Source organism: Oncorhynchus nerka, linkage group LG3 (genome assembly GCF_034236695.1).
Source record: "Oncorhynchus nerka isolate Pitt River linkage group LG3, Oner_Uvic_2.0, whole genome shotgun sequence".
In the NCBI taxonomy this organism is placed as follows: Eukaryota; Metazoa; Chordata; class Actinopteri; order Salmoniformes; family Salmonidae; genus Oncorhynchus; species Oncorhynchus nerka.
In genome coordinates, this window is record NC_088398.1 from 56394281 (window position 1) to 56466369 (window position 72089).

The 72089-nt window shown below is 42.1% G+C and overlaps 1 protein-coding gene across 4 annotated transcripts; it reads left to right on the forward strand.

The window, feature by feature from the left end:
• Positions 1 to 29729: 29729 nt before the first annotated feature.
• Positions 29730 to 56477, forward strand: ikzf2 (IKAROS family zinc finger 2). Of its 4 annotated transcripts, none has more exons than XM_029637132.2 (8): positions 29731 to 30067; positions 32938 to 32984; positions 37674 to 37781; positions 43851 to 44039; positions 45359 to 45526; positions 50576 to 50713; positions 51039 to 51170; positions 52335 to 56477. In XM_029637132.2, exons 2-8 carry the CDS (start codon positions 32951 to 32953, stop codon positions 53153 to 53155), a joined length of 1590 nt encoding a protein of 529 aa, XP_029492992.1. In that variant the 5' UTR covers positions 29731 to 30067; positions 32938 to 32950; the 3' UTR covers positions 53156 to 56477. The 4 variants fall into 4 exon arrangements, with proteins under 4 accessions (XP_029493010.1, XP_029492992.1, XP_029493001.1 ...); XM_029637124.2 differs by lacking the exon at positions 29731 to 30067 and adding an exon at positions 30561 to 31012; XM_029637150.2 differs by lacking the exon at positions 37674 to 37781 and having other exon boundaries at positions 29730 to 30067.
• The last annotated feature ends 15612 nt before the right edge of the window (positions 56478 to 72089 follow it).

Sequence of the window (72089 nt, forward strand, 5' to 3'; positions counted from 1 at the left end):
ATCATGTCCAGTAAAACTTTACCGAAGACTCGACTATGTAAGTATACATTTCAATAGAATGTCACTGCAACAACTGTTTCAGAGCACTCTCGTCGGAGTGTGCCAGAGCGCAGAATAACTGATGAATTTACCAACGCTCAACACCTGTTGAATATGGCTGGTGTCAGTAAACGTGGGCAAAAAAGCATAATTAAATTGTTGCCAGGAGCACAGTTACAGTCATCAACGCTCCGGATAACATGAAAACAGCCAATTAAGTAAAATGGTCAGAGTTTGGGTGGTGGCTAGAGCTGAAGATGATTCTTATGGCAATGCACACACACGGTCAGTGTGAACCAGAGTGACTTGACACAACGGGCCAAGCAAGCTGTACAAACAAAACAAAACTGACACAGGACATCTTATTTAATTTAAGGGGTAGCAGTCTGCTGTGATGTGTTCATCCATGTATACAGGCAAGAGTCTAGCTACAGTTTCAGATATAATACATGTATGTTTCTAATTTTGTCAAAACATTGTTTTCATTGCAAGTTAAAGCTTACAGTTAGCTAGCTAGCTGACGTTAGATGGCTGGCTCGCTAGCTAACATTACGTTTATGATCTGTGTGTAGTAATGTTTTCTCAGAATGCCATTTTGCGTTGCTAGTTATAGCCTATTGTTAGCTAGCTAACTAGCAAACATTAAACCTATTTAGATAGATATGACAATCGGTTTGTATTGCTAGTACTCTATGGATATAGTTAATTGTTTAGCTAGCTAGCTACATGTCCAAACAAAAGACCCCAAGTTAAAGCTTACTGTTAGCTAGCAAGCTGACGTTAGGCGGCTGGCTCGCTAGCTAACATTATGCTTCTGGTCTGTGTGTAGTAAGGTTATCTCAGAATTGGTAGTCTCTATCAACCCTCACACATTCCCCACCGCTTTTCATAGCCTATATGCAAACATTTTGTGGCACAGAAAGATAGTAAAATGGATAGCAAACAGTTTATTGACTAAATCTCTCTTGCCACTACAGTATATCTTTATTTTTAGTTAATGTGGACCCAGTGACTGAGACTTGAGCATGGGGACTTCAGTCATAGCGACTCGTAACTCAACTCGTGACTTGACCATTGGTGACTGACTTAGACTCGGACTCGAGCACAGGGGACTTGGGATTTGGGACTCGATACAGACTTGAGGTTTAGTGACTCGACTACATCACTAGGCAAAACAGTCATTAGCTCCCGTTCAAAGTCATTAGCCCCCATTTGACTTTTGGACATCAATGTGGCTGTGGCGCTTGTGGAACGTTGAAATAATGGCAATGACGTGACCGAGTGATGCAACCAATACTACTTTGCGACACCAGCTGGCGTGTTTGTTTGTATTGTAAATGTATTGTGCAATATCTGCGTAGACTGAATTAGGAATTTACATGGTCAAATAATTGTTATATTAGTCAGTGGTTTATGTTTACTATAGGTAAACATAGGAGAGGCATTTGAACGTAAACATTTTCTTTTTTTTATCAAAATGCGTTTTTCAAAAATGTGAACTTTCATGTGCCTTAACAACAAATGTGCATGCCTTCTGTAAATACAAATACAATTGTTAAATTACAAGCCTAGTTGGTTAAGCCACGTAAAAAGTCAGGAACCTTCCCGCTAGCCATGATTGGCTGAGATAATGGACGGCCTGGACATACCAAGAGATGAGTTCAGATTGGTCTGCCATGTAGCACGCTTCTCTGTAACATGAACTGCTCTGTATGTGTAGATAATAATCCTTTCTAATGCTGATTTTTTGAAAGAACTGCAAAAGTGTTGCTAAAGCTCTCCATTTTCTGGAGGACCGAGTTTTGAAATCGGTGGAATCAGTCAAAGAGAACACATGCTGTTATATAAAACACTTGCCTCCGGATTACATCTTCAAACTAAGGGCAACCATGGTATCCATGACAGGGAGAGCGTTCATCCATGTATACGGTTACGAGAGTTTAGTTAGCTACATTTTCAGATATTATACGTTTCAAATTTTTTCAGAAAGTCGTGGCTGCCCGACATGATTCAAGCTCATGACAATATCTCTATTCAACATGCCCTACTACCTAAGCACTGCCTGGAAAATGCTACTTTAAGCTCTCTCGAAATCATCTCACAGTATCTCAGTGATTTGGCTCAACATTAGAAATGTAGTTCTGCAAGTTCATGATTGACTTACACACAGTTCAGATTTTTAAAAAAAAAAATTATTTTACTAGGCAAGTCAGTTAAGAACAAATTCTTATTTTCAATGATGGCCTAGGAACAGTGGGTTAACTGCCTGTTCAGGGGCAGAATGACAGATTTGTACCTTGTCAGCTCAGGGATTTGAACTTGCAACCTTTCGGTTACTAGTCCAACGCTCTAACCACTAGGCTACCCTGCCGAATATATGGTGAGTTGAACAGAATAGAAATTAAGAGCGGGCTGGCACGGTTAAGAGCTGAGTAGAAATTAAGAGTGGGGCTGGCAAGGTTAAGAGCTTTGCTTGATATACTGATTGGTTTCATACAACTGCTCTCAACACCGCAGCAGACTTTGGGTAGAATTCAAGCATAACAACAACCTCTCACAGAAGTGTTCCACCTGCGAATCTGAGGCCATGATTGTGCTTCCGTTGTGGGTGTGGTAGAGACGCAACCTTTATTTGCATGCAATTAACGTACACTGAGTGTACAAAACATTAAGAACATCTACTTCATCCATGACAGACTGCAGACTGACCAAATGAACCCAGGTGAAAGCTATGATCCCTTATTGATGTCAAGTTTATAGTTTTAATGTCACATGCACAACTGCAGTGAAATACCTTTCTTGCAAACTCAAAACCCAATAGAAAACTATTTCAAGAAATAAGAAAAGGAAATATGAACTAATTAATAAATTAAGTAATCAATACCATATTTACATCAAATCAACAGGATGAATCCACTTCAATCAGTTTAGATGAAGGAGAGGAGACAGGTTAAAGAAGGATGTTTAAGCCTTGAGACAATTGAGAAATGGATTGTGCATGTGTGCCATTCAGAGGGTGAATGAGCAAGACTAACGAGTTAAGTGCCTTTGAACGGTGTATGGTAGTAGGTGCCGGGCGCACCGGTTTGTGTCAAGAACTGCAACGCTGGTGGGTTTTTCATGCTCAACAGTTTCCCGTGTGTATCAAGAATGGTCCACCACCCAAAGGAAATCCAGCCAACTTGACACAACTGTGCGAAGCATTGGAGTCAACATGGGCCAGCGTCCCTGTGGTTGGGCTTCGCCAACGAATCGAGGCTGTCCTTAGACCAAAAGGGGGAAGGGGAGCAACTCAATATTAGGAAGGTGTTCCTACCAATGTTCCTTCAAATTGTTTTCCGCAGTAAACTAATTTTAGGTCTAGAACTTTGTGAAAATTCTGTTCAACTTCCAGCTAGCGTTTACTGTGAAAAATGAGGTTGTACAGATTTAAACAGTGGCCATGTAGGCTACTGTTGCTATTTGATCATAATGTAGGCCTACCAGAGTGGCCTACCATCAAAAACATTGGAGGAAATATATCCAATAACATTTGTGCATGAAAATAGCTGTTCTATCATTCAGCCTGCAATAGCAGCCAATGTGTGGTGTTCAATGTAGGTACATTCCATGAGACTTTTGAAAAAAACATTAAGTGATGATTTGGCTCAACATTAGAAATGTAGTTCTGCAAGTTCATGATTGACTTACACACAGTTCAGATTTATTTTTTTCACACTGCATAATATTTAGAAGTTCAGTTTTAGAAGAAGTGACTGTCAAATGCTAACTCCCTTTTTTACAAGCTAATAGCATAGCTAGCATAGAGAAATAAGTGGGCGTAGGTCATTTTTAACTGTAATGCAGTTTTTTATTTTACCTTTATTTAACTAGGCAAGTCAGTTAAGAACAAATTCTTATTTTCAATGACGGCCTAGTCAGCTCGGGGATTTGAACTTGCAACCTTCCGGTTACTAGTCCACCGCTCTAACCACTAGGCTACCCTGCTGCCCCAGCTGATTGGTGACGATGACATTAACATGTACTGGGGAATGACATCCATACAAGCATTTTTGTGTGAAATACACATACAAACAATAGCATAAGTGTAGGCTAATTTTGCTGGGGGGCAATCAGAATATTTGGGATCTTTCCCCCATGGCATCTTTGCCCCATGCGTTTCCCTGGCATTGACATTGTTTTGTTCGAGTTCCATTGACCTCTTTATCACATCTATCCCGCTCTTCCAAAGAGAAAGTGATGTTTTTTTGTTTGGTCAGCCGATAGAGCGCTGTTTGAACTAGGGTTAAGAGAGATAGTCTTTGTAGTCTCTTTCTCACCAGAGACTCATAGCGCTCTGCATGGTCCAACCATGGTGAAGATAGGGTGACTTTAAGAAGGGACTAGTCATGTTGCAGAGAGACTGTCTAGGCCCTGAATTGACCATTAAGACAACATCAACACTTTCTCCTTCTTTTCTTACCCTGTCAGCCCTTTCCTTGTTTCTGTGAGGTGACACGTGTAGCAAGTTCCTTTCAGTGCTAACAATACCTCTCTTCTTTTTCCCCCCTAGAAACTATCTCCCTGTATTTTGTACAGACATCCCTTGAGAGTGTACCTCTCTCCCCAGCACCCAGCAGCACTGTCAGGTCTGGTAATTGAGTCTTACTGACGCTATCGTGGTGTTCTGTTCCACTCTGTCTCCCTACCAGAGTCTAGGGTTGTGCCCTAAATGGCACCCTATTTCCCGAGTGCACTATGTTTGACCAGAGACCTATGGGCCCTGGTCAAGGTATTATGGTGCCATTTTGGACACAGACTGGCTGCAACCACATGCAATTACCAGCTGCAGCTCCCCAGTGGCTTCAGTTCAGGCGCACAAGCACACACACGCACATGCACACACACCAATCCCACGCCCAGTTGCAGCTGTTAACTAATTCATTTGGTACACGTGCTACAACATTGACACAGACAACACTCAGAATTACTTCTGTAGCAAATCATCAGAGCAAGCGAGGAGACACTGCTGTCTTTTGTCAGTTGAATCAACTTGTAGAAGGAAGGTTACGCAAGCATACTGTATACTGTAACTGATGAACCCTGATCCTTCTTCATTTATATTTGATGTACCTGCAAGGAGAGGGACATTTATTCATGCACAAACGTGAACATCCCAGTTAGCCTCTCTGACCTCTGAGATGTGTGTGTGTGTGTGTGTGTGTGTGTGTGTGTGTGTGCCAGTCTGGGATGGCCAGGCAGCCGACCACACCCTTATCTTCAGTGTCTTCCTGAGACGACGAAAAGGGAGGCAGGGAGAATAGAGCGGAGGGGATGTGGAGGGGGTGAGAGGGGATAATGCTATCTGTGTCACACACTTTGGGAGGGACGTAGGAGGATGAGCAGGAGGAGGCAAGGAAGGATACAGGGGGAAGGAAGGATATGAGTAGGGGAGGAGAGTGCCGAGGTGATGCTATCTGTGTCAGACACTCAGAGAAGAGGGGGGAGGAGGCATCGGGAGAGAAGGGGACAGAAGGGGAGGCAAGGGGAGGTGAGGGGGGAGGAAAAGAGCGATGGAGGGTTGAGTGACGGGGCGATGCTATCTGTGTCAACCAGTCAGGGAGGAGAGGAAAAGAGGGGTCAATTAGGGAGACCAATGTCACTGTGCATAGAGCTCCTAGGTTATTACAGTAAACTAAAACTGAAACTAAAATGAAAACGAATATCTTTGACTCCAAAATAAAATAAAACACAACCATTATGAATTATGTTAAGTAAAAAACATATTTTGTGCAAAAATCGAATGGGGTTTTCAATTGGGTTTTGAAGCATTTTTTCTCATGTGTATTTTTAAGCTTCTGAATTTGGCACGTCACAATGAGTGAGACTTTGTAAAAGTCAGTGAGATTACTTTGCCACGAGCAGCACCGCAGATATTGGGCACATTTGAGTGGTAAGGCAAAATCAACCGACTGTAGATAAAAGTCAAGGATTGAAGTCAGGGGAGGTGCATCTGCAACAGCTGAAAGTCAGACACTAATGTGGTTTTCCAACAGCAAGGCTCAGAACAACATGGCAGTGCTGTTAATAAAAGGTTTTCTTTAAAATGTTGAAATAAACATGTATCTAACCCCCATATCACACACTCACAAACTGAAATCATAATATAATATTATGTGTGTACTATATGTAGCAGACATGAGTCGTCATGGTCATGTGATGGGAATTTCCTTTTGGTCTAATGGTCAAGACGGTGGTTTCTCCCACGGTACACCCGGGTTCATATCCCAATTATTGCATATACACATTGTACAATCACTTAGTGACAGAGCCAAAAATATCATATTTCATAAATCACAGCAAATTGGTTCCTGTTTCAGTCATATCTTTGGTCATGTTTGTGTGGGTCAAACAATAACACCCTAATGACTGGTTGATAATAGAGCCTCCCTTAATGCAGGCGAAGGCTTCAAGACAAAGTTAATGAAGAACAGTTGCAGTTGACTGCTGTCAGAAATTAATGACATCATTATTTTTGTAAAGTTTATGCAGTCAACATACAGTCGCATGTCGGACAATTTTTATCTCCATAAAAGCAAAACACTTTGAAAGGCGGTGACCATCGAAAATGATCCTCTCAAATGCGTCCATTGAAATGAGCAGATGCAAGACTGCTCTCACACTGACCTACAGATACTAAATCTACTGCTAATTCAGAGACATAATGAACTCCAGTCAGTCAGTCCTTACGGTAATAGGGCCTGGTGTTGCGTTCCAATTGGCACCATATTCCCTACATAGAGCCCTATGGGCCCTCATCAAGAGTAGTACACTATAAAGGGAATATGGTGCCATTTGGGACGCGACCCTAATGTTCAGACAGAACGAGGGGAACTCATTGAGCATATTCATTCATTCAGATTGGAGAGGTGAACCAGCGCAAAAATTTTGCATCTTCCGTATTAGAGCAATTTTTCAGGAACGTCGCTCTGCTTACAAATGTACTCATTAGCATTAACCACATGAATATTGGCCTTTCTTTCTACCCAGACTAGGTTCCATGCCAGATTCACCTATAAGTAATTATTCAACTTCCTCCTTCTACACTGCAGATAGCAACGTGATCACCAGAGGAGAAGAGGTATCCATCCAAACAAAAAAGGTGGAGAGAACTCAAGGATTGGCCTCATTATTCTCAATAGCTTTCACGATAGCTTTCCAGAAAGTGTATAAGTGTTTTATACTATTTACTAGATCATTGAGGTGTTGCTATGGTGGTAATCAAAATAAAACATAGGCTATAAGTAATTTTTTATTATTTCTATTATTCTCAAAGATGATTGAATGAATCAGGGTTAAGGGGATAGAAGCTTTAGGCTGAATGCAAATGATTAAACAATGCTGAGCCCTGTGTCCCCCGTCATCCCCATCTGGCCCAGGTGAAAATCATCTGTAGGTACATATACAGGATCCTCATTTGATCACCCAGTTGCAGGAGAACTTTCGTTCAATGCAGGAACAGGTCAGCACCTCAGGAGTAAATGTCAGTTGGCTTTTCATAGCCGATCATTCAGAGCATCTCTACCACTCCTGCTGTCTCTAGAGAGTTGAAAACAGCAGGTTTGGGACAGGTAGCTTGTCCGTCCAGTGAACAGGTCAGGGTTCCATAGCCGCAGGCAGCCAGGTGGACAGCAAGGAGTCGCTAGGTGGACAGCAAGGAGTCTCCAGGTGGTCGAGAGAGATAGAGAGAGAGAGAGCGAGAGAGAGATTATATTTAAATTCACACAGGACACCGGATAAGACAGGAGAAATACTCCAGGTATAACAGACTGACCCTAGCCCCCCGACACATAAACTACTGCAGCATAAATACTGGAGGCTGAGACAGGAGGGTTCGGGAGACAAAACCCCTACAAAAATGTTGACTACATAATAATTCACACTTCCTTTCAATGCAGGATTATTTTCCTGCTATAGCAAACTGTCTCAAATTAAAATCTTTAATCTGTAGCACACACACACACACACACCTGCTGCCAGGTGACCTGTCACCTACTAGTCTCAACAGGATGGTCAGACGGTTGTCTGAGGACCAGTGGTGTAAAGTACTACTTATGTCGTTTTTTGGGGTATCTGTACTTTACTGTTTGTATGTTTGTCAACTTCTACTTCACTACATTCCTAAATATAAGTATGTACTTTTTACTACATACATTTTCCCTAACACCCAAAAGTACTAGTTACATTTTGAATGCTTAGCAGGACAGGAAAGTTGTCTAATTCACACACTTATCAAGAGAACATCCCTGGTCATCCATACTGCCTCTGATCTGGCAGACTCACTAAACACATGGTTCGTTTGTAAATTATGTCTGAGTGTTGGAGCATGCCCCTGGCTATCCATACATTTTTTTTAATGAAAATGAAGCCATCTGTTTTGCTTAATGTAAGGAATTTGACATTATACATACTTAAGTATATTTTAGCAAGTACACTTACTTTTGATACCTAAGTATATTTTAAACCAAATACTTTGACTTTTAATCAAGTAGTATTTTACTGTATTTTACTCACTTTTACTTGAGTCATTTTCTATTATGGTATCTTTACTTTTACTCAAGTATGACAATTGGGCACTTTTTCCACCACTGCTGACCTAAAACCAAACCGCTGTCTGTTTTAACGGATCGCAGACGGCAGATGGTACTGTGGCCCCAGATGTAAGAGAGCCGTCATAAAACTACTTTCATTGCCTGTACAGCAAGCCAATACGTTTTAAAGTTGCTTCCTCTAAGTGCACCATCCACCAAGTGCTTTATTCAGAGCATCTGAGTAAAACATGTGATTCAAGTCTAACCATAAAAGACTCATACATTTCAGACTCTCTCACAAATTCAGACGAATGCGATATTATCACGATTTCCTCAAACTAACTGCCAAACCCAGCGGTTTCCTTTCAAAAGCTTCTGTTTTGCATATTGTGGTGAGGTTGGTAAGTTCATCATTGAATCAGAGTCTTCTATCCTATGAAGGAAGACACATGCAGGAAGGGTAGTTACAGTAAGAGTTATGGGTACCACACTGCACTGCTCAGAATGGCTGAGGTGGTCTGGTTGGAGCAGACCACATCAGAATGCACAAATGTGCCACCCTGACAGTATACATATAATTTCCTCTCTGCCTTTGCTACCTGTGTGTCATTGTGGCGGGTAACTGGCTGGTTAATATCCTGCATTTCACATGAATCTTGTTCAGACTTGAAGAAAGTCAGGGACCTAAGTGGACTTATGCATCTTCCTTTTCATAGCTCTTACTTACTTACTGACTTTATTGTCCCCATGGGGAAATTTTGTTGCAGTGTCATGTACACATTTAAAGTGGCATTTAAATACAAAACAAAATTGACAATACAACTTTCATAACAGTTATGCACCAATGAAAATAATAATAGTAAGAAATAAGCAATAAATCATTAAATAAAAAATAAGAAAAGACTAGCCTGCTGGCCTTACAGAGTCAATGGGAACATTCCCCGAGCTATTTAGGAGGAGTATCACACCTGGCACAAATTATTGTCTCGTTCTGTTTTTCCTGCTGAGGGGTGCCCTATACCTGCGCCCAGAGGGGAGAAATTCAAAGTCCAGGTACAGGGGGTGACTTGGTTCTAAAATTATTTTGTGAGCCTTATGGAGGGCCTTGACCTTAAAGATCTCATCCAGGCCTGTCTGTTTGACTCCAAGTACCTTGCTTGCTGTGGTAATAATCATTCTCACCTCTATATTATGCATCTTCCTTTTCATAGCTCTATATTACTCCAGTTATTCTGTGGTTCTAGTAGCTAGCTACACCATACGTTCCTCTCTAGTGTGATCTCTTCCCTCCCTCAGCTCAACAGTTTCCAGTGGAGAGATGGAGAGATCCTCCCCCACCCACCTGATTGGAGTCAGTTACACAGTAAGACGCTGTAAGATGTAGTTATAGGAAAAAGTGTGGGCAGAAAACATTGACCTTTACCTATGTTAGAGGCTCTGCATGATAACATTCACACCTGGCTGCTGCCTCACTGGCTCTAAATAATGAGCATACAAGAACAAAATGGTTTTAAGCTGCATATCACATCAAGTTGTGGAGAAGTACACATCAGGGTTGGGTTATAAAAAAATATCCAAAACTTTGAACATCCCACGGAGCACCATAGAATCCGTTTAAAAAAAATTGAAAGAATATGGCACCACAGAAAACCTGCCAAGAGAGGGCAGCCCACCAAAATACAATTAAAAATTAAAAGCTCCACAGCGGAGATTGGAGTATCTGTCCAAAGGGCATGTGGGAGACTCCCCAAACATAAGGAAGAAGGTACTCTGGTCAGATGAGACTAAAATGTAGCTTTTTGGCCATCAAGGAAAACGCTATGTCTGGTGCAAAACCAACACCCCTCATCATCAACATCATCCCCACAGTGAAGCGTGAGGGTGGCAGCATCATGCTGTGTGATGTTTTTCATCTGCAGGGACTGGGAAACTGGTCAGACTTGAAGGAATGATGGATGGTGCTAAATACAGGGAAATTCTTGAGGGAAACTGGTTTCAGTCTTCCAGAGATTTGAGACTGGGACAGAGGTTCACCTTCCGGCAGAACAAAGACCCTAAGCATACTGCTAAAGCAACACTCAAGTGGTTTAAGGGGAAACATTTAAATGTCTTGGAATGGCCTAGTCAAAGCCCAGACCTCAATCCAATTGAGAATCTGTGGTATGACTTAAAGATTGCTGTACACCAACGGAACTTGAAGGAGCTGGAGCAGTTTAGCCTTGAAGAATGGGCAAAAATCACAGTGGCTAGATGTGCCAAGCTTATAAAGACATACCCCAAGAGACTTGCAGCTGTAATTGCTGCAAAAAGGTGTCTCTACAAAGTATTGACTTTGGGGGGGTGAATAGTTATGCATGTTCAAGTTTTCATTTTTTTTGTCTTATTTCTTTGTTTGTTTCACAATAAAAAATATTTTGCATATTCAAAGTGGTAGGCATGTTATATACATCAAATGATACAAACCCCCCAAAAATAAATGTTAATTCCAGGTTGTAAGGCAACCAAATAGGAAAAATGCCAAGGGGGTGAATAATTTCGCACGCCACTTTACCTGGTAACCTCAACCAACACTTTCCTCTAACATCTTTCGACCAAATGCTTTTATGTGACTGTCTTTCTACTTCAAAACCTATTAAATGTTGTCTCTACAGCAAATCAATGTTGGGGCTTTATGGAGCCATACAATTCCAGATAATTGACTTTATTTGACAGATGATTTATTTAATAAAAATAAAAAATCTTTCAGAATTACTGCAACCCATGTTTACGTAAATCAAAATTACTATGTGCAGCTGTGTAACAGTGAATGGATTGCAGTAAATGGAATTACTCCAGGTTGAGAGAGTTTAAGCCAGACTTATTCAGAGAGTGTGTAGGAGGCAGATGACTCAATCCCAAACCACTAAACAGTCTACCCAGCCCACAGTCTCCATGCTACTGTAGTATCCATGCTACTGTAGGTATAGACCACTGGAGATATATTGTGGCTCACCCACTAAGAACCAAAGTTACTATAATTCTGTTGGCTTCTCTGAAAAGATTTGCATTCATAGACCTTTGTCCATCTTGTTTTGAGTATTTCCAGTAAGCTGGCTACAAACTGTTCTTTCATACCCAACTAAACTTCACCCAGAGTTCAGAAAGGAAAGAGTAAGTATGACACATCTGGTCAACATGAAAAACAGAATATGTAACAACTAGAAATGTTCCACTGGTTGTCATGACAACAAAATACCCCTATGATAAAAACCTCCCTAGCATGTCCAATAGAATGATGCCAGCTATTCTCTCTAAGGCTATAGAGGAGAATGGATTGATGTCCTCCTACCTAGTATAAGCATGTAGAGAAGTCACTTTACAACACACAAGCTGTGACCAATATGATTGGCTATGCATAGTTCATCCAATGTCCTTGGAACTGGCTTGCTTTTATTGTTCGCTTGGCATAGCAAATGGGATTTCATTCAGAACTCTGCAAATGCAATTTCACTTTGCATTTACCTAAATGAAGATCTGCTGTTTGTTTCCTTGATATTGTTTTAATTACAGTAAACATATACTGTAACATCCCAAAAGTCTCAATCATTCGCTTACTGTATTCCGATTTCCTGGAATTGTGGCATTGTAACAGACAACAGTTCCAGTTTCCTATAAATGTAGATAGCCATCAGTGGAAAGCAATACAAGTTGAGTTGATCCCCTGTGATTTTGCAGGCTCAAGAGCAAGCAAACCCCCAATCCCAACTCCCTGAAGTGAAACAACTAGTGATCAACACAACCAAACCAAAATGGCCACCCAGTCACCTAGACATAGATCTAGAGGATGGTCAAATGAACAGCTCTGTAGGAGCTACACTGCTGCTACCAGACACCCAAACACACCGGACACGGAGGTGATGAGATGAGCTAGTCCACCATTACCAAACTTCAAAACCTTTGTGGCATGCGCACACACACACACACACACACACACACACACACACACACACACACACACACACACACACACACACACACACACACACACACGATGAGCTAGTCCACCAGGACTGAGCTTCATGGGTTACATGCAGTTTGAAAACAGTCATTACAACAAATGTGAAGGTACAAACCACTGACAGTGTCTCTTCTTTTCCAGTATTGATTGAAGCACTTGACCATGTTTATTTTATGGTTACTTAAGCCCTGGAGGCCAGAGGGACAGCCAGAGAGAGAAAGTTATGTCTCCTGTTTTCAATGAACGGCTTTATAGGAAGACTAAATTTAGTCAGACAAAATATCTCAGATACATGGTGATTTGATCTGCATCCCAAATATCAGCCTTTCCCCAAGCCGACATAGTTCATTACTTTTGACCAGGACCGATAAGACTGGTCAAAAGTAGAACATTATATAAGGAATACGGTGTTAAACTACTTGACCAAAAGTATGTGTACACCTCCTCATCAAACATCTCATTCCAAAATCCATAATATGCTGTTTGTCCCCCCTTTGCTGCTATATCAACCTCCACTGTTCTGGGAAGGCTTTCCACTATATGTTGGAACATTGCTTAGGGGACTTGCTTCCATTCAGCCACAAGATCATTAGTGAGGTCAGGTGACTGATTAGCCTAACTCGCAGTCGGCGTTCCGAATCATCCCAAAGGTGTTTGATGGGGTTGAGGTCAGGGCTCTGTGCAGGCCAGACAAGTTATTCCACACTGATCCCGACAAACCATTTCTGTTGCCACAAAGTTGGAAGCACACCATTATCTTGAATGTCATTATATGCTGTAGCATTAAGATTTTTCTTCACTGGAACTTAGGGGACTAGCCCGAGCCATGAAAAACAGCCCCAGACCATTATTCCTTGTTCGGGCAGGTAATGTTCTCCTGGCATCCGCCGAACCCAGATTAGTCCGTCTGACTGCCACATGGTGAAGCATGATTTATCACTCCAGAGAACGCGTTTCGACTGCTCAAGAGTCCAATGTCGGCAAACTTTACACCACTCCAGCCAACGCTTGGCATTGTGCATGAGGATCTTAGGCTTATGGGTGGCTGCTTGGCCATGGAAACCCATTTCATGAAGCTTCCGACGAACAGTTATTGTGCTGACGTTGCATCTGTAGGCAGTTTGGAACTCAGTAGTGAGTGTTGCAACCCTTTGACAGACATTTTTTACGCGCTGTGTACTTTGGCACTCGGTGGTCCTGTTTGGTGACTTTAAGTGACCTACCACTTCACGGCTGAGCCGTTGTTGATCTTAAATGTTTCCACTTCGTAATAACAGCACAGGTGACTGTGCAACTGTAGCAGGGCAGACATTTGACGAACTGACTTGTTGGAAAGGTGACATCCTATGACTGTGCCACGTGGAAAGTCACTGAGCTCTTCAGTAAGGTCATTCTACTGTCAATGCTTGTCTATGGAGATTGCATGGCTGTGTGCTCGATTTTCTACACCTATCAGCAACGGGTGTGGCTGAAATAGCCAAATCCACTCATTTGAAGGTGTGTCCACATACTTTGTATAGTGTATTTGTGACCCTGCCTTAGTTAGTTTGCTTTCTGAATACATCTATGTTTTCACAGCCCTCACAGGACACATCACATATAGGAATGATTATCTAAACTTCAGTTAACAGAAGACATCAAAGAACCATAGAGAATGAAGGAAATGATTGGTTGGAGCGATGGCAGTGCTGCTCTGTGATTGCACTGTGATGTAGTACAAAATGAGACGATAAGTCATGTTGCCTATGCAACATTTCTCTCAATAATCTGTCCAATGTTAGTGACCAAGGTCAGGGATGGTGGATTGGGGTTTACTTTACTAGACAGAATGTAGACACTCATAGACGCCCACACACACAAACACACCCATGCACATGTGCGAATACACACACAAATGATAGGGAGGTTCTTGTTCGGGAAGAGACAGAGACTTTGTGGAGAAACGTACATCTGATTGTTTACAATCTCTTTCTTTTCTTAAAATGCTGTTCCGCAATTTCACAGCCCAATGTCTTTAGACACAAATGAGAATGAATTAAACAGTCATAGGTTTCTCTGTAACGCTCATCTGAAGAAGAGGACCAAAGCGCAGCGTGGTACGTGTTCGTGAGCATTTATTCAAACTGAACACTGACACAAAATAACAAAGTGGAACAAAACAAAACAGTTCTGTCTGGTGCAGACACACAAAACAGAAAACAACTACCCACAAACCCAGGTGGGAAAAAGGCTAGCTAAGTATGATTCTCAATCAGAGACAACGATAGACAGCTGCCTCTGATTGAGAACCACACTCGGCCAAACACAAAGAAATAGAAAACATAGAAATAAAGAAACTAGAATGCCCACCCTAGTCACACCATGGCCTAAATAGAGAATAAAAGCCTATGGCCAGGGAATGACACTCTCTTTGTCTGCATATCTGAAAATCACTTTAACGAAATGAAAATGAACCAAATGTTACCAACTTTGAACTAAGTTATAAACCAATTGTAATAAAGTATTTTGAACCAGCTTGGGAAAGATGTCATCACTCAGAACAGACATAGATTAACTCTACCGTAAAAAGCTTATTACGTTTAAATTATAAATTGCTTGAAAACAACAAGAGCTCTCTCCAGCTCTACTGAATGTCAGATGCTAGTAACAAAGCTTTATCTTTAGCTGCAGGTTTTTTCTATTAATAATTAATGAACCCGATCATTGGACATACTGCTGACCCGCTGCAATAGAAGACGACTAATGTGTTTACTTCAGGGTTAAAAGCCTGACCGGTTATCTAACTCCAGCTAAATCAGATATAATAAGAAACACAAATCTCTATCATAATAAAGAGGCTATGCAGTATGTTGGTAAAAATAGAATTTAGTTGGAGTTGTCATTGACTGCTTCCAGAGCCGAGGGAAGTAGTTTGGGGGTGGTGGGGTGGGGGGGGTGCCCTCGCTGCAGACGGACATTTCGGTCTACTAATACGGGACTGTTAAAGCCATTTACAACATAGATCAAGCCAACATGTTCAATATCTTTCAAACAGCAAATCCAATCAAATCAAATCAAATGTTATTTGTCACATACACATGGTTAGCAGATGTTAATGCGAGTGTAGCGAAATGCTTGTGCTTCTAGTTCCGACAATGCAGTGATAACCAACAAGTAATCTAACTAACAATTCCAAAACTACTGTCTTATACACAGTGTAAGGGGATAAGGAATATGTACATAAGGATATATGAATGAGTGATGGTACAGAGCAGCATACAGTAGATGGTATCGAGTACAGTATATACATATGAGATGAGTATGTAGACAAAGTAAACAAAGTGGCATAGTTAAAGTGGCTAGTGATACATGTATTACATAAGGATGCAGTCGATGATGTAGAGTACAGTATATACGTATGCATATGAAATGAATAATGTAGGGTAAGTAACATTATATAAGGTAGCATTGTTTAAAGTGGCTAGTGATATATTTATATCATTTCCCATCAATTCCCATTATTAAAGTGGCTGGAGTTGGGTCAGTGTCAATGACAGTGTGTTGGCAGCAGCCACTCAATGTTAGTGGTGGCTGTTTAACAGTCTGATGGCCTTGAGATAGAAGCTGTTTTTCAGTCTCTCGGTCCCAGCTTTGATGCACCTGTACTGACCTCGCCTTCTGGATGATAGCGGGGTGAACAGGCAGTGGTTCGGGTGGTTGATGTCCTTGATGATCTTTATGGCCTTCCTGTAACATCGGGTGGTGTAGGTGTCCTGGAGGGCAGGTAGTTTGCCCCCGGTGATGCGTTGTGCAGACCTCACTACCCTCTGGAGAGCCTTACGGTTGAGGCGGTGATACAGCCCGCCAGGATGCTCTCGATTGTGCATCTGTAGAAGTTTGTGAGTGCTTTTGGTGACAAGCCGAATTTCTTCAGCCTCCTGAGGTTGAAGAGGCGCTGCTGCGCCTTCTTCACGACGCTGTCAGTGTGAGTGGACCAATTCAGTTTGTCTGTGATGTGTATGCCGAGGAACTTAAAACTTGCTACCCTCTCCACTACTGTTCCATCGATGTGGATAGGGGGGTGTTCCCTCTGCTGTTTCCTGAAGTCCTCAATCATCTCCTTAGTTTTGTTGACGTTGAGTGTGAGGTTATTTTCCTGACACCACACTCCGAGGGCCCTCACCTCCTCCCTGTAGGCCGTCTCGTCGTTGTTGGTAATCAAGCCTACCACTGTTGTGTCGTCCGCAAACTTGATGATTGAGTTGGAGGCGTGCGTGGCCACGCAGTCGTGGGTGAACAGGGAGTACAGGAGAGGGCTCAGAACGCACCCTTGTGGGGCCCCGTGTTGAGGATCAGCGGGGGGAGGAGATGTTGTTGCCTACCCTCACCACCTGGGGGCGGCCCGTCAGGAAGTCCAGTACCCAGTTGCACAGGGCGGGGTCGAGACCCAGGGTCTCGAGCTTGATGACGAGCTTGGAGGGTACTATGGTGTTGAATGCCGAGCTGTAGTCGATGAACAGCATTCTCACATAGGTATTCCTCTTGTCCAGGTGGGTTAGGGCAGTGTGCAGTGTGGTTGAGATTGCATCGTCTGTGGACCTATTTGGGCGGTAAGCAAATTGGAGTGGGTCTAGGGTGTCAGGTAGGGTGGAGGTGATATGGTCCTTGACTAGTCTCTCAAAGCACTTCATGATGACGGAAGTGAGTGCTACGGGGCGGTAGTCGTTTAGCTCAGTTACCTTAGCTTTCTTGGGAACAGGAACAATGGTGGCCCTCTTGAAGCATGTGGGAACAGCAGACTGGTATAGGGATTGATTGAATATGTCCGTAAACACACCGGCCAGCTGGTCTGCGCATGCTCTGAGGGCGCGGCTGGGGATGCCGTCTGGGCCTGCAGCCTTGCGAGGGTTAACACGTTTAAATGTCTTACTCAGCCTGGGAGCAAGACATCCTGGTCCGTGACTGGGCTGGGTTTCTTCTTGTAGTCCGTGATTGACTGTAGACCCTGCCACATGCCTCTTGTGTCTGAGCCAATGAATTGAGATTCCACTTTGTCTCTGTACTGACGCTTAGCTTGTTTAATAGCCTTGCGGAGGGAATAGCTGCATTGTTTATATTCGGACATGTTACCAGACACCTTGCCCTGATTAAAAGCAGTGGTTCGCGCTTTCAGGTTCACGCGAATGCTGCCATCAATCCACGGTTTCTGGTTTGGGAATGTTTTTATCGTTGCTATGGGAACACCATCTTCGACGCACGTTCTAATGAACTCGCACACCGAATCAGCGTATTCGTCAATATTTCCATCTGACGCAATACGAAACATGTCCCAGTCCACGTGATGGAAGCAGTCTTGGAGTGTGGAGTCAGCTTGGTCTGACCAAAAAATGTACATCTCACAAATAACTTATCAAAGTGGATCACGGATAGGTTTCTGTGAATCTTCAGATACTAACATGGGAACCTTTGTCAGACAGCACTTTCTTCTGCTCCAGGATTGGGGAGTAACTGATTACTGGTAATCTGGTTATTAATTGTAATCAGTTACATTACCTGCTAAAAATATTGTAATCAGATTGAGTATACTTTTGAAAAACTAGATGATTATTTTGATGACTTTTAATAGTCCCTGTCACGCCCTGACCTTAGAGATCCTTATTTATTCTCTATGTTTGATTAGGGTGGGAAAATCTGTTTTCTATTTTGCTGTTTTGCAGAGTGTGGTTCCCAATCAGAGGCAGCTGTCTATGGGGGGGGGGGGATCAGATAGGGGGGGGATCAGATATAAGTTGTGATTTTCCGTTTGGGTTGTGTGGGGTGTTATTTTCTGTTTAGTGTCTGTGCCTGACGTAAATGTTCGCTTTCATTTTTTGAATTTGTTATTTTTGTTTGAGTGTTTCTTGTAAATAAATATCTTGAACACTTTCCACGCTGCGCTTTGGTCCACTCTTCCTTCCACCGACGACGAGCGTTACAGTCCCGCTAATACGGGACTATTAAAGGCCCAGTGCACTACTTTTGTATTCATTTTTTATATTTTTTTATAAAGATTTTTCAGGGGGGTGCGGCCTTGACTACTTCCCGCGGCTATGACTGCTTCCCAATTAGTACCTATTCCCTACATCAGCTCTCTCCAACCCTCTTCCTGGCGAGCTACCGTCCTGTAGGTTTTCGCTCCAACCTTAATCTAGTTCACCTAATTCTAGTAATTGGTTGGTTGATAAACTGAATCAGGTTAGTTACCACTGGGCTTGGAGCAAAAACCTACAGGAGGATAGCTCTCCAGTAACAGGGTTGGAGACCCCTGCCCAACATAGTGCACTACTTTTGACCAGGGCCCATAGTGTGGTCCTGCTCTGTTGGACATTCTATTGATATCTTGTTTCGTCTCGTTTCTCAGAAATATATTTGAAAGGAAACCCAGTCAGGCTTTGAGTGACATGCTGTGATTCGCTGTGGCTCCACAGTGTGTTAGACAAGCCTGAGTGGATCAGACAGCGCAGAGATCAGCGTATCTGTGTGTGTGTGTGTGTGTGTGTGTGTGTGTGTGTGTGTGTGTGTGTGTGTGTGTGTGTGTGTGTGTGTGTGTGTGTGTGTGTGTGTGTGTGTGTGTGTGTGTGTGTGTGTGTGTGTGTGTGTGTGTGTGTGTGTGTGTGTGTGTGTGTGTGTGTGTGTGTGTGTGTGTATATATATTGGGATTCAGGTAAATGGGACCATTCAGTCAGCCAACCCAGGTAGCCTAGCGGTTTGAGTGTTGGGACAGTAACCAAAAGGTTGCTTGAATGAATCCCCAAGCCGGCAAGTGCTGTTCTGCTCTTGAGCAAGTTGAGACCAGTTAACCCCTACAACAACTTCTCCCTGGGCACCAATGATGTCAATTAAGGCAGCCCCCCGCACCTCTCTGATTCAGAGGGGTTGGGTTAAATGTGGAAGACACATTGCGGTTGAATCCATTCAGTTATGCAACTGACTAGGAATTTACAACATAGATCAAGCCAACATGTTCAATATCTTGCAAATAGCAAATGTGCATCTCACAAATAACTTATCAAAGTGGATCACGGATAGGTTTCTGTGAATCTTCAGATACTAACATGAGAACATTTGTCAGACAGCACTATCTTCTGCTCCAGGATTGGGGAGTAACTGATTACTTGTAATCTGATTATTAATTGTAATAATTTACATGACCGGCAACAATATTGTAATCAGATTACATATACTTTTGAAAAACTGGATGATTACTTAGATTACTTTTAATTGTAGAAAGGATGTTTGAGAGAGAAAAAATATACAGTACTTATTTTAATGAAGAATAAACACTGAACAAGCTATGCAACACGAGTACTGACAGGCAAATACACATAGACAATAACCCACGAAATACCCAAGGAATATGGCTACCTAAATATGGTGCCCAATCAGAGACAACGATAAACAGCTGCCTCTGATTGGGAACCAATCCAGGCAACCATAGACATATAAACACCTAGATATACAACAACCGCTAGACATACAAACAAAACCTAGACAATACAAAAACTACACAAACCACCCTCGTCACACCCTGACCTAACCAAAATAATAAAGAAAACTAAGATAACTAAGGCCAGGGCGTGACATTGAAAAAAGACACAAGTTTAAATTTGTTCTTTGAGTATGCCCACAACTTAGAGGCAACTATGATGACACCACAAATATGATTGGTGGATCCTTTTAGTCTTCTTCTAATGCCTCTTAAGGGGGAAGTGTTCCAAAAGTAATTGAAATCACATTACGTTACTGAGTTTGGGTAATTACGTTACGTTACTGATGAAAATTTGGGACAGGTAACAAGTAACTGTAATGGATTACATTTCGAAAGTGACCTACCCAACCCTGTTCTGCCCATACATTGGGTAAAAAACAATCATATACAGATTGGTGAGAGAGACTTATGGTTTGATCTGAGGTGTTGTCTCACAGGGGATGAACACTGCAGAGTGTGTCAGGATGACTTGAATGAGACTAGAGCGCAACTACAACAAAGATACCAGTATCAGGATGCCATGTTGTCTCGAAATGAACGTTTCTACAAAATGAATTTACAGTCAGCTTTGAAAGCATGTCAAAACAGTTTTCATGACAAGAAGAGTTCAACTGGGCACAGAGATCAATTCAATATCTATTCCACGCTGGTTCAATGTAATTTAGTTGAAATGACTTGGAAACAACGTTAAGTCAACCAGTGTGTGCCCAGCGGGGAAGAGGATGTTCCATTTGACGAACTTATGTTAGGTTTACATGGCATGCTGCTCTCCCTCGATAGCCGCCTGGTTGTGAAATACGATGCAATCCCCTCTGCTGTCTGTGTAAGATATGCAGCCGTGGCGTGAAGACTTTCACCCGGGCCTACTCTAATAACTCTCAGACCCCCCCCCCCCCTCTCTCTCTCGCTTTCTCACCTTGCCTCTCTCTCTCTTCATCTAGCGCTATTCCTTTCTCTCTCTTCCTCTCTCTCTGCTCTACACACCCATCTCTGCACCGATGAGCTTGCAGTAAGACCAGGGTATTCTTATCACAATGCATGAAGAGCAAGTCTCTCCAACCTCAGTGGAGCTGATGATATTCATCCTTCACATCCAAGTCTGTGCCTGAGTCCTAAATGGCACCCTATTCCCTTTACAGTGGACCCTAAGGGCTATGGATGAAAGTAGCAAACTATATAGGGAATAGGGTACCATTTGATACTGAGGGTGCTGAAAATAAATATTTATTTCATGGATGTATGGGTGTTATGGTCATCATAATCCTTATCAAATCAAATCAAATTGTATTTGTCACATACACATGGTTAGCAGATGTTAATGCGAGTGTAGCGAAATGCTTGTGCTTCTAGTTCCGACCATGCAGTAATATCGAACAAGTAAACTAACCTAACAATTTCACAACAACTACCTTATACACACAAGTTTAAAGTAAAGAACAAGAAACTGTACATAAAAATATATGAATGAGCGTTGGCTGAACGGCATAGGCAAGATGCAGTAGATGGTGTAGAGTACAGTATGTACATATGAGATGAGTAATGTAGGGTATGTAAACATGATATAAAGTTGCATTGTTTAAAGTGGCTAGTGATAAATGTATTACATCAATTTTTTATGATTAATGTGGCTAGAGATGAGTCAGTATGTTGGCAGCAGCCACACAATGTTAGTGATGGCTGTTAAACAGTCTGATGGCCTTGAGATAGAAGCTGTTTTTCAGTCTCTCGGTCCCTGCTTTGATGCACCTGTACTGACCTCGCCTTCTGGATGATAGCGGGGTGAACAGGCAGTGGCTCGGGTGGTTGTTGTCCTTGATGATCTTTTTGGCCTTCCTGTGACATCGGGTGGTGTAGGTGTCCTGGAGGGCAGGTAGTTTGCCCCCGGTGATGCATTGTGCAGATCTCACTACCCTCTGGAGAGCCTTGCGGTTGTGGGCGGAGCAGTTGCCGTACCAGGCGGTGATGCAGCCCGACAGGATGCTCTCGATTGTACATCTGTAAAAGTTTGTGAGTGTTTTTGGTGACATGCCGTATTTCTTCAGCCTCCTGAGGTTGAAGAGGCGCTGCAGCGCCTTCTTCACCACGCTGTCTGTGTGGGTGGACCATTTCAGTTTGTTCGTGATGTGTACACCGAGGAACTTAAAACGTTCTACCTTCTCCACTACTGTCCCGTCGATGTGGATAGGGGGCTGCTCCCTCTGCTGTTTCCTGAAGTCCACGATCATCTCCTTTGTTTTGTTGACATTGAGTGTGAGGTTATTTTCCTGACACCACACTCCGAGGGCCCTCACATCCTCCCTGTAGGCCATTTTTGGTAATCAAGCCTACCACTGTAGTGTCGTCGATTGAGTTGGAGGCGTGCATGGCCACGCAGTCATGGTTGAACAGGGAGTACAGGAGAGGGCTGAGAACGCACCCTTGTGGGGTCGAGGATCAGCGGGGTGGAGATGTTGTTACCTACCCTCACCACCTGGGGGCGGCCCGTCAGAAAGTCCAGGACCCAGTTGCACAAGGCGTGGTGACCCAGGGTCTCGAGCTTAATGACGAGTTTGGAGGGTACTATGGTGTTAAATGCTGAGCTGTAGTCGATGAACAGCATTCTTACATAGGTATTCCTCTTGTCCAGATGTGTTAGGGCAGTGTGATTGCGATTGCGTCATCTGTGAACCTATTGGGGTGGTAAGCAAATTGGAGTAGGTGGAGGTGATATGGTCCTTGACCTTGTTTAGTTTGTCTGGGAGGAGACAAGACATCGTGGTCCGCAATGGGGCTGGTTTTCCTTTTGTAGTCTGTGATTGACTGTAGACCCTGCCACATACCTCTCGTGTCTGAGCCGTTGAATTGCGACTCTACTTTGTCTCTATACTGACGCTTAGCTTGTTTGATTGCCTTGCGGACATATGAACTGTGATGTAGATCCCTAACTATGAGTCAATAACAATACTTTCTCTTTCCATCTGGGATGTATCCAGACAAAGCCTTTAGGAGAGCACTAGTGCCCTCTACCATCGCCTGATTATTCTATTGTTATTTTGAGCCTAATAATACCTAAAGTAGATATTTATTCATGTAATGGTTACTGGATGTGTAATTGCCACACTGTGTGCCACTGGATGTAGAGAAATAATGAATAACAATGTGTGTTACATTCATGAATGTAAAAAAAGAAAAGATTAAAAGATTTAGATGCACTATTGTAAAGTGGCTGTTCCACTGGATGTCTTAAGGTGAACGCACCAATTTGTAAGTCGCTCTGGATAAGAGCGTCTGCTAAATGACTTAAATGTAAAAATGTAAATGTAATGATCAAACAGATGTGCTCCCCCAGTACACAGGCACTGTTTTGAACAGTGGATGGCAGCATTGAGGTACACTGCTATAAGTCTTAACTCACTGAACTATCTCTTTATCGTGCTAATTACCTTCTACAGATCAACATTTCCTGTTTAAAAGTGCAAAGCTGTTATGAGGCTGTATTGAAGGTAGTTTCACACCTTTGCTGTCCTTATATCCATTGCAGGAGCATGCAGAATATCAAGCCACAACATCATCTGTGACCTTAACGTGGGTGTGAAGAGGCACTCGCTCTACCCTGAGGTTATGCCTTCTCACTTTTCTCTCTTCTGAAAGAGAGCCTAGCCTATAAGGTTAATGACAACCATTCGCGTGGCAAATTATTTTAGTTTGATGTTGTGGAGGAAAGTGAAAAAAGGGAGTTAGAGATAGAGGACTAGGCTCTAAACACGAGGAAGAGAGATGGCCTTGTGGTTTAGGGCCCTGGCTGTTTTTCTAATTAGTGGTTTTGTGACACAATTCTCTATGTTTTTGATTTTATATGGTTTTCAGGGACAGTATTTCCTATACCAGTGTGAAGTCATATCCTCCCAGACTCGTACACTTAGAAAAAAGGTGCTATCTAGAACCAATACGGGTTCTTTGTCTGTCCCCATGGGAGAACCATTTGAAGAACCCTTTTTGGTTCCAGCTAGAACCCTTTATGGTTCCACGTAAAACCCTTTCCACAGAGAGTTATACATGGAACCCAAAATAGTTCTACCTTGAATCAAAAAGGGTTCTATCTGAAACCATAAAACGGTTCTCCTATGGGGACAGCCGAAGACCCTTTTGAACCCCTTTTTTCTAAGAGTGTAGATGCTGTGTGCAGTAGGTACCTATCCCTTCAACCATTGAGAGTTATTCAAGCATAGTTCACCAAACCACTGCTGTTACACAAACATATCCTTGTCTTGGAGCACCCACAGTAAGATGTCTTCATTCTTGTGTGTGTGTGTGTGTGTGTGTGTGTGTGTGTGTGTGTGTGTGTGTGTGTGTGTGTGTGTGTGTGTGTGTGTGTGTGTGTGTGTGTGTGTGTGTGTGTGTGTGTGTGTGTGTGTGTGTGTGTGTGAGAGAGAGAGAGAGAGAGAGATAGAGACAGAGACAGAGAGAGCAATAGAGAAAAGTGTGGTTGGGGGCTTGTAACGGTTTTCCCTCCACTTCAAACACCAGCCTGCAGTGGAAACTTCCCTTACGCTCACTCTCAGGGTGGGTGTCTACTGTCAAACTCCTTTAAATCCAGGAGCTGCTACTGTAAAAGATGAACACTGAGGTAATCACTTTCCAAGAGTGCAAATGTGATCATGCAGGAAAAAAAGAAACTCAAACTGAAAAAGTGTGAATTTTTCAATTTATCATACTCTTCTCTGCTCTGAAAAACCTTTGAGTTCTAATTTTGATGATTTGTTTACACATTTTATTGATTTTTCTGACAGTGTAATGTCCTAGGTACTGTGCAACTCCATTTTTCTGACAGTGTAATGTCCTAGGTACTGTGCAACTCCATTTTTCTCAAATAACACTCCAATTCATCTTACACTGAATAAAAATGTTCAAGACACAATTGATAAATACCACACTTATTCTGCATTACAAAATATATATAGTATTGATAAATGAGTAATATACTACTTTTATTCATGTTATGCATTATAATAATCCTTATAATTTATACATTAAAATGTATATGTATTTGGGGATTCATTCCTAGCCTTAACCCTAACCCTTATCTTAACCCTAAGTCTTAAACCTACTGTAAGTCTTAACCCTTAGCCTTCCCCTAAGGGTTAATCCTAACCCTTACTCTAAACCTAACCGTAACCTCAGCAAGCATTTGCTTATCAACAGTTAGTCTGTTGATAGCATGATCATCTTTAGAGCATCTACAGATGAACTATGCGGACTATCCAAATAGAGTGTGACTCATTTCTTTATATCAATTTCTTTATATGGTTCTGTATAATAGAAATGAAATGTTGAACATGTATTTTATTTGGTTATGTATCTTTGATGTGACAGAAGTGTATCATGTTGGCTAAAGGTTCTTCACATTATCTTCTTTTTATTACCAGTAAGTAAAGTGTCATATCACATCAGCAGTCTTTTTGGTATTCAAATCCAAAGAGTGAAACATCTAACCACTTGTTGGAAGTGACTAACATGACCAGAAGTTCACATGCGTGACATAGGAACAACGCATCACATGAAAACATAGAATGTCAAACCTCTCTCAATTACATTTTTTTGTTTATTTTCATTCTGAGTGTACAGCAACTTTTAGAACCGACATTGACAAAAGTGTGCTAGGTCATTTCAGACAAGTCTGGTCTTTACCACAGGAGGGAGCAGCAGAGGCGAATAATGAATCTTCAGTACAGAACAGAGCTTACTGCTTATTCCACGTCTCACAAGAAAACATTCAAATAAATCAACAATAATATATATGCAGTACCAGTCAAAAGTTTGGGCACACCTACTCACTCAAGGGTTTTTCTTTATTTTTACTATTTTCTACTATTTTCTACATTGCAGAATAATGGTGAAGACAACAAAATTATGAAACATATGGAATCATGTAGTAATCAAAAAAGTGTTCAACAAATAAAAAATATTTTACATTTATGATTCTTCAAAGTAGCCACCCTTTGCCTTGATGACAGCTTTACACAATCTTGGCATTCTCCCAACCAGCTTCACCTGGAATGCTTTTCCAACAGTCTTGAAGGAGTTCCCACATATTCTGAGCACTTGTTGAATGATTTTCCTTCACTCTGTGGTCCATCTCAATTGGGTTGAGGTCGGGTGATTGTGAAGGTCAGGTCATCTGACGCAGTACTCCATCACTCTCCTTTTTGGTCAAATACCACGACTGGAGGTGTGTTGGGTCATTTTCCTGTCGACAAAACAAATTATAGTCCCACTAAGCGCAAATCAGATGGGATGGCGTATCACTGCAGAAAGCTGAGTTGCCATGCTGGTTAAGTGTGCCTTGGATTCTAAATAAATCACTGACAGTGTCACCAGCAATGCACCACCACACCTCCTCCTCCATGCTTCATTGTGGGAACCACACACGCTGAGATCATCCGTTCACCAACTCAAATCATCAGACCAAAGGACAGATTTCCACCGTTCGAAGGTCCATTGCTCATATTTCTTGGCCCAAGCAAGTCTCTTCTTCTTATTAGTGTCCTTTAGTAGTGGTTTCTTTGCAGCAATTCGACCATGAAGGCCTGAATCGCTCAGTATCCTCTGAACAGTTGAGATGTGTATGTTACTTGAACTCTGTGAAGCATCTATTTGGGCTGCAATCTGAGGAGCAGTTAACTCTAATTAACGTATCCTCTGCAGCAGAGGTAACTCTGGGTCTTCCATTCCTGTGGCTGTCCTCATGAAAGCCAGTTTCATCATAGCGCTTGATGGTTTTTGAAATTGACTGACCTTCATGTCTCAAAGGTAATGATGGACTGTCGTTTCTCTTTGCTTATTTGAACTGTTAGGTCTATCGTCTGTATACCACCCCTACCTTGTCACAACACAACTGATTGGCTCAAAAACATTAAGGAAAGAAATTCCACTATTTAACTTTTAACAAGGCACACCTGTTAATTGAAATACATTCCAGGTGACTACCTCTTGAAGCTGGTTGAGAGAATTCCAATAGTGTGCAAAGCTGTCATCAAGGAAAAAGGTGGCTACTTTGAAGAATATAATAGAGAAACTATATTTTGATTTGTTGAACACTTTTGTGGTTAATTCAAGATTCCATATGTGTTATTTCATAGTTTTGATTTGATGTCTTCACTATTATTCTACAATGTAGAAAATAATAAAAATAAAGAAAAACCCTTGAATGAGTAGGTGTGTCCAAACTTTTGACTGGTACTATATATATATATATATATATATATATATATATATATATACAATACCTTTGGAAAGCATTCAGACCCCTTGACTTTTTCCAAATGGTGTTACATTACAGCCTTATTCTAAAATTGATTAATTTAAACAAATTTCTCAGAAAGTTACACACAATACCCTATAATGACAGAGCAAAAACAGGTTTTTAGACATTTTTGCAAATTCATTACAAATAATAAACAGAAACACCTTATTTACATAGGTATTCAGCCCCTTCGCTATGAGACTCAAAATTGAGCTGAGGTGCATCCTGTTTCTGTCACGCTCCCACTCTGGCGCCCCCTGGGCACCAGGATGCCCTTCATTACGCACACCTGTCACCATCATTACGCGCTGCTGCGCGATATTGGACTCACATGGACTCCATTTGTTGATTACCCCCTCTTTATCTGTGTGCTCCTCTCATTATTCCTTGTGACAGCATTGAAGTCGTTATTTTTCCACTGTCGAAACGCTGTTCCTATCCTGTTTCATGTCCGTTGTTCTTTAAATGTTCTCCCTGTACCTGCTTTCTAAGGTCTCCAGTGTCGATCCTTACTGTTTCCAATGATCATCCTTGAGATGTTTCTACAACTTGATTGAAGTCCTGTCAATATAAAGTCCCACATTTGACAGTGCATGTCAGATCAAAAACCAAGCCATGAGGTCGAAGGTATTGTCCGTAGCGCTCCGAGACAGGATTGTGTTGAGGCACAGATCTGGAGAAGCGTACCAACATAAATTCTGCAGCATTGAAGGTCCCCAAGAACACAGTGGGCTCCAACATTCTTAAATGGAAGAAGTTTGGAACCACCAATACTTTTCCTAGAGCTGGCCTTCCAGCCAAACCAATCAATCGGGGGGAAAGGGCCTTGGTCAGGGAGGTGACCAAGAACCCGATGGTCACTCTGGCAGAGCTCTCCTGTTCCTCTGTGGAGATGGGAGAACCTTCTAGAAGGAATACCATCTCTGCAGCATTCCACCAATCAGGCCTTCATGGTAGAGTGGCCAGACTGAAGCCACTCCTCAGTAAAAGGCACATGACAGACCATGAGAAACACAATTCTCTTGTCTGATGAAACCAAGATTGAACTCCTTGGCCTGAATTCCAAACTTCACTTCTGGAGAAAACCTGGCACCATCCCTACGGTGAAGCACGTGGTAGCAGAGACTGGGAGACAAGTCAGGATCGAGGCAAAGACGAACGGAGCAAAGACGAACGGAGCAAAGTACAGAGAGATCCTTGATGAAAACCTGCTCCAGAAAGCTCAGGACCTCACACTGAGGTAAAGGTTCACCTTCCAACAGGACAACGACCCTAAGCACACAGCCAAGACAATGCAGGAGTGGCTTCGGAACAAGCGTCTGAATGTCCTTGAGTGGCCCAGCCAGATCCTGGGCTTGAACCCAATCTAACATCTCTGAAGAGACCTGACACTCCCTATCCAACCTGACAGTGCTTGAGAAAAATGGGAGAAACTCCCCAAATACAGGTATGCCAAGCGTGTAGCGTCATACCCAAGAAGAATTGATGCTGTAATCGATGCCAAAGGTGCTTCAACAAAGTACTGAGTAAAGGGTCTGAATACTTATGTAAATATTACATTTTTGTTAAACATAAATTAGCATAAATCCCAAAAATCTTGTTTTTCCATTGTCATTATAGGGTATTGTGTGTAGGAATGGGGGGGGGTGGGGGCAATTTAGTCAATTCTAGAATAAGGCTGTAAAGTAACACAATGTGGAAAAAGTCAAGTGGTCTGAACACTTTCTGAAGGCACTGTATATAATGTATTTTTGCTTTTGTCCATGTTTTTATTATTTAGTACTCTTAGGCAATATGCAGGCAAATGTGCTGTCAAAAATCTGAAAATAACTCGAATCCCCCCTATAAAAATAATAATAACAACAATTATAATAACAATAATAATAATAATGATGACAATAACTAAGTGTTATTAATATATGTTCATGTAATGAAAGTATTGATTTGAAGTCACAGCCTACTTTATAGCCCATCGGCTTAGTTGATATGCACTTTTTAGTAACAGTTTCATAGGCTAATACACTTCATATTATTATGAGAATTGTATCTACTGTAATTATTCATTAGCAGTATCACTTTATTACCCTCCTATTATTATTATTATCATCCAATTGTATCCTATTCTATCATTGTTTTCACCATTTACTCCGAATCTAAATGTATTAGTGTTATTTTAGCTAAATGTAATGTCAATATGTTATATGCCAAAGAAACAGGCTGTGAAGTCCTGTAATCGATTGCCGAACACAGACAGGCAGTCAGAGAGAGAGAGATCAGTTTCTCTGTGTTGGACCAAGTTCCCAGAATAGACACTCGACGACTCGTCTGTTTTGCTTTCTAATATGGAGGAAGAATCGGCGGATTAACTGTTGCTGCATGCACCACTACTGTAATATATTACAGTGTGATCCAAGAAAGATATTCCAATGGGTGAAATGTGTAGGCTAGTCCTAATTTCCGAGCATATGTGATTGGATTATTCAATCTCCTGCGTTTATAAATTAAAGAAAGAAAGAAAACCAATGCAACTCAGTGATGATATTTAGCCTACAAGGATAACGGTTACTCTGCTATAATGACATATGCCCGTGGATAAACGCTCAACATCAGACCATTGATTCATCCAGACAATGCGATGCGTGCTGCTGTCTCCACGACATCCAGCGAGACAGGTGGGTCTCACGTAAAGAAAGCCAGACGGCTCGCGACTCAACCGTGATCCGATACCTGTTGATGCAGGAGTGGGGGGTTCTGCGAAGTCTCTATGACACCATTCGAAATGTTTTTTTTCCCCAAACAGCAATGCCAAGAGAGACACTCTATCATCTTATGTAACCTTTTTGAATTAGACTGGGCACTATAGTTGATGAGACGTTCTGTCTCTACTGAAATGTATTTCCAGCTGCACCTGTGAATATTTTGACAGGTTAGTATGAGACAGCAAGTTATCTGGCATATCTCTCAGGGACTGCCTACTCACTGACTCTTGATTTCATCCAATACCTTTTGAATATACTACGTATGCTTTTCTGATTCTTTAGCCCCACTCGGTTTAAAATAGGCGTCTCCTTACTCCTTGTTCTATGGCTAATTCCTTAGGAACCGGTGGATCCAGTTCTATCCCCTCGTTCTTTATTTGATTTAGTCTAAAAACAAGTTGAGTCTTCGACCTCATTGCTGCTGCAGTAAAAACAACATCCAGTGATACACAGTCTATAAATGTTGACGTGTCCATATTTAGGCTTATGAAGGTGTACTTCATAGAACACTGTAGGATACAGGGAAGGTGTGTGCGGGGGTCACGTTTGAGGTGGAAAAGTTGACGGTTTAGTTCAGCACAGAGGAAGTAACCACCAAAGCTACTTATTGAGGAGTGCGCTGCTCTGTTCCTAAACTTTATTCAGGTTGTATGCGGGACAGGACAGTGTTATACTCAACTGAAGTTTTTTGGGGGGGCATCCCACTTTTTTTGGAGGAGAGTTTCCCTTCATTTTTTTGTTTGTTATTGTCTATCAAAAACATATTAGGCTACTGAGCATTTGCATTTGAATTTTAAGAGGTGCAGCTTCCGCTGACGACGATCACTGATTATCACTTGAACAGGGGAGACACAAAAGGTAATGTCCAATCAAACATTTTGTCAATTTATGAAGTTACAGGCATCCTACACATTATAATGCACTGAAAACGATTAGGCTACCATCCTTACAAGACAACGTTATGTAACGTTGTAATACGTTTATAATAACTTTTCATAATTGTTTTATCTGGACGCAATATATCAACTTCGACGATGCTCCTTCTGCGTACTGTTTAGGAGCGATTGATAGATACATTAACAGTATATCCCATTTGATTGCTCATGTCATACAATATCAGGGGACGGTCGATTGTGTCAATCCAATGCCTTGATTCATATCATATAAATGAGAGAGAAAAATCTAGCCATATAGTTTTGCTTAAACTGAAGGGAGATCGCTGGCTGTCAGTTAGCCTACACACGTGCACGGCGGAGCGTTTGTAGAGACAGGTGTCCACCACCGAGGCGCGGAAAGCTGGTGAAAAATACTTCTTATGGGCTTTCCGTTTATTGCAAATGAAACACTTCTAATTTCAATTGTCAAAAATATAAAGGTAAATTATATTGATTGAATGAATCAAATCATTTAGGTTGCTTATCACTAAAATAACTGTTTTGTATTTATTTATTTGAATAGCCTAGTCTACCCATGTATGACTGACTATAAATTCGAGAGGAAATACTCTTAAAAATATAAACATATCACGGCTCTTAGTCTTATGTATGAATCGTTTGCATTGTAGGCTAATAGATATCCAAATGATTGAAGAGTCAATTATTAGGGAAAATCTAAGTGCATGCAATTATTTATTGACTGATTATGAATATGTCTTGTGAGATTTTTATTGTATTGTATGTAGAAAGAAGTGTTAATCATTTACAAGACATTTGCCAAAATGTTGACATCTGTATTCTAGTTCCTAGTAGAAAATGTTTTGCTTGGTCTGTCCTCAAGATTGGGTTTCTGTTTTTGTTTTTTTTTTAACTGAACTATGAGGGCTTAGCCCCCTTGTGGGTCATACTATCAGGACAAACTCCTCTTGTGGGGTCATACTATGAAGCTGTACTCCTCTTGTGGGTCGTAATTATCTTGTGCATCAAACATGAATACTACACAATTTCATCTGAACCACCAACAGATAATACATGTCTACAACATTTCCGTTGATACTGATAGCAGACATTAGGTTGGCCAGTGGGGGTCTGTTTGCACCTCACTACTGTTCTCTCAGACACATTTATTTTTAGCTTAAGGCCTTTGTTAGAGGACGTGAAACTACTAGAACTGCAATGTGTGTTCTCACTCCATGTACATGTATAGCCCATATTATAGTTTTAGCTGAATATATGTGTTACTTCTCTAACAGTGCAACTTTCAATGAGCCACTTCATTCTATTCTATTTTACAACCCACCAGCCCTTCAGCAGCTTTTTGGGAAGTTGAACAATAGACTTTTATGTTGCGAGACAATAAACTGGGTGTGTGAACTTTTCGGCTTCAGTTTTATTTGAACACTGTATCATTTTTAGACATCATATAATTGCATCAGTCATAATAAGTTGAATGTATTTTCACTCAACCTTTATTGTAATATATTAGTGAAATATCTCAAATGAATCATTGCCTTTTTCAAAATCAAAATATCCTCTAATTTGGCTATTTTAGCATTTATAAATATTTATTATCATTCATAATGGCTTATTAATTAAATGTATTATGAAGTGTTGCCTAAACGTACAATGATCACGTAAAAAAGAATTCATAAGGATTTAGAAGAGGTTTGGAAGAGAGTGCCCACTGGGCACAGACGTCAAATCTACATCTATTCCAAGTTGGTTCAACTTAATTGAATTGAAATGATGTGGAAACCAAGTTGATTCCACCTCTGTGTGCCCAGTGAGTAAGCATCGTGGTTCAGCTCAGGTGCTCTTCTAATTTATTGTTTCTTTTGATACCCAAAGCTCTCCACCAACTATGGAAACAGAGGCAACTGATGGATATTCTGCAAGTAAGTCAACTCTTCAATCACTCTCTAACCTGAAGCCTCCTGACCTATTCTAATTCTTAAAACTTTTGAAAAGTTGTGTTAGCGAGATCCTGTTCCACATTGCAGATGCTGGATGTGTCTCTCAATTGTCATTTTATGCTTTTATACAAGCTGGTCTTTCTAATCAAGTGTGTAGCGTATCCGTCCGTATCCATAGAAATTGTACATTTTTAATTGTTCTGGTTTCCTGAAGAGAGGCCTACAGGGATACTGGGCAGATGGACCAGGTGTAGGAGCAGGGGCGGACAGTCCTGCTAGGAGAAGGAGGTATCCCTCTCCTCTCCCACCCTCCTTCTCCTTCACAAGCCACATGTGTTCTGATCCTGTAAAACGATCCTGCCAACTTCGCTCTCCTAGAGATGTCTTATCATCAGTAGGGTGGTTCTGTACCAGGTACACAGTGGTACTTCCCTCCTCTTTACATTCCCCTTCACAGATTCCCACTGATAGAACATACTGATAATCTGGAGTTTGACAACTCCTTCTTGTGTTTGTTGGTAATAGGTTTGGGATGAGTGGTCAAAAACATGAACGTTATAGTGTGAAGAAAAAAAGTAGGATGAAGTAGGATATAGTGCCTTCTGCTTTCATTCACATCACTGATACACATCTATTATGGTTAATGTTGGAAGTATACTGCCATATCTCCACTAACATGTTCATAGGCAAGTTGGTGAATGAGATCTCTCACAGTCTAGAGGGAAGGTCCGGAGGTTGAGAGTTTGACAGGAAAAACCAGATCCTTGCTCCAGCCTGTGTGTTTCCAACAAGCCACAACATAGTTAATCTGTCATCCGGGGGGAGAAATCCTGCACAGTTCCAACCCTTGATCGTTCTTACTTTGTGTCATTCCTATTTCTTTGGCTCATTATAGTCCTCCCACTCAGAAATTATGGCATTTTTATAACCAGCCAACCACTTGTTGCTGATAGTTTAACACATGTTCTCAATCTCACTTCATGAGACAACCTGCAGTAAACGAACATGTCTGATAAGATCAATCATATGCGCGGTAGCCTATATCATGATTTCTTGTTCTCTCTTTGTCATTTTCATACATTTTATTTTCCTTTTGGCAACGCCAACACATGGAACAATCCATATCTGATGCGTTACATACATTGTCTTCTTCCAGTGAAGCCTCCACTGTCTATACAAGTCATCTGGGCCATGGTGTGGTGGTAAATACAGTATTGAGTCAGCTAACAAGTGGTGTGAATCAAAGCTCTGATTCTGACTTAGCAGACTGTGTGTGTGTGCGTGTGCGTGTGTGTATGTGCTGTTGGCCCCAGTCGCTGATGTGGCCATACTCTGTCTCCTCAACCTGGCCCACGGGTTCCAGCATGCATCACTTTGGGGGCAGCGAGCTGCAATTTTAACTATTGTATGAGGAATGGCAGATGATAAACAAGTGAGTGTGTTTGAGTGAACACATATGACTGTATCAAACCATTACAATACATTTGAGTCATTTAGCAGACGCTCCTATCCAGAGCAACTTACAGTTAGTGCATTCATCTTATAGATAGCTAGGTGGGACAACCACATATCACAGTCATAGTAAGTACATTTTTTGTCAATAATGTAGATATCTGCCTCCCGAGTCACGCAGTGGTGTAAGGAACTGCATCGTTGTGCTTTAGGCGTCACTACAGAACCGGGATCGTGACCGGGAGACCCATGAGGCGGGGCACAATTGGCCCAGCATTGTCCGGGTTAGGGGAGGGTTTGGCCGGCCGGGATTTCCTTGTTCCATCACACTCTAGGGACTTCTTGTGGCGGGCCGGGTGCCTGCAAACTGACTTTGGTCGCCAGTTGGACAATGTTTCCTCCGACACATTGGGTGCAGCTGGCTTCCGGGTTAAGGCAGCAGTGTGTCAAGAAGCAGTGCGGCTTGCCAGGGTCGTGGTTTGGCTGACGCATGACTCTCGACCTTCATCTCTCCCGAGTCCGTAGGGGAGTTGCAGCGATGGGACAAGACTGTAACTAGCAATTGGACATCACAAAATTGGGGAGAAAAGGGGGTAAAAGTACACACAAAAAAAAACATTTCAGAGCTAAGTGAGTGTTAGTTCACTAAATACTTTATTTATTATTATTATTTATTTAAGTATTTTTGGTGGGGGAGGTGTGAGGAAGGGGTGCGATGGGGGGTGCTGTGGGATTATTTAAGATACTCTTTGAAGATGTAGGGTTTCAGAAGTTTTCAGAAGAGGGGCAGGGTATCTGATGTCCTTGGGGTCCCAAGACAGAGAAAAGTTTGGACTGGACTGGACTTGAGCAGAGCCTGAAGGTATGGAGTGGCAGTTCATCTTGCTGCTCCATAGACAAGTACCATGGTATTGTAGTGAACGTGAGCTTTTTTTATGTTTGCAGAGAACGACAGGGTGTAGTCCAGGGTCATGCCAAGGTTCTTTGCACTTTGGAAGAGGGACAGCGTAGAGTTGTCAACCGCGATGGCGAGGTCGTGGAGAGGGCAGGCCTTCCCCAGGAGGAAAATCAGCTCCGTCTTGTTGAGATTGCGATTGAGGTGGTGCAGAGATGCTTATCACCACCTGGATGTCAGAAGGGGAAGGAGAAAATAAGTTGAGTGCCATCCGCATAGCAATGATAGGAGAGAACATGTGAGGATATGACGGAGCCAAGTGACTTAGTTTATAGAGAGAAGAGGAGAGGGCTTGGAAGCGAGCCCTGGGGGACACCAGTAGTGAGAGTAGTGAGTAGTGAGAGATACAGATCCTCTCCACATCACCTGGTAGGAGTAGACTGCCAAGGATCTGATGGTTCACGGTTTCGAAGGCAGCGGATAGATCTAGGAAACTGAGAACAGAGGAGAGAGATTCAGCTTTGCCTGTGTGGAGAGCCTCCGTGACAGAGAAGATCAGTTTTGGTTGAGTGACCCGTCTTGAAGACTGACTGGTTAGGGTTAAGAAGATCGTTCTGAGAGCGATAGGGAGAGAGTTGGTCAGAGACAGCACGCTCAAGTGTTTTGGAAAGAAAATAAAGAAGTAATACCAGTCTGTAGTTTTTGACGATAGAGGGATCAAGTGTTGGTTTCTTCAGGAGGGGTGCGACAGTGGTCAAGGATGTGTTGATGAGGGAAGTGAGGAATGGGAGAAGGTTTCCAGAGATTGTCTGGATAAGGGAGGAGGGAATAGGATCAAGCGGGCAGGTTGTTGGGTGGCCTGACCTCACTAGTAACAGGATTTCATCTGTAGAGAGAGGGGAGAAAGAGGTCAAAGCGTAGGGTAGTTCTGTGTGAGTGCGACCAGTGGACTCAATAAGCTGAGTGAATGAAGAGCGGATGTCGTCAATCTTCTTTTTAAAGTGGTTGACAAAGTTGTCCACAGAGAGGAAGGAGGGAGGGGGAGGATTAAGGAGGGAGGAGAAGGTGTAAAAGAGTTTACTAGGGTTAGTAAGCTCGTCTTTGAAACCAGTTTCAGCCAAATGCCTTTAAGGGTTTCAGTAATAATTACAAGTACATAAAACAAATGAACATCAACATTCAGGTGCTACGAGTACACACCACCTTTGAGACACACTGAGCCTTTACCTGACCTGAGAGGCCCTACAGAGCTGCTAGGCAGCCGTCATGGCATCAACACTTAGCACAGTAATGGAAAATCCTTCATAACAAATCTGGACCACCCCTATCTCTACAACAGACACCACTGCCATTGGATAGCCACCCGTCAGTCACCTGAGATTTCATCCAACCCCAGTGTGGCGTGCAATCGGAGACCAGACCCAGGGATTGTGTCATCATGGCCATGGACCACAACTCCCAGTGTGTCTCACTCAGCAGCAGCCAATCACAACAATGTAACACCACATAAAATACAAGCATTTTATTTTAGCTTCCATGAGAGAAGCTTTGGCGAAGATTTACTGTTAGACTGTTATTTTCAGGTACTTTCCTGTAAACCTATATTAACAAAATACTCCCAGGTGCTAGCTGGTACAGTGTTGTCTATGCTGTGGTCTGGCTCCTGTGGGATTTGACACCTGGGTCAGTGGGGGTGCTGTGGTGTTGCTGCTGCTGCTGCTGCTGTATTGTCTGAGAGGCTGTGCTGGGGCCAGGCTGTAATGGGATAAGGGATTGTACAGCTCTCCTTCTGAGTGGACAGGACAGGACAGGACACACAGCTATAGCTATCCCATAGCACTGAATGTGTCAGGGAGGGTGCTGACAGGCCGCAATCTGATCTGATCTGTATGGAGAGGACACGAGGCTGACAGAAAAAGTATCCAGCAGACAGCAGCCATACCACCTTGCACTCTGGTACTGTACTGGCTAGCACCTAGAAGCTAAGCAAGTGCTGGGTCTGGTTGGCAGATCATCCACGGAAAATCTGTTTGCTACTGAAAGTGGTTCAGAATGATTTCCTGTTATGAATTAGACGTGTGAAATACAGTATTAAATTATCCCCTGGCTAAGTATCTCCGGGTATCATCAGACATTTTTACACTTTTTTTTTAGATGGTGGGATTGCTACAATTGACACCTCTCAAAGCATTTTTGTGAGGATGCCATGACATTTGGAGAGATGGAGTTTGTATGTACAGTATGTACTGTATCTGTATGCTGTTCAGTGCAGTGCAATGCTGCACAATGCGACGTTCCCAGCTCTCTTGTTGTCTGTCACCCAGGTAATGGAGACTGCTCTCCCAGGAAGACAGAGAACTCTAGAATGTTGGTGGACCTGTCGGCAAACACACCCAATGCACAGCAGCCCCAGGGTCCTTATTCACCGACTGGTGAGTGGATACACACACACACACACACACACACACACACACACACACACACACACACAACACACACACACACACACACGTCAAGAAGCAGTTTATTTTCTTTTATCAAAGGGTAATCAGAAATGTATGTCTTATCTGAAGGGTCTTGCGTAGTTCCCTTCCCTTAAATGAACAGAAATAGGAAGAGCTGAGACATGGTGCCATTCTTCTCATTGTCTTCAGACATGTCACCATGAGGTGGCTGAACCAGAAAAGGGAAGTTGTTTCCCACAGTATCCCCCAGTATTAGTAGCCTGGTCCTAGATCTGTGTCAGAGGGAGAGAGACTCTCACAGATACAGCTTGTGTCATCCCGACCCAGAGGTTGCCTAACACCACTACGCCATGACACCGCTGTTGTAACACAACACTGAAATTAATCAGTTGTGTCAGTGTGTACAAAACTACAACACATGTTTGCCTATACACCTGTGTTTAGAATCAAGCTATTAATATGGTATAGCATTTAAAATTATTTTTTCATTCACTTCAGCAAAATACCTCTACAGTTCCACTAGCAAAATACTTTATGGGTGGCTCTTCTTGATCTTCTTGATCTCTGACCCTTGAGTAATGTAAACTACGAGGTGTTCAATACACAGCCAGGTATGGGACAGGTATCCTTACTCAGATTAGCTTATGATAGCACTTTTCACTTAGCTTGGATACCTACTGTAGTTTCTCCTCCTTGGTAACATGACCCGTCATGCTTCGGGAGTTTCTTTATATTTTATTTATCTGGGTTCTATAAAATGCTGTTGTCGCAGCAACCATCTCAAGTTCAGCCAGCTTCGACAGAGAGTGGCGAGCTCTTCATGTGTATACCCCACCTACAATACCCCTAGATCTGCTAGCTCCGTGTTGCCAGGATACAGCTCTGGAGGATAAATTCAATGTCATGCTGTTAGTAAAAGAGGAGCTCTTTCAGTTCACACAAGGCTAAGAGATAAAAGGGGAAATATTGCTTAAGAAAATACTGCCATGTTGTTACAGAGATTGCCATGTCATTGCTGACAATTGCAGGACTCCAGAATTCTATTTGGTCTGTGTTGGAAGATAGATGGAAGTTGTCAATCATATCACCTCAGTGGAGTGGATAGTGTGACTTAGTGTCAACCCTATAACAGTCACCATTACTTAGTGTCAACCCTATAGCAATCCCCATGACTTAGTGTCAACCCTATAGCAATCCCCATGACTTAGTGTCAACCCTATAGCAATCCCCATGACTTAGTGTCAACCCTATAGCAATCCCCATGACTTAGTGTCAACCCTATAGCAATCCCCATGACTTAGTGTCAACCCTATAGCAATCCCCATGAATTAGTGTCAACCCTATAGCAATCCCCATGACTTAGTGTCAACCCTATAGCAATCCCCATGACTTAGTGTCAACCCTATAGCAATCCCCATGAATTAGTGTCAACCCTATAGCAATCCCCATGACTTAGTGTCAACCCTATAGCAATCCCCATGACTAAGTGTCAACCCTATAGCAATCCCCATGACTTAGTGTCAACCCTATAGCAATCCCCATGACTAAGTGTCAACCCTATAGCAATCACCATAGTAAATGTTGTTGTCAACCCTATAGCAATCCCCATGACTTAGTGTCAACCCTATATCAATCCCCATGACTTAGTGTCAACCCTATAGCAATCACCATGACTTAGTGTCAACCCTATAGCAATCCCCATGACTTAGTGTCAACCCTATAGCAATCACCATGACTTAGTGTCAACCCTATAGCAATCCCCATGAATTAGTGTCAACCCTATAGCAATCCCCATGACTTAGTGTCAACCCTATAGCAATCCCCATGACTTAGTGTCAATCCTATAGCAATCACCATGACTTAGTGTCAACCCTATAGCAATCACCATGACTTAGTGTCAACCCTATAGCAATCAGCATGACTTAGTGTCAACCCTATAGCAATCACCATGACTTAGTGTCAACCCTATAGCAATCAGCATGACTTAGTGTCAACCCTATAGCAATCACCATGACTTAGTGTCAACCCTATAGCAATCACCATAGTAAATGTTGTTGTCAACCCTATAGCAATCACCATGACTTAGTGTCAACCCTATATTAATCAAACTGACTTAGTGTCAACCCTATAGCAATCACCATGACTTAGTGTCAACCCTATATTAATAAAACTGACTTAGTGTCAACCCTATATTAATAAAACTGACTTAGTGTCAACCCTATAGCAATCACCATGACTTAGTGTCAACCCTATAGCAATCACCATAGTAAAAGTTGTTGTCAACCCTATAGCAATCCCCATGACTTAGTGTCAACCCTATAGCAATCCCCATGACTTAGTGTCAATCCTATAGCAATCCCCATGACTTAGTGTCAACCCTATAGCAATTCCCATAACTAAGTGTCAACCCTATAGCAATCACCATAGTAAATGTTGTTGTCAATCCTATAGCAATCACCATGACTTAGTGTCAACCCTATAGCAATCCCCATGACTTAGTGTCAACCCTATATCAATCCCCATGACTTAGTGTCAACCCTATAGCAATCACCATGACTTAGTGTCAACCCTATAGCAATCACCATGACTTAGTGTCAACCCTATAGCAATCCCCATGAATTAGTGTCAACCCTATAGCAATCCCCATGACTTAGTGTCAACCCTATAGCAATCCCCATGACTTAGTGTCAACCCTATAGCAATCACCATGACTTAGTGTCAACCCTATAGCAATCACCATGACTTAGTGTCAACCCTATAGCAATCAGCATGACGTAGTGTCAACCCTATAGCAATCGCCATAGTAAATGTTGTTGTCAACCCTATAGCAATCAGCATGACTTAGTGTCAACCCTATAGCAATCACCATGACTTAGTGTCAACCCTATAGCAATCAGCATGACTTAGTGTCAACCCTATAGCAATCACCATGACTTAGTGTCAACCCTATAGCAATCACCATGACTTAGTGTCAACCCTATAGCAATCACCATAGTAAATGTTGTTGTCAACCCTATAGCAATCACCATGACTTAGTGTCAACCCTATATTAATAAAACTGACTTAGTGTCAACCCTATAGCAATCACCATGACTTAGTGTCAACCCTATATTAATAAAACTGACTTAGTGTCAACTCTATATTAATAAAACTGACTTAGTGTCAACCCTATAGCAATCACCATGACTTAGTGTCAACCCTATAGCAATCACCATAGTAAAAGTTGTTGTCAACCCTATAGCAATCACCATGACTTAGTGTCAATCCTATATTAATAAAACTGACTTAGTGTCAACCCTATAGCAATCACCATGACTTAGTGTCAACCCTATAGCAATCACCATAGTAAAAGTTGTTGTCAACCATAGCTATCGCCACACTCCACTTGAATATAAAATAAATATTGGATGAAATATTGAGTTTGGTCTTATTGCAATTAGCTCATAGAAACGCGTTGAATAAAAATCTAAAGGAAGTTTGTGTCTGAGAGGTATAGGAAAGATCATGAACTTATTTATATATATTTGTTAAACATATCCAACAACTTATTTTAGGCACCAACATTTGAACTGGTATCAGGCTACCTTCAGACAAGTCTTGGGAAACTTGTGGGTGTCCTAGAGAAAAACATGTAGGTGTTCGTGAGAGTCTCATCTTTCCATAGAGGGGTCATATTAACGTGTTGCCCAAACTGTTCGGCAAAGGGGCAGGTGCTCCAGCACACCTAGGGCTCCATCTGTGCAAGTGCCTGGTCTAGTATGAAGGAAGACTTCAAGTTTTTGCGCTAAGCTAGTTAGCATTGGCTCACAAAACAACCTTTAACTTCCTTCATACTGGATGCTAACATAAACATGGTACTCACGACTTCATCTGACTCTCGGGACGTAGAAACTGTAAGTGGGCTTATTGCCAAAATCCCCTTTAACGGAGCCAAGGAGACTGAAGGGACGGTCAGGGGATGGATTATATGGATGTGAGGTTGGGGTTATTGCTCTGGCTCCTTCCGTACCTACACTATGATTATGGTTTCAGTCACAAATCACAAACAGGCTTGACTGGATGGTTATGATTAACATCCGTATCAGGTTTTCCTTCAGACTACTGTAGAGGAATGCAAGAAGTCTCCTTCTCACGGTATGATGCCTCTGACTTTGTATGACCTAAAAACGTGTATGTACTGTATATGCTGTATATGAATATGTTGTATGTATATGCAGTACAGGAAAACAATGTGTTCTATTGTTCTTATTTAAAATGTGTGTTTCTGTTCTTGTCTAATAGAGTTATGTATTTTGTCATACTTTATGTTTTGTGTGGACCCCACGAAAAGTACAGTAGCTGCTGCTTCTGCAACACTTAATGGGGATCCTAATAAATAAAATAAATAAAAATGTTCACGATTAAGGTCCCAACGTATATGCTAAGCACTTTTGGGGTAAACCAACCAAATTCACATAGAAACGTGAGATAGATCTGTCATTTCCATTGAACGTAAGTCTAAGAAGCGGTAGATATGTTCTATGTGTGCTGTTTCTATGCGTCCCGTTCTTAAGATTTATTTTTGTGTCTTTTACTTTCAGTTTTATACACCAGCTTTAATTAAACTGCTGAAAATACATTTTGGTTATTGAAAATATACTTCAGATGGTACAACGATTCTCTACACAATAGATTGCTTGTTTTGTGAAACAAACTGAAATTAGGAAAACTATTTGAATTTAAGCAACCAGGAAATGGCGGGACAATTTCTGCATATTGTACCTTCAAAAGTTGTGTGGGAGAGGACGATCTCTAATTATTCTGTGTCTATGTGTGTGTGTCCCTAGTGACTCAAGAGTCAAAAGTTACTAAAGCCAGACTGGAGGAGTATGTATCTGGGCCATATTTGTGTGTCTGTGTGTCAGTCTCCCTATAATGTCAGATGAGGGATACTGAGATTCTAGTGACCAACCCAGTAGAGTTGAGGCCTTTGTGCCTTTAGTCAGCCAGAATCCCCCCCATCAAGCCATCCAGCCAGTCTCCCAGCACCAGTCAAATCGAAACCCACAGGGGCTAAGCAGCGCCTGTCCGCAGCACTCCGCTCTTCCTCTCCTCCTCCTCCTCCCCAGGGACCAGGGCTGGGGTCAATTTGAATTAAAGGCACTCAATTCAGGAAGTGATTTTAAATTTAAATAAAATGGAGAAGAAAAAAATAGCTTCTACTTCTCAGTTTATTGAGAAGTCATTGAAAATAGATACAATTTTTCTATTCAATTTTTGAATTGTTTAAGTCTACTTGACTGCCTTCAATTAGAATTGACCCCAGCCTTGCCAAGGACTGAGGGGAACTATACTATTCTGTGGGGAACTAGACATCTCTAATGTTCAGACCAAGTCACGTATCGCCCGTCCACTTCTGGGACTAACCCCGTTTTTCTCCACATAACTACTTTACTGTGTACATTCCAGAAGTCTCAGGTTTAAAATAGATAACAGAAATAATTGCGCCCCTGGGTGGCACAGTGGTCTAAGGCACTGCATCTCAGTGCTAGAGGTGTCACTACAGACCCTGGTTCAATTCCAGGCTGTATCACACCCGGCCGTGATTGGGAGTCACATAGGGTGGCGCAAAATTGGCACAGCGTCGTTAGGGTTTGGCCGTGGCAGGCCGTCATTGTAAATAAGAATTTGTTCTTAACTAACTTGCCTGGTTAAATACAAAATAATTGCATAGAATTAACAATAACGAACCATTTTTTTGTCAGATTTGATGAGTCCCTGCCTCTAGGGGTTAGCATTAACTTTGGCAATTTATGTTGAGCATCATTATATTACTTATTTCTCCAGGGGAAATAACATGCAGATTTGATGAACTTGTTCCAATCAGTAGATGTTTACATTCAAAGAGAAACAGATTTACAAGGTTTAGACTCGTAACCTAGAGCCACTGCACCTCTTACTGGAAGAACGAGGATCATCCACTAAGGCCATGTCATGTGATTGTCATGTGATTGTCTGAAAAACTGTAATTGGATTGGTCATACCTGTCTCTTCCAGAACACACCATCAAACAAGAAGAAGAGACAGAAGATGAAAGGGACAGGAGGACCACAGCTGAGGATATGGGACAAAGTGGGGAAGAGGAATCGGGATTGGAAGAGCCCATAATTGACAGCCCAAACAACCTACAGGATGGGGTCCCTGGGTCCGATGGGTCATGTGACCCAGGAACTCGGCTTCCCAATGGTAAATGTTTCTCTAAAGTTGCTACCCCTTATGTCCCTTTCACAGTATATTGCCCAAACCTAATGTACTTTATATTGAACAACAATGACTCAATACTCTCTAATGTATCTAAGGATTGTCAATGTTTTACCATTAACATCTAGCAAACTGCAAAAAAAACATTAGTTATACGTTAATACATTTTGAATAAATTATACTTCACGTTGTAGCTCCCTATGAGATATGAATTTTACAGACTCAAGCAATTGTACGTCACTCATCCTATGATTTTTTTTTTTAATTCTGTGAGTCAGAAATTGTTTCTACGGGTGTGGAGCTAGAGAGCTTTGCTGTTTTGTAGAATACAATAGTTTAGCCTTGGAATGATTTTCTTGGATAACATCCCAGGAATCCTCCACAACCTGTTCCCGAGCCCTTAACTGACGCCATTACTGTGCCTTGGTCTTCACAGATTTAGGATCACATTTCACTTTTCCAAACGTTCATCATCGAGACTACTGTAGTTTACTGGTGAACCGGGCAAACTTTTTGCGTAGATACAGACAAACATAGTTCCATGGTAATGCTGGTATTAAAGATGTACAGCACTTTAACACAATGGAAGATTATAAGACACAATGTAAGACTCCTTAAGTCTTAACCCATTTACTATCTGAAGAGACTTTGATGGCCACACTAAACCTTATTAACTTATACCAACTTAGTGGTGTTGGTGGTGTTTGTGTATCTGTGTGTAGAACACATACAGCCCTACCGGGCGCCTGGTGAAGGATGAAAACTCACTGTATTTCTACACCTACTTTGTGGTGTGACAGGGAGCTGTAGAAGAGACCCAGAGCAGAGCTATTAGGGTGGAGATCTAACACCTCATCTCACCACACTCCAGACACTATTACTGTAGTAGCAGTAGGCTGTAGTTCAAATGAATCAATTGTACACAGCATACATCAGGCACCACACGCTAGTGTTTTTCCACCCACTGACAATCCTCCTAGAAATATATTCTCTGCATTATTTGAGATGTTACAATGTTCTCAGCTAAGGCGTGTTGCTTGCCTTTACCAATCAAACCATGCTTTACCATCGCAATGTGTTGATTGCTGTTGAGTAGCTATGAACCTCAATTTCCGTCTTTCTCAAGTTTGTTCGGTCCACTAGCCGAGTGAAAACTCAAGACTAGGTGGCTGGTGGTCTGTGGGTATTGTGTGTTGCTTTTCTGGCTATATGTAAAAGGGGGAGTGAGAGATGAGAGCCTGCACTTCCTGTGCCCCTTCAAGTGATAGGTCGTTCCAGTGTAACACTTCCTGTGGCCCTCTCAGGTGATAGGCCGTTCCAGTGTAACCAGTGTGGTGTGTCGTTCACTCAGAAGGGCAATCTGTTGAGACACATCAAACTGCACACGGGGGAGAAGCCCTTCAAATGCCCCTTCTGCAGCTACGCCTGCCGCCGTCGTGACGCACTCACAGGCCACCTACGCACACACTCAGGTCAGCCCCTCTACCTCCTCTCTTTTTTGTTTCTTCCTCTATGTTCTTATCCTCTTCCTCCTTTTTCTCCTTTTCTTCCTATTCCCTTTGTCTTGGGTCCATGCTTCCTTTAACTTTTTTATTACTGTGGTTACTCCTTAGTATTTATCCTGGTTTCAATAACTTCTAAAATAGTCGATGCTATATGTTCATGCTATAGAACCGGCCTGTCTCGATGTAACTTAAAGCATGATCTGGTCTGACCTGTGTCTAAGTTTTTGTGACAGATTAGCAACAGACCCACAAATATCTAACCCTGACAGGGTTTCGTATTGTGGGGTGAATGCATCTCCCTGGGGATTTTTGTGCAGACAGACAAGGGCTGTGGTTAGGCACCCAGGACATGCTGTTCCTATAACCTGCTCAGCTCACGTCTCCTCAGAGAGGAACTCTCTCTGTTATCTGTAGAGATACAGTATGGGGAGACCAGAGAAACACTGCCATGCTCTAACTGTAACCCACGTTCCTATCTCTGTGTCATAGGCCTCTGTCTCTGTGTTCTCTCCTGCCTCTTCTTTGAGATCCGGGACAGACAACAGTATAACCTCATCTCTAGTGTTGTCCTCTTTGAAGTACTCACATGTACAGTGCATTCGGAAAGTATTCAGACCCCTTGACTTTTTCCATATTTTGTTACGTTACAGCCTTATTCTAAAACTGACGAAATTGTTTGTTTTTTCCTCATCAATCTACACACATTACCCCTTAATTACAAAGCAAACACAGGTTTTAGAAATTATAAATGTAAAAACTGAAATATCACGTTTACATAAGTATTCAGACCCTTTACTCAGTACTTTGTTGAAGAACCTTTGGCAGTGATTACAGCCTTGAGTCTTCTTGGGTATGACACTACAAGCTTAGCACACCTGTATTTGGGGAGTTTCTCCCATTCTTCTCTGCAGATCCTCTCAAGCTCTCTCAGGTTGGATGGGGAGCGTCACTACACAGCTATTTTCAGGTCTCTTCAGAGTTGTTCGATCGGGTTCAAGTCCAGGCTCTGGCTGGACCACTCAAGAACATTCACAGACTTGTCCCGAAGCCACCCATGCCTTGTCTTGGCTGTGGGCTTAGGGTCAATGTCCTGTTGGAAGTTGAACCTTCTCCCCAGTCTGAGGTCCTGAGTGCTCTGGAGCAGGTTTTCATCAAGGATGTCTCTATACTTTGCTCCGTTCATCTTTCCCTCAATCCTGACTAGTCTCCCAGTCCCTGCCGTTGAAAAACATCACCACAGCATGATGCTGCCACCACCGTGCTTCACTGTAGGGATGGTGCCAGGTTTCCTCCAGATGTGATGCTTGGCATTCAGGCCAAAGAGTTCAATCTTGGTTTTATCAGACCAGAGAATCTTGTTTCCCATGGTCTGAGAGTCCTTTAGGTGCTGTTGTGTCTTTGGCATCATTAAAACTGAAGACTTATCTTTATCAAAAATTCTCTGTAATTATTATTACGTGATTAAACCACTTAAACCACCTGCATTGCTTGCTGTTTGGGGTTTTAGGCTGGGTTTCTGTACAGCACTTTGAGATATCAGCTGATGTACGAAGGGCTATATAAATAAATTTGATTTGATTTGATTTTAATCATGGAACTGTAATTGACTAGGAAGTCGGGACACCAAGGAAAATATTCAAATTACAAAGTTATCATTTTCCTAATATAACTTTCAGATATTTTAATATCTGATCACTTAGTCTTCTGATTAATGAATTATTCTTTACCTCACGTTAGTCTCATTCCAAACGTCGTAAATTGTTGGTTATCTGCACGAACCCAGTCTTCACTATGAGTCATCCATACATCAATTGTCTTAAAATCATTTATTTACTAACTAAGTAATTCACAGAAATACATAACAAACAAGCAAAGTAGATATGGTTACAAAGAAATAATAGGAGAATGTGCCCTAGTGGGCTAAACTGGCATGGCGGCTTGTTAGACAGAGGGGAGTGGGGGTCAGCTGAGGAGACACGACAGAGTTGATAATTATAACAATTGAAATGCTAATCCTTTGCACATGAACGCTCACTCATTAGGGAATAATTGCATTCAATATATATATTTACGCTCAGTGTGTCGTCGGAATCTCTGTTGAAAAGTTTGTTTCTGTTGGAGAGCTTGTCCGCCCTCTCTTTGTTGTGGTTAGAACGGGTGGTTCAGAGTGACATTCACATTCATTCATGTCGTTATGAATAGATGTTTCGGTCTTCGCATCAATGATACCGAATTCCTGGCTGCAGACTAGTAATTAATATCAAAGACTTGTTCTTATTCTGTCGGTATCGATAGTCTAAGAGTTTAATCACGTGGGATGGTTCAAAGATTCAGCAATCTACTTAAAACTTATTTCCCTCTATGATAGAGGTACTGGTCTCGTCTCCACCCATAGCCCTCTCATAATTGAGGTAAGCTCGGTCTGGTGATAGAAAACCCAGGTGGGGGTTTTATTGGGAACATTGAAAAGGGCTGTCTCATGACGCCAGGTCCTGTCTGTGCCCCTGGGGGTGTTCTCATAACGCCAGGTCCTGTCTGTGCCCCTGGGGGCGTGCCAATGACTTAGTAAAACTTTAAACAGAAATACAATTCTCTCACATCAACATCATTACATAGCATCCGTCATTTCACAAATAGTATCATCTTTACTCATTCCTTTTGTACAACAATTAGATGTAAGCCTCATAACTGAGGCTATTGTATAAACAGCTTTATGGTAATGAGGCCTTATTGTCTCTCATTTACCATTGCGTTAAGTTTGTTAAAATAGAGTCCTTCGTATCTCTCTCTCTTTTTCTGTCAATGCTTTCAGACACTCTTTCCATGTGTCTTTTTTTTTCTCTTTGGACCTTTTTCTAATTTTCACTTCCTGTTTTGTAAGGCTAAATGAATTCTTTACCCTCCTCCAGTCAGTGTAGATGGCACATTTAGGTGTACCGTAGTTCCTTATGCAGTCCTATAGTAGGTAGTAGTGCTGTATGAATCCCCTCAGCCTGCCTATACTACACTACCTGAGGGTTGAAAGGAATGTTAGGAACTCTTCTGTGGCATAGGGAGTTGGTTGGAATGGCGTTCTCTAGATGAAAGGCCTCTTCTCCTTTCTCCTCTCTCTCCCTGCCCCCTGGCACACTGCCAGGAAACAGGTGGAGTGACGAGAGAGGGAGGTTAGGTGTGGGGAGAGAGATTGAGTGGGGAGAGAGACAGAGAAACAGAGAGAGAGACAGCGACAGGTGAATGCTTTGATGTATTGTGCAATCCGAGGAGCAAGACAAGAGTATACTTTCCCCTGTCAAGACACAGAGTGGCACTACATGGACTGTGTTGTATCTGAACCCCTCCCAAACACATTGTTAAATGTGAATATCAAGTTATTCTTTGAATTGCTGTTCAAATATGTGCAAATTGTTCATCCTGACGATGTTTTAGATGCCTCACTTAGAGTGATGGGCTCACTCACTAATGACATTACATGAGACAACAATACGTTTCTGAGAGAGGTTCCTGTTTCTCACCCAACTGGATGCAGCCGACTGTATCTGAAGGCAGAGAGAGTTAAGGCTATTTGCATGTTCAAGAATATCTGCTGAAAGTGGGATTTTTGTGATACATCCACCATCTGCAAATGGCTGGAGGTTTTGTAAATGAGTAATAGCATAACATGTGTGTGTGTGGCCTATTCCAATATGAAAGTGTGACTGCCCATCCGGCTGGCTACAGTTAGCAGGTGCTGTGGCCAATATCATTGGAGCAGACAGACAGTTCAGGGTGTTTTTCAATTACACGGACATTGTATTAGGCTACATATGGAGAGACTCATAAGTAAAATTCAGCAAGTGTTCTGTAATGATGATGATCATGACCTGTAAATTACATGATAATGCCATTGCTAGTATAAAGCTTACTCATGAACCACAGATTCAAATGCGCTAAACCAATTGGCATTCACAGGCCACAAAATTACATTAAGACAAGTAACCTATACAGTCATTTGAGATCAGCTTGAAAAAACGTTCACATACTCACCAATATTTCCAATCAATTCCCATAGACTTAATGAAATGTTACCTAAGCCTATCTGTGTCTTACTCTCAAAGTATGTGTCAGACTGAAACATGTTATTCCCACAGTAACAGGTCAGGTAGTTTCTAGTAACTGGGGTCACCTCTGGTACGAGAACAGTTTCTCATGTAAACAACACCTATTCTGGGCCAGTGTCTGGGCCACTGCTTGGTGTCGTCTGGACAACAGTTCCCCCTTGATGACTCATCCCGAAGACTTTCAGAGCCTTGTTTCTACTACAGAAGACTTTGAGTAGTACTTGTCAGTAGTTTCAGACTTTAGTTGCCAAATCACTATGAATGTATTAATTCATTCATGAGTAATTCATTCATGAATGAATGATTGAAGTACAGTTAATAAATGAATGGCGGAAGATTGGAAGGAAGGGAGGACGGAAGGAAGGATCAATGGATGGATCTTCTCTAGGGGAAAGCTAGAGGAGGTTTTGCACAATCTCACCAGCATAGACTCCATCAGAATGGAACTGGCAGCATGAATCACTCCCCACCTCCAGCTGCTGAGGAGAAACACAGACGTTGTTTAGGTCTGACGTTAGTTATTTTCCTTCTTCTACGGGATCTGTGTCTGTGTACAGCAGCCAATTGAGTTGTGCACCATAGTAGTAGTGATGGGCTCCCGGAAGAGTTGTAGGCTTTACCAGTTGTTCCAGGGCGTATGAAAGGCAAATGTGTGTATTCAAGTATTTTGGTATATCTCGCCTGCCCACACCTTCTCTGTCTGGTTGGCAATGATGGTGTGTGGGATCCCACTAATGGAAAATGATCGCTCCATGAGCTCATAGCCCTGCTCTAGTTTCTGTGTTCTCCACGGGTTCTATGTGTTTACTAAAACCTCCTAGAGAGTTCACATAGAATTGCGTTACCGGTCTGTTTATGTGAGTTGATGAATGAATGAAATTAATCGTTTTTTTCCTTTGATGTCATTTCTCTAATTTAGTGGGTAAACCACACAAGTGTGACTACTGTGGGCGGAGCTACAAACAGAGGACATCATTGGAGGAGCATAAAGAGCGCTGCCATAACTACCTTGAGAGTGCTGGCATGGATCCCACCTCCGTCACTGGGCCTTATCCAGGTGAGTGTGAATGTCCTGCTCTGGTACAGAGACCTGCTATATGGTATCTCTGTTGATGGCATGGACTCAGAAACATTTGCTTTCTCTTTGGAACCTTTTTTATACCTTGCACTTTAACCTTTAATCATTTATAATTTATGTATGAAGTTAAATTAAAGATCATTTTAGTTTCTCTTCCTCCTTCCTTTTTATGGTTTGTGTGAGAATCCTGTGAACTCTACTTATGTTACTTTTACACACCTGCCACCTACAGTACTACAGTACTACCTACAAGCCTTGGTGCAGACCTCTCACACACTCTCATGCTCTGACCCCTGACCCCCAGGTGAGGTCCCTAAAGAGCAGAGGCCCCTGGCGGAGGCCGCTGCCATGGCAACATTAAACCGGCCACCTGTCATTGAGAAACTGCAGAGTAATGTAGGGAAGAGGAAGAGTACCACTCCACAAAAGTTTGTGGGTAAGCATCATTGCATCACTTCCTGTCTGGGAGCACCATAATGTGTTCACCATAAGGATCACTAACTCACAATTATTCATTGTAGCTTAGATAATTATTATTACAAATTACTCATTTGTAATTGTCATAATTATGGTATTAAGGGTATCAGTAGGATATTTATTTAATTCCATTTTGGGATTGAATTTGACTTGTTCTGTTGGATTAAATTCAGTTACAGTTTTAACTGTTTATTTGTTTTGTTCAGTTCAACATACAGTCACTGCAACAGAATGAGTGTATACATGCAAAAAAGGAATTGAATTGCGTGCCTGGGCAGCGGTACATTGAAACATGATACTGTTGTTTTTCATCTAACAGATGACCTTGACCTAATGGTAGAAATGAAGACACTATTCACATACTGCACACTTTAGTTTTATTATATTTATTATTATTATTATTATTATTATATGTAGATTTCACATTTCAGATCAGGTTGTTCCACTGAATATTTCTCAATCTTTTACATTTTTAATTTTAACATTTTGATCATTTTTTAATACATACATTTGAAAAATATATTGTTTTTTTATTAAGAAACAATTGTTTCGGTGTTGCAAACATTTTGTTGGCATATAACCGCCAATTTTTGCATATTTTTTTTTTTTTGCATTATATGCATATATATTTTTTTTTGCATATAGCATCATAGGAAGACAATTATTTTGTTTTTATTATTTACTGCTCTATTAGATAGAGGAAAAGATCGAGCGAGACACAGAGAGCGGATGAGAGAGACGAGGACATGTTTTCACCCTGTGGTTTGTTACACCTGTATCTCTGCAATAGCTCTTATCGAGAGAAGAGCAAAACAGCTCACCGCATCCCTGTTCTGGAGGGGTTAAACAGTGCATTCAGATGGATGGGGCTTTCCACTATTAAACAACACAAGAGAAAATACAATAAGACAAAAACAAGAGAACTTTGATAGTGTTTAGCTTATTAAAAACTGGAAAGGTTAGACATGCACACAAAATTAAGGCACTCTATCATATTCTATAGAGTTAGAGTTGTATGTATTCGGTACTATCCAATGGTGTCATTCGACCGGACAGTTTCTCTTACGGGGAGCTTCTGCATATGTGAGTTTCATTGTGGTAATATGTAAGCTGTGCTCTGCAGGTGAGAAGATGATGCGTTACAGTTACCCGGAGCTGAGCTATGAGATGGGTCTGAAGTATGAGAAGGAGGCAGAGCTGATGCAGGCTCACATGATGGACCAGGCTATCAACAACGCCATCTCTTACCTGGGCTCTGACTCCCTGAGACCCCTTGTCCACCATCCCCACCCCCATGGTCCCCACGGCCCACAGCCGTCTCTTTCTATGGCCGAGGTGGTACCCATGGTCAACCCCCTCTTCCACCACGTCTACCCTCTGGGGTCAGGGCTGCGTATGGACCGACCAGGTGGCCGCGACGCCCCACCTCATCCTTCACCTCTGCCCCCTCCTCCCCCTGACTTCCATCCTTCCCCCAACGGGCCCATCGCCCTCACCAGACCCAAGCAGCACCACCCACAGAGTACCAGAGAGGAAAAAGAGTCTCCTAGCAACAGTGGGCTGGACTCGGCCGACTCTGCCAGGAGCAGCCCACAGGATAGGCTGGGTTACCACTGGAACAACCCCCACCACCGTCCCAGATCCAGCCCAGCATATGGCGGCAGAGAGGATGGGCGAGGCGGGGCTGAGGTGGCCCAAGGAGGGGCGGCAGAGAGGCCTATAAGTCGGGAAGGGGTGCGTGTGTTTGGGCGAGAGGGGCGGAAGATGAGGGTGTTCCAGTGTGAACACTGCCGCATTCTCTTCCTGGACCACGTCATGTACACCATCCACATGGGTTGTCATGGTTATAGGGACCCGCTGGAGTGCAACATCTGTGGCCACCGCAGTAAGGACCGCTATGAATTCTCATCTCACATCATCCGTGGGGAACACACCTTCAATTAGAGCGGTGAACTGGACAGGAGCCTGGTCCCCGCCCCATCCCACCTCAGGACAGTGATGTTGAACTAACTGTGTGTGGTCAATGCAACCAACCAGGAGAGAGACAACTAACCAACATTTGCTGCAGCATAATGATACTAGCTATATATCATTCCAAACAAATATATGAAGGTCTGGGCCAAATACACATTTGAATTGTGCAAAAGGTGTTTTGAAGAATTTGAGGTTGAGATATGTATCTCAAGTGAGGGATTTTTGGGGGGAGTGAAGAAGATCACAAAGAAGTAGTACACCTAGACAGTTTTGTCATAGTGTGTCTCAGATTGTCACAGAGCAGCTAATACTGTGAGTAGTTCTATTATAGTTTATCACTGTTCCTTTCTTTCTGAATAATGTACTGTTGGACTTGTTCGTTGCCACATAGACTGCCATGTAAGGTCTCAACTTATCAAGGGGGCTTTCCCTGACCCCACCAACTGAACCATACTTTAGAATATAATATTCTTTCTTGCATGATTTCTTGCAACAGACTGTATATCTTCTCTGTCTTTCTAACTGCTAACTGCACAGGTGTGTTGTCACACTAGCCACATTAAAGAATGACATTTTCTGCAGAGGGAAAGAGAGTGGTGAGAGAGAAAGAGAGATGGCGAGAAAGAAAAGGAGAGAGACAAAAAAAGGGAAATATGGAAGAAAGTGAGGGAGAGGGAGAAAGAGATGAGAGAGAGACACAGTGAGAGAAAAAGAGTGAGAGAGAGAGAGAGCGAGACAGAGTGTGTGAGAGAGAGAGAGAGAGAGAGAGAGAGAGAGAGACAGAGTGTGTGTGAGAGAGAGAGAGAGTGTGTGTGAGAGAGAGAGAGAGAGAGAGAGAGAGAGAGAGAGAGAGAGAGAGAAACAGAGATGGAGACGGAGAAACTTACTCATGATTTACCTTTTCAGACATTGTCTACAGATTTGTTATTGTTTCGTTCATTACCCTAAACGCTAAATATCTGCTTTCTGTGGAACAGTTCCTGTAACCTTCTCAGTTTCACAGAACTTCACAGAGGAAAGGAAAAGCACTGCACTGCAACCCGCCTCCTCCCTGAACCTGTTCTTTCACTAGCAGACTGATGCCTTGACGGATGGGGAGGACGGGAAGGGATTCCCTGTTTTGAAGCCAGGCCCTGTTTTGATGGTTCAATAGTAACTTCAAATCGCCAGCAAGTTGCCTTTAACCCACTCATGTGTCTTATAGTAGACAGGCTGCTTTCTGCAAGCGCCATGTCAGTGCTTGCGCGCTACTCCTGGGTTGGGATCAATGCCATTTCAATTCAGTCAATAAAAACAAATCTATGAGGGAAATTGGAATTTGGATTTTCAGTTTATTTCTTACATTGATAGAATTGAAATGGCATTGAGACCAACCCTGCTGTACATTGCATGTGAATGTGATGTGGAAAGGATTGTGCCCAGTACAATTAAGCTGATGCACTGGTACTGTTTAGTAGATAGATAGCAGTGTGGTTTAGTTTTTTTTTAGAAGTATAATGCCAGTGAAGGGTAATGGTATGTATGTGGATCAAATAAAATAATCTATGTGCACTTGGACAAATGCTTAAGACAATGTACATGTTGCTCTGTTGATAACAAATATTTTGCTGGCAAAATATGTAGTGTCGCTGTTGTTCTGTTTATTATGCAGCATATACCATCTTTTGAATTGCCACAGTCTTTTGTCCTGATGGTCTTTGGCCATAGGAATGGCCCTATGTGTATATGGCCAGGCTCAGTTCACTGTTCACTTCAAACTTCTTCACTCCTTCTGTATGTTATGTGGTATGGTATGTAACCTCCCCAATCAAAGTTGCAGCTTATTTCTCTTTATATTTCAAAACACATACTGTACCGCTTATTGTTACTGTAAAGTATTGGCAATGGTATTCGTTTACATCTTTTAGCTATTGTAGTAGCTATTACATGCATTCTGCATTCCCTCAGTGCATTATTCTTTTTAAATGAAAGCCCCTATTTTGTGTTTACTCACACCTTTATCTTTGAACATTCATATTTCTATAGATGTTCTGATGCACCAGTATAGTTGTCTTCAATCTTCTGTATGTCCGCCTATTGTTTTTCTAAACAAATCCAGAATCATTACTATTCTTCATGAAGCAAGCATGGATGCTAACAAATAGTTTTAGAATATTTGAAAAACATATGTCAGCCCACCTGTAGCAAAGTGCCCACTATTGCTTTGCTATCTGTTTCGAAATAATTGCCGTAGCGGCATTATATGTTTTACTTGTCATTGTAGATAATCTTACTGTATTCTGATTTGTCCCATGTGTACATCAATTGAGGGAGGCAATGTGAGCACCAAGATTAGATTTTTTAAATAATTTTCTACATAACAAAAAGTCAGACTACCGCACCGGGAAGAAAAATAATGGATTATTGTCTGTGAAAGTGAGATCGATATTGTACAGTTACATTTATTTTTCAGATTTTTTTACTACAGATGTAGGATCTTAAATTGGTCACCCTGTTGCAAGAGAACTTTCCTGCAATGCATTTGAGGTTTAAAAAGGATTCTGAAGTTAGTAATTTCCACTCCGAAATTTCAGACTTGTTTTTCCCTTACGAAAAATGTGTCAACCCCTACAAAAATATCCATTTAATTATGCTCCACATAATAATTCACATTTCCTGTTGCTGCAGGATTATTTTCCTGCTTTAGCAAACTGGCTCAAATTAAGATCCTACATCTATATGTGTGTATGTAAAGGCCTTAGCTCATAAAGTGCTTTCCCACTGTGCACAGGCGTCAATTCAACGTCTATTCCACGTTGGTTCATTGAAATGACGTGGAAACGACGTTGATTCATCCAGCGTGTGCCCAGTGGGTTGTTGTTGGAGCTGTATGATCCTCTGTAAGTACTGTACAACCTTTTTAAAGAGTGATAAATATCATGCTGAAGCATTGTGTGTAAATATATCTGGAGGCTACAACCTATATATGAATTTAAATGAGCCTATACGAACACAAAGAAGAAGTGATCTTATTGCCAGACTCCACACTCTTGGAAGAAGAGCATACTTGAAGCGGAATTAGTGACACTCTCGATTGTGGTGTATTTTATATGTACTAAAAACTGCACTGGATTTCAATTTTTCTTGGTAAATGTCAAATTGGAATTGTTCTGTAAAAATGATGTTTTTTATTATTATTATATAACAAGTGCTAATGAACAATACTGGTAAAAGAGAGGGTTGCTGTGTACTTTTGTATACATAGTATGAATGGTGAATATTCTGGCATTATATTAAAATGGGTTCACAGATACGCACTGATGTTGAAATTATTATCATGTGGGGGTCTCAGGTATTTGTATTCTATGTACTTCTATACACTGTTGTATTTCTTCCAGTACATCTTGGAATACATCATTTCTTTATCAACAAAATCTCAAAATCATAATTTGGGGTATTACTTTAAAAAAATAAAAAATGTAATTGTATCACAATCATTTAACTTGCACGTTTACGTTGCCGATAGAAACCCCCAGCCACTCTGCTAGTATACACACATGTTTACAGCTTATTTATGTTAATTGAAAGCTGAAATACATCTCTTAAGGACTCTTGCTCCTTTAATTCTATATATGACACAATATTGCTTATTAATTGCTTTAATTTTATTTATTTTTTTATTTTATTTCACCTTTATTTAACCAGGTAGGCTAGTTGAGAACAAGTTCTCATTTGCAACTGCGATCTGGCCAAGATAAAGCATAGCAGTGTGAACAGACAACACAGAGTTACACATGGAGTAAACAATTAACAAGTCAATAACACAGTAGAAAAAGGGGGAGACTATATACAATGTGTGCAAAAGGCATGAGGTAGGCGAATAATTACAATTTTGCAGATTAACACTGGAGTGATAAATGATCAGATGGTCATGTACAGGTAGAGATATTGGTGTGCAAAAGAGCAGAAAAGTAAATAAATAAAACAGTATGGGGATGAGGTAGGTGAAAATGGGTGGGCTATTTACCAATAGACTATGTACAGCTGCAGCGATCGGTTAGCTGCTCAGATAGCTGATGTTTGAAGTTGGTGAGGGAGATAAAAGTCTCCAACTTCAGCGATTTTTGCAATTCGTTCCAATCACAGGCAGCAGAGTACTGGAACGAAAGGCGGCCGAATGAGGTGTTGGCTTTAGGGATGATCAATGAGATACACCTGCTGGAGCGCGTGCTACGGATGGGTGTTGCCATCGTGACCAGTGAACTGAGATAAGGCGGAGCTTTACCTAGCATGGACTTGTAGATGACCTGGAGCCAGTGGGTCTGGCGACGAATATGTAGCGAGGGCCAGCCGACTAGAGCATAGAAGTCGCAGTAGTGGGTGGGATAAGGTGCTTTAGTGACAAAACGGATGGCACTGTGATAGACTGCATCCAGTTTGCTGAGTAGAGTGTTGGAAGCTATTTTGTAGATGACATCGCCGAAGTCGAGGTTCGGTAGGATAGTCAGTTTTACTAGGGTAAGCTTGGCGACGTGAGTGAAGGAGGCTTTGTTGCGGAATAGAAAGCCGACTCTTGATTTGATTTTCGATTGGAGATGTTTGATATGAGTCTGGAAGGAGAGTTTGCAGTCTAGCCAGACACCTAGGTACTTATAGATGTCCACATATTCAAGGTCGGAACCATCCAGGGTGGTGATGCTAGTCGGGCATGCGGGTGCAGGCAGCGATCGGTTGAAAAGCATGCATTTGGTTTTACTAGCGTTTAAGAGCAGTTGGAGGCCACGGAAGGAGTGTTGTATGGCATTGAAGCTCGTTTGGAGGTTAGATAGCACAGTGTCCAATGACGGGCCGAAAGTATATAGAATGGTGTTGTCTGCGTAGAGGTGGATCAGGGAATCGCCCGCAGCAAGAGCAACATCATTGATATATACAGAGAAAAGAGTCGGCCCGAGAATTGAACCCTGTGGCACCCCCATAGAGACTGCCAGAGGACCGGACAGCATGCCCTCCGATTTGACACACTGAACTCTGTCTGCAAAGTAATTGGTGAACCAGGCAAGGCAGTCATCCGAAAAACCGAGGCTACTGAGTCTGCCGATAAGAATATGGTGATTGACAGAGTCGAAGGCCTTGGCAAGGTCGATGAAGACGGCTGCACAGTACTGTCTTTTATCGATGGCGGTTATGATATCGTTTAGTACCTTGAGTGTGGCTGAGGTGCACCCGTGACCGGCTCGGAAACCAGATTGCACAGCGGAGAAGGTACGGTGGGATTCGAGATGGTCAGTGACCTGTTTGTTGACTTGGCTTTCGAAGACCTTAGATAGGCAGGGCAGGATGGATATAGGTCTGTAACAGATTGGGTCCAGGGTGTCTCCCCCTTTGAAGAGGGGGATGACTGCGGCAGCTTTCCAATCCTTGGGGATCTCGGACGATATGAAAGAGAGGTTGAACAGGCTGGTAATAGGGGTTGCGACAATGGCGGCGGATAGTTTCAGAAATAGAGGGTCCAGATTGTCAAGCCCAGCTGATTTGTACGGGTCCAGGTTTTGGAGCTCTTTCAGAACATCTGCTATCTGGATTTGGGTAAAGGAGAACCTGGAGAGGCTTGGGCGAGGAGCTGCGGTGGGGGCGGAGCTGTTGGCCGAGGTTGGAGAAGCCAGGCGGAAGGCATGGCCAGCCGTTGAGAAATGCTTATTGAAGTTTTCGATAATCATGGATTTATCGTGGTGACCGATATCGTAGCCTCAGTGCAGTGGGCAGCTGGGAGGAGGTGCTCTTGTTCTCCATGGACTTCACAGTGTCCCAGAACTTTTTGGAGTTGGAGCTACAGGATGCAAACTTCTGCCTGAAGAAGCTGGCCTTAGCTTTCCTGACTGACTGCGTGTATTGGTTCCTGACTTCCCTGAACAGTTGCATATCACGGGGACTATTCGATGCTATTGCAGTCCGCCACAGGATGTTTTTGTGCTGGTCGAGGGCAGTCAGGTCTGGAGTGAACCAAGGGCTGTATCTGTTCTTGGTTCTGCATTTTTTGAACGGAGCATGCTTATCTAAAATGGAGAGGAAGTTACTTTTAAAGAATGACCAGGCATCCTCAACTGACGGGATGAGGTCAATGTCCTTCCAGGATACCCGGGCCAGGTCGATTAGGAAGGCCTGCTCACAGAAGTGTTTTAGGGAGCGTTTGACAGTGATGAGGGGTGGTCGTTTGACTGCGGCTCCGTAGCGGATACAGGCAATGAGGCAGTGATCGCTGAGATCCTGGTTGAAGACAGCGGAGGTGTATTTGGAGGGCCAGTTGGTCAGGATGGCGTCTATGAGGGTGCCCTTGTTTACAGAGTTAGGGTTGTACCTGGTGGGTTCCTTGATGATTTGTGTGAGATTGAGGGCATCTAGCTTAGATTGTAGGACTGCCGGGATGTTAAGCATATCCCAGTTTAGGTCACCTAACAGAACAAACTCTGAAGCTAGATGGGGGGCGATCAATTCACAAATGGTGTCCAGGGCACAGCTGGGAGCTGAGGGGGGTCGGTAGCAGGCGGCAACAGTGAGAGACTTATTTCTGGAGAGAGTAATTTTCAAAATTAGTAGTTCGAACTGTTTGGGTATGGACCTGGAAAGTATGACATTACTTTGCAGGCTATCTCTGCAGTAGACTGCAACTCCTCCCCTTTGGCAGTTCTATCTTGACGGAAGATGTTATAGTTGGGTATGGAAATCTCTGAATTTTTGGTGGCCTTCCTGAGCCAGGATTCAGACACAGCAAGGACATCAGGGTTAGCAGAGTGTGCTAAAGCAGTGAGTAAAACAAACTTAGGGAGGAGGCTTCTGATGTTGACATGCATGAAACCAAGGCTTTTTCGATCACAGAAGTCAACAAATGAGGGTGCCTGGGGACATGCAGGGCCTGGGTTTACCTCCACATCACCCGCGGAACAGAGAAGGAGTAGTATGAGGGTGCGGCTAAAGGCTATCAAAACTGGTCGCCTAGAGCGTTGGGGACAGAGAATAAGAGGAGCAGGTTTCTGGGCATGGTAGAATATATTCAGGGCATAATGCGCAGACAGGGGTATGGTGGGGTGCGGGTACAGCGGAGGTAAGCCCAGGCCCCGGGTGATGATGAGAGAGGTTGTATCTCTGGACATGCTGGTTGTAATGGGTGAGGTCACCGCATGTGTGGGAGGTGGGACAAAGGAGTTATCAGGGGTATGAAGAGTGGAACTAGGGGGTCCATTGTGAACTAAAACAATGATAACTAACCTGAACAACAGTATACAAGGCATATTGACATTTGAGAGAGACATACAACGAGGAATACAGTAATCACAGGTGTTGAATTGGGAAAGCTAGCTAAAACAGTAGGTTAGACAACAACAGCTAATCAGCTGGCACGACAACAGCAGGTAAAATGGCGTTGACTAGGCAACGGGGCCAACAGATAAAACAAACAAGCAGACTGGAGTACCGTGATTAATGGACAGTCCAGCGTGCATCAGCTATGTAGCCAAGTGATCAGTGTCCAGGGGCAGCGGTGGATGGGGCAGGGAAGCTGGACTGGCGAGTGTTATCCAGGTTAAAAAAAACTAACAATGACTAAATAGCTTGTAGCTAGTTAGCTGGTTAGCTTCTGGAGGTTCTTGAGTGTGTTCTAAAAAAAAAATTCAAAATAATAGCGATTCCGTATCACATTGGGTGAGGCAGGTTTCCGGAAGGTATAAACAAATTAAAAATCAAAAAGAGATAGAAAGTAAATATGGGTGTTTGGGACGCGGCGATGCAGACGGTTAGCAGGCCTGTGCTAGCAAGCTAACAGTTCGTAGATAGCTAGATAGCTAGTTGTGAAGATCCAGCTGAAAAATGTTCCATTTGCGGTGGGAATCCGGGGAAGAATCCGGGGATGAAAAAATAAATAGGTCCGTTATGCTCTGGTTAGAGTCGCGTTGTTCGAACTAGTGAGAGCTATCCGGGCTGAAGGTTAGCTGATGACCGTTTAGCTGAAGACCGCTAGCATGGCTAGTGGTTAGCTGGCTAGCTTCAGTTGAGCTTCAGTTGAGGGGTTCTGGTTCCGAAGTAAATATAAATATAAATACTTTAGGAAAAATAGCTACATTGGGTGAGGCAGGTTGCAGGAGACTATTTGGAAGCTTGGTTTAGCAAAACGTTTTTAAAGAGATATGCGAAGAAAAATATGTAAAAAACGAAAAAGATATATACAGGGGACACGACACGACAGGACTTACTGCTACGCCATCTTGGAACCTAGTTAATAGGCCAATCTCTGAATTTGGTGGATTATGTGATATTACAATGTTACAAAATTAAAATACCTCTAGAGAATATTGAGGTATTACCAAAACCAATGCTGCTAATATCCTTGACATGAGAAGAAGATACAGGGCTGGAAATAGTTAAATATATGTTAATAAGGCATGGGCTTCCCAATTTTAAACTATTGATTTTACTGATATGGATGTCAAGATGTTTACAATATGTACTAGTTGAATATCATGAAGCAAGGCATTACCTGTCTATATGTTAAAATGCACTATATACACATACAATCTATGTATTTTATTTTATTTTAATACCTGCAATTCTGCATATACAGTAAATGAGGACACAGGATTGTAAAAAGATGTGCCCCATTCTTGGTCCTCACTTGTGACCCTGTCTCTCTCACACCCTGTTCCCACTCAGGTTGCACAACTGATGTTCATCACATTCGTAAAAAGAATGTGGTTATTTATGTGACAACGAAGAGTCTGCACATTTCTTTTTTTATACAATCAAGGTGTGGTGTCTCCCCACAACCCTTGAGTATTTATGTTTGTGCATAAAAATCCTCAGTTGTATCTCAACTGTTGTTCCAAATGTGTTGTGCCGCACATGTTCCACATATGCGGTATAACTCAAGTGTGTAGGGGGCCATACAGCCAGACTCCCGTGGGCCAGAAAAGAAAAGTGGCCCCTGGCCTCCCTGTGCTAAGATGAACCATGGGTTTGAGAGAGACTTCCTCTGTGACGTTTCTCTGGCATTTGGGCAACATGCGGCCTGCTTCATGTGGTGCAGATCCAGTGTGAAGATACTGTACAGTAAGCGTTGTTCAGAGGTGTTGGGGACACAGCAGCTATTCACACACATTTGTGCTGTGGTCAGGCTCGGCCAAGATCAGACAGAATCAACCCCATGACAGTTCATCAAGTCAGGTAGCTCAGTAAAACTACTGAAGACCTCCTCCGCAATCCTGAATTATCCTGAAATGTCCAAATAAACTGAGCAGATCTAAGATGTGACCCTGTTGATTCATCTCATCCCAGAAAGGTTACTGCAGGTTGGCTTTGTCTAAGCTTGGAAGATAACCAGCAGTTTGTTTGGATGAATGGCAGGTCATTCACACTGGCTACAACACATAGTTTCAACATGGATAATTGGGTAATATTTGGTTGAGATTTTGATCATTGAGATTATAACCTACAGTATATTCACCCACCCAAAAAGAAAGCCAAAAGTTAAAAAGTTGATTTTCCAATGTTATCACTATGCTTTCAACCATCTAAAAGCACAACCAATTTCCAATGGAAAAACAATGTCAGATTTTTGGTTCAGATGTCAACTAAATTTCTAGCGCTGCGCTTTCAACCATTTTAAACCACAGTAAAGTTCAAATGGAAATACAATATCAGATATGTTTTATTTTCATGTAATAGATTACTGTGTTGTCCCTGTGCTTCATCTAATAGCAGAACCAAATTACCTAAATTGCAGTTTAGTTAAAATTACATTAAAAGTACATGGTGCAAATTATCAAGACCGGTCGAGATTCTGCAAAGGTATTACAGCAATTGTGAAGATCTCCACAGACCTGCGATGACCTATGCATTTTGGAACATGCACACTTTAAATGATTACAAAGAAATATATAGTTACAGTAACTCAAAATGTGGCTATTTTTAAGTTGGAATGTTACATCAGTTTTTAAGATAGCGTTAACTTTAGTCTATGAACTGTATTACAAAAGTAATATTGAATTGTGTTTAGTTTACAACTCAACCAAATATCACAATTTTATGGAGATGTAGGCCTATAAACTGCTTGGATAGTTTGATTAGAGCCACTGGTTTAATCCCATTTTATAATTTACATTGTTGTTCGAGTTGGAGATGTGAATCCAACATATAACATGTTAACTTGCCGACAAGTTAGTATGCTATTTATTGTATTTCAAAGCTGATATTGAATTGTCTTTGGTTGTCAATGCAACCAAATATCAACATTTGAAGGAGATCTTCTGCTTGGAGAGTTTCGTCTGTGCCACGGATTTAGTCTGGCTTTAATTCCAGTTTGTCTACAAATTAATAATGTGCGCTGAACAAAGATGTAAACACAACAAGTAAATTGTTGGTCCCATGTTTCATGAGCTGAAATAAAAGATCTGAAAAATTGTCCATATGCACAAAAAGCTGATTTCTCTCAAATGTTGTGCACAAATTTGTTTACATCCCTGTTAGTGAGCATTTCTCCTTTGCCAAGATCATCCATCCACCTGACAGGTGTTGATATCAATAAGCTGATTAAACAGCATGATCATTACACAGGTGCATCTTGTGCTGGGAACAATAAAAATCCACTCTGAAATGTGCAGTTTTGTCACACAACACAATGCCACAGATGCCTCAAGTTTTGAGGGAGCATGCAATTGACATGCTCACTGCAGGAATGTCCTCCAGGGCTGTTGCCAGATAATTGAATGTTAATTTCTCTACCATAAGCCACCTCCAATGTCTTTTTTGATAATTTGGCAGTACATTCAATTTGTAGACCAGCTCGAATTAAAGTCAGACTTAGTGGCAGAGATGGAACTATCCGAGCAGACAATACATCTCCTTCAAATGTTGATATTTGGTTGCGTTGACAACCAAACACAATTCGATATCACCAAATGTCATTATATTTGAAATCAACCAGAGTTTGAAACTATTGTCTGTTTAGTTGAATGCTGGGTTGAATTTAAATAATAGCTGTTGATGACTTTGCAAATGGTATATAGGCCTAAATAACATGCATTATTGATGGTAGGAGTGTTAAAGTTCCCCTAACAACGCTCCAACACTCCCCAGTCCTTACAGCTCCTGTCTGGAGGCCCCTCCCCGAACTACTCCCTATCCTTACTGACATGGCTCTGACACTGTGATGTGCTGTGACATCACATCAGTCAATCACCACACACACACACGCACACGCACACACAAACACACACACTCACACTCACAGAGAGAGAGGTACAGTAACCTGGGTTAGCCGTAGAACCATTTTTGGTTCTCGCGCCATTTCTCTAGTAGTGTACAGCCTGTTGCTACATTGTCTTGTAATGTGTGCTGGGTGTGTCTTGGAGCGAGAGAGAGAGAGAGAGAGAGAGAGAGAGAGAGAGATGGTGTAGCAGACCAGCCCTAACATCCCCACAGCCAGGCAGGAAAAACAGGAATAGGAGTCACCAGGTAGAAATTGCACAACCACCGAGTGGCTATATCTGGGCTTAAGATATCTGGAACCTCCTACTGTAACATCAAACTCATAAGACAACCCACTGGGCACAAACTGAGGTGATGTCACAGCACATCACAGTGTCAGAGCCATGTCAGTAAGGATAGGGAGTAGTTCGGGGAGGGGCCTCCAGACAGGAGCTGTAAGGACTGGGGAGTGTTGGAGCGTTGTTAGGGGAATCCACAGGTGTAGGAATTCATCTGGCGCTACACTGGATTAAACAGGAAACAGTTGTCTGTTCTCACAGGACTGTCATTGTTTAAAAATGAACCCATCACAGAGTGACAGTGGAATGTTTACGTTTAACCTGGGTGTTGAACTACTCATAGTGTCCAAGCCACCAGCTCCTGCCATTGTGCCCTTTAGCAAGGGGCTAAACACGAACCCTAAACTGCTCCAGGGGCGCTGCACTAGTCTGCGACTCACCCTGTGCTCCAACCTCTTCGTGGGAGAGTTTGTGTGTCTAGGGTTAGGGATATGATAAAGCAACAATGCAAAGACCTGGTGTCAGTGCAAAGGCCTCTGTGTAATTTTGGGCTGGTTTGTGGTCAGGCAGCTCAAAGAGCGGGTGGAGAGCTACATGTGGGGAGGATGTTGGACTGTGGGGGAACTTCCACCTTCCTTCCTCTGCTGTGGGCCAAACAACTTGCAGAGAGAGGGAGTGTGTGTGTGTGTGTGTGTGTGTGTGTGTGTGTGTGTGTGTGTGTGTGTGTGTGTGTGTGTGTGTGTGTGTGTGTGTGTGTGTGTGTGTGTGTGTGTGTGTGTGTGTGTGTGTGTGACAGGCAGACAGACAGACAGACAGACAGACAGACAGACAGACAGACAGACAGACAGACAGACAGACAGACAGACAGACAGACAGACAGACAGACAGACAGACAGACAGACAGACAGACAGAGATAAAGGAGAGATATGAGAAAGGAGAGCAATTAGTGCACCTGATAAGAGGAGAAAATGGCGGAGAAAAGTACAGCTGCAGGGTTGCTAGGTTTGTTACTGTATTATTGGGAAGTGAGAGAGAGAGAGAGAGAGAGAGAGAGAGAGAGAAAGATATGCTTTCTTTGGCAATGTTAACATATGTTTCCCATGTTTCCCATGCCAATAAAGCCCATTGAATTGAATTGAAATGAATTGATAGAGAGAGAGGTTGTGATGTTGGAGAGAGCTGTGGGTTTAAGCTGGGAGGTAGGTTTGGGGATGCAGGGATACAGATGGCCGTTGCCTGACATAAATGGATGCACAGCTGCCAAGAGTTGAAGTGAAAACAGGAAATATATGTAAATACCACAATAGATAGACTGTCTGTGACTTCACTGTACCTAGCTACTCGTCTCTCTTTGAGGCTGCTGAAAGGAGACACCCAACCTGGAAAAAAAAGAGAGAGAAAAAATAGAAAACGTGCCATTTCTGCAACTAAGCACTTAGGCAAGATTTTCTCCCCTTTTAAATGTCAACGCTTTTGTCAGTATTGCAGTTGCTGGGCCTGGGGTCAAGAGAGGAGTGAATAGGGCTTAAATACAACACAACACTCAGAGAAAGATGTAAAAATGATGTTCCATAAAAACCTCTGAACCTTTTATAGGTATACCAATTCAATGCATGCACAGAACAGATCTACTGCATTGTACAGGGCAGAGATGCAAGGACAAGGATTGACTTCTAGAAACGGACAGATAAGTTGTTAGCCACTCACTGTTCTTCTCTGGTGTAGTGAGGTGTCTTGTGGTGTAGTGGGGCTGTTGCTACTAGTATAAGTGATGGGATCCTGGTAAAACTTGCCTGGATTGGTGGGTTACAATCTCAAAGACGATCCATCTGTAGGCTTATAAGGCCTCTAGTTTTGGTCATGTCTTCTATAACCGTATTCAAAGAAAATGTGCACAATAAACATGTTAAATTCCTGGACGTCATTGTTTATAGTATTGGAAGCCTGTGGTTTGCCTGAGATGATCTCACATCATCAGGTTTCCTTTAGTCACATCAGGTGACAGATAGTATTGATGAGTCAATGTAACCAATGTGATATTATCTAACCCTACTTTGTAAAAGTCCTCCGGTCCCTACCCCCACACGCTGACATCAAGGGCAGAGTGGTATTAAGATTGTACTCTCAGTATTGCTCAGATAAAACCAGTAATTCAATCTTGTTTCCACACTGATGGTTAATTTTGAGGGCAGACATCAACACAAGCTGTGGGCAAGTCCTGCCACACACACGCACTTTTACAATCATGTAAAGACCACAGTAATCCTGTAATAAGGGAATTATTCCATTACCTTATTCTCACGCTTGTGCTGCCCTCCAGTGGCAGTACATAGAGAAAAAAGGCTTCACAAAAAAGAGAGAAGATAGGTGATTAAGATAACATCTGAATAAAGTCATTGAATTACTCTACAGCAGTGTAATGATAGGAATGATTAGGCTCTTTTGGAAAGTCGTTGGGATAATGATGAGATATTTTGCCATACTTGTACTGTGAATGCAGTTCATATAGGTGCCAATAGATGGCAGTATTTTTCAGAAGTAACACAGCAACACAGCAGAGATACAATTATTTATTTTATTCAGTAGATGGCAGCAGTGTACATCGTACAAACTCTAACTCGTATTTCACAACTATCAATAATATCATTCACATTAAATACATCCTGTAGTGATTTTTTTTACATTTAGTATTGAAAAGCAATATTGCAAGTATAAAAACTGTAAAGTACACACACTAAAGGGTAAAAAAAAAATGTTTTGAGCAAAATTGTGTTTTTTAAATACAACTGCAAACTTCAAGGAGGAAGACTGATTGGGAACTATGATGTCCACAACCCCACTTCCCCTCAAACAGAAGGAGCCCACAACCTCACTGCCCCTATATTGTAAACAATAATCCTGCCTCTGACTGGATACTGAGCATCTACAACCCACTGATTGTACACAGAGTCCACAACCCCACAACCCACTGATTGTACACAGAGTCCACAACCCCAAAACCCACTGATTGTACACAGAGTCCACAACCCCACAACCCACTGATTGTACACAGAGTCCACAACCCCACAACCCACTGATTGCACACAGAGTCCACAACCCGCTACCCCTTCCTTATACAGAATCATCTTGACTCACTGCCAGGCCGCTGAGCATTCTGCATCTGTCAGCACACACAGCTAGGGTGAGACGGGATGGGATGGGAGTGAACATTTCCCCTAATGGGAAACAATTACACAGTCAGTGGGTTCTTCAGTGACTTCTGATGAGAGTCATTGGCTGAGGAAGTGGCCACGTAATCCTGTGTGTGTAATGTGGTAATGCAGCTTATTGCTCAGTGAATCGCTGTAGCACTGAGCCGTGCCATAGAGTTGAGGCAAATAGAGACAGAGACAGACTCTGAGGGAACTATTAACCCCTGTCATTTAGGAATCATCACTAGTTTTTAACTCCTCCTAACCTGAATATTTAACACCTCCAACCCTACAGCTTCTGGGGATATCCTAAAAGTTCTAAGTAATGTTTATTTGTCATATTCACAGGATACAATGGGATTTGTACCGTACAATGAAATGCCTACTGCTGGCACTGCACCTTATAGTCACACACATACATTTGTATTTATTTTTAATTTTAGATAAAGAATGCTGAGGCTTATACTGTGAACAGCAACACTCCTACATCATTGGTTCGCTTGATCTACTGCACACTCTAATGTAGCCAGTGTACACTACTGTACAGTGCAGTTTGTCATTGAAAGTGTTCGCTTTTCTGGGAAAATCAAATCCACTTACGAGAGGGCATGTAATACATTGAATTCATTATTCATACAGTACCAGTCAAAAGTTTGGACACACACACTCATTCAAGGTTTTCTCTTTATTTTTTACTATTTTATACATTGTCAAATAATAGTGAAGACATCAAAACTATGAAATCATGTGGAATCATGTAGTAACCCCCCCCCAAAAATCATCAAAAACCATCCAGATATATTTTAGAATCTTCAAAGTAGCCAACGTTTGCCTTGATGACAGCATTGCACACTCTTGGCATTCTCTCAACCAGCTTCACCTGGAATTATTTTTCAACATTCTTGAAGTTCCCACATATGCTGAGCAATTGTTAGCTGCTTTTCCTTCACTCTGAGGTCCAACTCATCCAAAACCATCTCAATTGGGTTGAGATCGGGTGATTGTGGAGGCCAGGTCATCTGATGCAGCACTCCATCACTCTCCTTCTTGGTCAAATAGCCCTTACACAGCTTGGAGATGTGTTGGGTCATTTTCCTGTTGAAAAACAAATGACAGTCCAACTAAGCACAAAACAGATGGGATGGTGTATCACTGCAGAATGTTGTGGTAGCCAAGCTGGTTAAGTGTGCCTTGAATTCTAAATAAATCACAGACAATGTGTCACCAGCAAAGCACCCTCACACAATCAAACCTCCTCCTCCATGCTTCATGGTGGGAAACACACATGCGGAGATCATTCGTTCACTTACTCTGTGTCTCACAGAGACATGACGGTTGGGACCAAACATCTCAAATTTGGACTCATCACGTCGAAGGACAGATTTCCGCCAGTCTAATGTCCATTTCTGATGTTTCTTGGTCCAAACAAGTCTCTTCTTCTTTTTGGTGTCCTTTAGTAGTGGTTTCTTTGCAGATATTCGACCATGAAGGCCTGATTCACACAGTCTCCTCTGAACAGTTGATGTTGAGATGTGTCTGTTACTTGAACTATGTGGAGCATTTATTTGGGCTGCAATTTCTGAGGCTGGTAAACTCTAATGAACTTATCCAGGGCAGCAGAGGTACTCTGTGTCTTCCTTTCCTTTGGCGGTCCTCATGAGAGCCAGTTTCATCGTAGCGCTTCATGGTTTTTGCGAATGCACTTGACAAAACTTTAAAGGTTCTTTAAATTTTACAGATTGACTGACTTCCATGTCTTAAAGCTGTTCTTGCCATAAAATGGAGTTGGTGTTTTACCAAATAGGCCTATCTTCTGAATACCACCCCTACCTTGTCAGAACACAACTGATTGGCACAAACGTATTGAGAAGGAAAGAAATTCCACAAATTAACTTTTAACAAGGCACACCTGTTAATTGAAATGCATTCCAGGTGACTACCTCATGAAGCTGGTTGAGAGAATGCCAAGAGTGTGCAAAGCTGTCATCAAGGCAAAGGGTGGCTACTTTGAAGAATCTCAAATATAAAATATATTTTGATTTGTTTAACACTTTTTTGGATACTACATGATTCCATATGTGTTATTTCATAGTTGTGATGTCTTCACTATTATTCTACCATGTAGAAAATAGCAAAAATAAAGAAAAACTCTTGAATGAGTATGTGTGTCCAAACTTTTGACTGGTACTGTATATTGAAAGAAAAGTTTAGCTCTGACAATAACAAATGTCTGTACTGCAACTTTTTCACAGGCTCAGTGTTTGCCTTCTAAATGGCACTCTATTCCCTATACAATGCACTACTTTTGACCCAGGCCCATAAAAAGTAGTACACTATGTAGGGAATAGGATGATATTTTGGATGCAGGGCCTTTTTGAATAACCTTGCTGCAGGGGGAGAAATTGCCTTGGTTGCAGGGTAGGAGTGAAACAAATAAGCACTGTGTCTGTGTGAGGAGGAGTATGATAAAGTTGCTTCATAAGTTGCAGAACATTGTGTGTGTGGAATCATTATGAGGCATTAGCCCTCTGGAGGCTGCTATGGATTTATTGGCTCGCCTCATGCAGCAAAGTCTCATCCATTAAACAAATCAGGGACTTATGTATTAGATTAGCCACACCACTGGAACCAGGGGAGCCCAGGCAGGAACACAAACACACACACACACACACACACACACACACATACACACACACACACAAAGTCTCACACAGAACGTCATAATTTTCTGTTTCTGTTTCATAAAAATCCATGGAAGGAATGATGTAATTGACAGCATTAAGAAGATACTGTCAGAGGAGCGATCTTTAAAATAATGAAATTACACACAAACAAACATAATAGAGTGGTCTGAATTGCATTTGAGGTGTTATTAAAATGATAAAAGGCAGCCATTGGAAATGGTTTCGAGCGAGGAATAAGAATTATATTTCTTAATTACTTAGGTTGGTGTCAGCGATATTAAATGCTCGTCACATTAAGTCGTGTTTTCATAACAATGTGTCTAAATGATAAGATGCTCCAATATGTCAAATTAAGAGGCACTGAGCCAGTAAACTTGTTGGTACCAGCTTGAGTCATTGATGTGTACCAAATGGTACTCTCCCAAATGACACCTTATTCCCTATGTAGTGAATGACTTTTCACCAGGTATGAAGGGGTTGTGGTAAGAATGTGTGCACTATAAAGTGAATAGGGTACACTTTGGAAAGCACACATTGAGTCATCCCACTGCTAGCTTTATGCTAAATGTGTCGTGATGTGGTAACCTCTTAGGGAATAGTCTAACTCCCCCCTGTGGTGAAAGGTCAGAACTACAGTTTCGGGGGAAAAAGTTAGTGTCATACAGTTCAATGCATTGTTATTTATTCTGCACTCAAGCAAAAAAACTGTCCATTGTGACCCTGAAAAGCAAAATGGCAGACTTCCCATTTTCTACATTTTGGGGAAGAAATCAAGGAACATTTGAAAAAAGGACAGAGGAAGGATATATAGTAAAAAGGGGCTATTTGCTTTAACATTTAAGATGAAGCGTAGGGGATTTAAACTGATGCTCAAGGTGTAACACTTATGCCAGGTGGCACAAGTCTCTCCCGGGTTTCATATTTTCATAGCATTATCATTCTAGAATTATGAGTTCATTGTGTTTTCTCGGAATCTCTGAATGTTATTTGGACTATGTGTTCAGCCGTAGTTGTTCTAAAATTAACCAATATTTATACAGTACCACTCATAAGGTTGGACACACCTAATCATTCAAGGGTTTTTCTTTAATTGTACTATTTTCTATATTATAGAATAATAGGAAGGCATCAAAACTATAAAATAACACATATGGAATCATCTAGTAAAGAAATCAAACACATACAAATATATTTTATATGTTATATTCTTCAAAGTAGCGACCCTTTGCCTTGATGATAGCTTTGCACACTATTGGCATTCCCTCAACCAGCTTCATGAGGTAGACACCTGTAATGCTTTCCCAACAGTCTTGTGGAGGCCAGGTCATCTGATGTGCACTTCATCACTCTACTTCTTGGTCAAACAGCACTTACACAGCCTGGAGGTGTGTTTTGGGTCATTGACCTGTTGAAAAACGATAGTCCCACTAAGAGCAAACCAGATGGGATTGTGTATCGCTGCAGAATGCTGTGGTAACCATGCTGGTTAAGTGTGCCTTGAATATAAAAATAAATAAC

Bases quoted from the DNA above. Each gene is read 5' to 3' on its own strand.
- ikzf2 (XM_029637132.2), top strand. From the start codon at position 32,951: ATGGAAACAGAGGCAACTGATGGATATTCTGCAA. The intron at 45,527-50,575 runs GTCAGCCCCTCT...TCTCTAATTTAG, and splicing joins CCACCTACGCACACACTCAG to TGGGTAAACCACACAAGTGT. The intron at 50,714-51,038 runs GTGAGTGTGAAT...CCTGACCCCCAG, and splicing joins CGTCACTGGGCCTTATCCAG to GTGAGGTCCCTAAAGAGCAG.